The 69,765-nt window shown below is 50.4% G+C and overlaps 1 protein-coding gene and 2 long non-coding RNA genes across 3 annotated transcripts in view; 2 read left to right on the forward strand and 1 right to left on the reverse strand.

The window, feature by feature from the left end:
- Positions 1–3,733: 3,733 nt before the first annotated feature.
- LOC121104796 lies at positions 3,734–5,792 on the forward strand. The gene is made up of 3 exons (XR_005837164.1): positions 3,734–4,648; positions 5,112–5,257; positions 5,650–5,792. It is a non-coding gene; the product is annotated as an uncharacterized LOC121104796 (long non-coding RNA).
- Positions 5,718–14,180, reverse strand: LOC103679461. The gene is made up of 4 exons (XR_572950.2): positions 14,118–14,180; positions 12,668–12,826; positions 12,091–12,224; positions 5,718–5,925 (listed from the first exon to the last, which is right to left on the reverse strand). It is a non-coding gene; the product is annotated as an uncharacterized LOC103679461 (long non-coding RNA).
- Positions 14,181–61,197: 47,017 nt separating this feature from the next.
- Positions 61,198–69,765, forward strand: part of SCYL1 (SCY1 like pseudokinase 1) — an 11,756-nt gene continuing 3,188 nt past the window's right edge. Inside the window, exons 1-10 of the mRNA XM_040639403.1 lie at positions 61,198–61,374; positions 61,724–61,864; positions 62,056–62,178; positions 62,258–62,484; positions 62,896–62,986; positions 63,068–63,223; positions 65,556–65,714; positions 66,592–66,699; positions 67,451–67,564; positions 69,511–69,666. Coding sequence (XP_040495337.1) covers positions 61,264–61,374; positions 61,724–61,864; positions 62,056–62,178; positions 62,258–62,484; positions 62,896–62,986; positions 63,068–63,223; positions 65,556–65,714; positions 66,592–66,699; positions 67,451–67,564; positions 69,511–69,666 — 1,386 coding nt within the window. The 5' untranslated portion in view covers positions 61,198–61,263. The remainder of the gene's footprint in view (positions 61,375–61,723; positions 61,865–62,055; positions 62,179–62,257; positions 62,485–62,895; positions 62,987–63,067; positions 63,224–65,555; positions 65,715–66,591; positions 66,700–67,450; positions 67,565–69,510; positions 69,667–69,765) is intronic.

The following is a 69,765-nucleotide window of genomic DNA, read 5'->3' on the forward strand; positions in this document are numbered from 1 at the left end:
TGAGTTCCTCAGGACTCGTAGAGAGGGTCCTGTTCTCAGCCTGACCTGATAATGCACGTCTGTGACCCTGAACTGGTTTCAGTCCTCTCTCAGCCTCAGCTTCTCATCTGGACCCTGCTGGGAGGGGCCGCTGAGCTCTTCAGGGCTGACAGGAGGGGTCCGGGGGCCCTCCCCCAGTGACAGGCCAGGCCAGGACTCCTGGACGAGGACGGCAGAGCTTGTGGGGGTTCTTCCACCGGACCCGCCGTGGGCCCACGGGAGGCGGAGCCCGGCCTGGGAGCAGCAGGTGCTGTGGGCAGCCCACTGGGAGGGTGGCCCGGGCAGGTAAACTGGCCAGGGGTCCAGGGTGGGCTTCCTGTTCCTCCTGTCTCTCGGACCCGTCCTCTCGGGAACTCAGACCCCCGTGAGAGGCAGGTGGGGGCGCTGTGCTTCGGACTTCCTTTCGAGCAGTGGCAGTTCCCAGGAAGGACCGCGCAGTTGGCAGTGGTGGAGAGATCCAGGATGGAAGGCGAGACAGGTGGGCTGGTCTGTGTGGCCCCACACAGCAGGGCCACAGCATACTCGGAGGACCACTGGCATTTGAGCTGGGCCAGGGTGCTTGAAGTGTCCCCTAGTTCTTAGATTTCCTGTTCCGATGAAAAACTTGTATAAAAGGAATCTGCATAGAGTTAAAAATTCAAGCCATGGAAAATGTATAAAGTGAAAGTAAAATCCCTCTCCCCTCACCCATCTCAGCCCTGCTGCAGAGGTGGCCTCTCAAGTTTCTTAGGACCTTTCTGGAAATTTCCATGCCATACAAGGACTTGTCACTGCTGACACTGTCCTAGAGTAAGCAGGACCATAACTTGTGGTTCAGTTTTCCCTCTGACTTCATGAGCTCCTGCAGTTGGGATATGCATCCAGTGCCACAGGAAACCGTGGCCACGGAGCCCGGGGACGCTCGTCCCCTTGGCTGCACCTTTGAAAGGCCTCTATCAGGAGGGAGGGAGGCGCGGAGCCGCCGCAGGTGTTTCTTTTACTGGATGCGGCTCATGGCCGCATTCAGGTTTTGCTTTTCACCTTTGAGTCTGTGAGAAAACAAGGAGGAAAAAGCAAAAGGCGCTGGTGGTGGCACGCCTAGCACTGCTGGGCCAGGGTTCAAGTCCCTGTGGCGTCCCTGCTTCCTTCCGGCTCTCGGCTCCAGGCCCTTCCTCCCCCTCCAAGGTCCCGAGAGAGACGAGAGAGACGCATTTGGCTGGGGCACCGGCCTCGCTCCCAAGAGCACTCCCCTCCACTGTCTTCCTCCCTCACCCCTTTGGAGGACCTGAGGCTGGGCGTTCAAGGGCTCTGGCAGCTGCAGCCCCTCCCCCTGCCCCGAGCCACTTGCACAAGATGAATCAGTCCCTTTGAGAAGAAGAGAGCTTGGGGGCTCTGAACCCCAAGACTGAGGGGCCCACTTGGAGTGACCGCATTCCTCCGGGTGTGCGCCCCACCTGGCCTCTTCCATCTGAGGCTCCCAGGACCAGCTCCCCACTGCCCTCCACCTCCAAGGACCAAAATGGCTCTTCCAGGAGGGCTGAGTGGATGAAGTCAGAAAGGCAGAGCTCTGGGCTGGCAGGTGGGGGTGTGGAGTGGCCCTGGGGGAACAGAAGGGAGGGGCCCACAAACTGACCCCAGGGCAGGAAATGGGGCAGGAGGGGCCAGAGTGGACACTGAGGGGTCTGAGACCGCACTCTCCAGGCGCCTGGGACCTGGAGGATGGATCCCAGGAGACTCCCCAGGTCAGGACCCAGCCAGGACAGTGTGCCATGATCCTAAGCGAGTTCCATGCGATCCCATAGCAGCTGCCACCTCTGTCTCTGGGATTGTTTTGGCCAGCCTCCCCTGTCCCTCCCCTATATCCCCAGAAAGAGGTCAGAGGATCACAATCCATTTCACTGGCTACGCCTTGAAACAGGGCTGCCTTGGCTCTGGCCTAAGCCCATGGTTCCAAGGGAACGCCTGCCCATCACTACAATAGTCTCTTCCTTCAACAACCCCGGTCTCATCAGGAACACTGGAAGCAGAAGGGGAGGTGGGCAAAGTTGGTCTGGCAGGCAGGACCTTCTCCTATCCAGGCCGGGGACTCCCCTACCTCTCAGAGGTCAGTTAGAGTCTCAGGGCCTGGTCTCAGCCCAAACTCAGGTCACACGACAGAATGAGTCTTAAGAGAGCTGGGCTCCTATGGGCTGGAGGGGACACCAAACCTGGACAAGCCTGAGGGAAATGCAGAGTGCAGGGCAGAGGGAGGGGAATCAGGACACACAGAAGGGCAGAAAGCTGGTCAGGTTTGGTGGTTGTGGTTAGAGCACGAGCAGCAGGGAGAGGGAGAGGGAGAAGCAGGCTCCCCGCTGAGCAAAGAGCCCCCCCTTCCCATGTGGGAGTCGATCCCAGGACCCTGGGATCACGATCTGAGCCGAAAGCAGACACTTAACCAACTGAGCCACCCAGACAGAACATCTTAATAAGAGACCTTGAGGGGCACATGGTGGCTCAGTTGGTAGAGCATGCAACTCTTGACTTCAGGGGTATGAGTTTGAGCCTTACAGTGAGTGTAGAATTTATTTAAAAAAATTTTTTTTTAAGATTTTATTTTTAAGTAATCTCTACACCCAATGTGGGGCTCAAAATCACAACCCCAAGATCAAGAGTCGCACTGAGAAAGGGACAGGCGGGGCTACGTAGGGAGAGATAAATAGGGGGCTCCATGATCAGGCTCACAGAAATCCCCAAAATGCGGAGGTGTAGGGAAACCAGGGATAANNGAATACTCCAGACCCCCCTGCCATAGGTGTCCGAGGGAGTCTTATTTATGACAGTCTCCTGTGGTCAACAGAAAATAAACAGACCCTAAAAAGAAAGAAGCAAGCCATTAAAGATATTATCAGTAGTCCTCCTTACACAAAGGTGCTGTCTGTAGAGAAGTCAAAAAGATTGAAGTTCCCTGGTTAACTTTCTATAAAGACCAACCCTAACCACCCTCAGTGGCAACCCTGTTGGGACCCCTCTCACTTCTGAGAGCTTTTTTTGTATCCTTGCCTAATAAATCTGTTGCTTTGCTCACTCTCCTTTGTTGGAGAGATTCATTCTTCGCCTCCGTGAGACAAGAACCTAGCTCTCCTGCATCAGCACCCTCCACCAACTGAGATAGGCAGATGCCCCCCCAAAAATTTTTCTTAAAAAAATAAGGGACCTTGGCTTGGGCCCTCCTAAAGGAGAGTGATGGCCGGTTTGCCATCATCTGCAGTCCCTCAGCCCTTGGCAAGTTTGGTGACAGAAAATTGCCCTCTGGATCTGATGTTTCTGGCAGATGTCTCTGAGAGGAGGCAGCAGGAGGCCGTGGTCTTTGCGGGTGGCCCATGTGTGTCCTGCGCAGCCAGGCCTCGGCACTAAGGTCACGGTGTTCACCAAGGTGACTGTCTATCTGAAGTGTAGCAGCCATGTGAACCAGAAGAATCTTCCAGACCTGTTGTCATTGGACATGATCAACCCACTGCTAGGGACTGACTGTAAACCGTGGAGCTGGGATCTGAATTCAGTCTGGTTCCAAAGTCTGTACCATTATACCAGGCCAAGATCAGAAGTTTCCAATATTTAAAAGTCTCTTTCTCATACAGGCTTTTCTGGTTTTGGCTCTTTGCAGACACACCCAACACCATGCTAAGTGAGATTCCTACATATTTCCTGCAATCCTGCAAGACAGTAATAATAATTACTTATTATTATCCAGCTTCACAGAAGAGTCAAGCCCTAAGGGTAAATTCTGAGTTGGGATTCAGACCTAGATTTTTTCCCTGGGATCTAGGACAGAATTATTCTGCCTTAAGGATTCTCTTTATTTCCAACGGAACATCCCAGTGCTGGATGAGGCCGGAGGGTTACAACCGAAGAGGGGCTGCAGGTCTGAGTCTCTGGGACCCACAGTTCCTGTGCAGTCCCATTCAGTCTCCCCCTTGCCCCCAGTCTAACTGAAAAGAGGGAGCCCAACTGAACACGCAGCTCCTTATACTTGAGGCCGCTTGGGACCTCCCAGCCTCCTCCTCCCTGTTTGGGACCTCTACATCCTGGCCACACCTGAAGTCCCACGGTCCTACGGTCCCTCTCCCACACTTTTTTTTTTTTTTTTTTAGATTTTAGAGTCGCAGGCTCCTCTGAGCCAGCCAGGGGACCCTGCCTTGCGCACTCTTTACCACCTCCTCTGCACCCTAATCCTGTCTGTGCTTAAACAGATGTCCACCTCGAATGAGAAAACCGGAGTTCTAGCGGGGGCCTCGTTGTTCCGAGTCCCAACAAATAGCTCGGTTTCCGTCTGAGTGTCAGGCTAAGCGGCTCCCATCACCTGCCGCATCTCGCAGGGCGCAGGGAACCCACTTTCCAACACCACGAAAGGGGTCTCAGCACGGACGCCGCCATCTTGACTGCCGCCTCCCAGAGCCTGGGCTCACCCGGGAGGGTGCTCGCGCCTGCGCGGACCGCGGAGGGGCGTGGCGAAGAGCGCGGGGGCGAGGCCTCGGCGGAAGGCGCGGGGGAGGGACGCAATGTGCCCCTAGTGGCGGGTGTGTTCGCGCCTCAGCTCTGTAGCGTCTGGATTCCGTTTCCACGGTTACGGCGGCGCGAAGCTGTGTCCCAGGTAAGATCTGGGTAGAGCGGAAACACGATACCTGAGGGACGGAAGGCAGCTGGGCTCAGGGGAACGGGGAAGCAGGGCCTGGACCCGGGCTCGTGGAAGGTCTAACCCTTCCTCCCCGTGCGTGTCCCCACTGTGGGCTCTGGTTAGCGCTGCCCCACCATTCCCGTAGCATGCTGTCCCGCCCGCAAGTGTTCTCTGGCCCCACGAACTGTCCTGGACCCCCCACACCTCTCCCTGCAGCCCGCAGCTGCTGACTTCACTCTCCTCTGCCTTCAAGGCACTGACGTGCAGCTATTTGTGCGTGCCCGGGTGCTGCACAGTCCTGAAGTGACCGGCCTGGAGACAGCTGCTCAGATCAAGGGAAAGGTCGTAGTGTATCCCTGAGCTTCCCCAACTCTTGTGTCCTTTGTCTGGCTTTCTGTGACTTCCCCAGAGAACACTTGGCTCTCCATTTCTTCTGTAGGCCCATGTCGCCTCCCTGGAGGGCCACACCACCAAAGATAAAGCCGTGCTTCTGGCAGGTTCTCCCCTGCAGGATGAAACCACCCTGGGTCAGTTTGGAGTAGAAGCCCTGGCGACCCTGGAAGTGGTTGGCCGCATGGCTAGGAGGTGAGTGGGCCTACAGAGGCCAAACTGGTGCCATCGGTCTGTTTACGATCCTTAGCCTTACTTTGCCTTTCACAGTGTCTAACGTTTTTTGCTTTAATTTACAATATCTAAAGTTGGCTGATTTTGTGTGGAAATACAATATCTGGCTTTGTTTCAAAAATTGGGAAGATCTGGTGACAGTGGGCCCGTGTTCCCACATACCAACAGTCTGCCCCAGCTGAGTAGTGGCTGCTCCCTTTGGAAGGCATTACAGTCCCTACAGTTTCCAGCCCTCCCTCCTCCACTCCTCAAAAACCAATGTCAGTTACCATTTATCATCAGGCTTATGCTGTTGTTTCTCTTATAGTAAAGAAAAGTGAACTCTCTTTTTATACCTATGTCTCTATCAAAAGTGGGAAAACGAAAGATGGATCGAGAGCGTCGCATGTTTCAAGAAAAACGAAACGAGCATATTTCTTTGTGGAAATTAAGAATAGCGCTATGTGTTTAATATGTAACCAGACTTTTGGGGCGCCTGGGTGGCGCAGTCATTGAGCGTCTGCCTTCGGCTCAGGGCGTGATCCCGGCGTTATGGGATCGAGCCCCACATCGGGCTCCTCCGCTGGGAGCCTGCTTCTTCCTCTCCCACTCTCCCTGCTTGTGTTCCCTCTCTCGCTGGCTGTCTCTCTCTGTCAAATAAATAAATAAAATCTTTTAAAAAAAAATACGTAACCAGACTTTGTATCAAAAGAATACAACCTAAGACGCCATTATGAAACTAACCATAGTAAGGATTTTGACTGGTATACAGAAATATGTGTGATGGAAAACTTAACAAACTAAAAAAAGGACCAAACTTTCTTCCACATTTATCATCAAACGCAAATAAAATAAGTGATGTGCTGTGAAATCGCTTATGTCGTAAGTGAAAAAATTGCCCGGGCATCAAAACCTTTCACAGATGGTGAGTTTATAAAAGACTGTCTGTTGAGTGCAGGAGAAATCATGTGTCCAGAGCAGAAACAAGCATTTGCAAACGGAAACCTAACTGGAAACACTGTTGCTCAGCAAGTCAAAGATACGGCTGAGAACCTACAGGACGAGTTGTGAAAAAAAGTGAAATAATTTGTGACATGTTCTATTGCAGTGGATGAGAGCACAGACATGAATAATACAAGCCAGTTAGTTATATTTATCTGGGGTGTTGAGGAGAATTTTGACATCTCTGAAGAACTTTTGGACATGGTGCCCATGACAGACCCAACATCTGAAATGACTTAATGAGGTGTGTTGAGAAAAGTCTTGAAAAAGTTAATGTTGACTGGTCCAAACTAGTAAGCGTGACCACAGATGGTGCTCCTGCCATGGTCTGTGATAACACTGGACTTGTTGCAAAACTTAGATCCAAGGTCAAAATGCTTTTCAAGGATGCAGAACTTAAAGCTATTCACTGCATTATTCACCAGGAATTGTTTTGTACTAAAAAGTTAAAATGAGAACATGTCATGGATGTAGTGATTAACACAGTGAACTGAACACGCACCCGTGGCTCCAGCCACAGGCAGTTCAGGGCTTTGCTGGAGGAACTGGATGCACAGTGTGGTTATCTCCTTTACTATACAATGGTAAGGTGGCTTAGTCGTGGCATGGTACTGAAGAGATTTTTTTTTTTTAAGATTTTATTTATTTATTTGACAGAGAGAGACAGCCAGCAAGAGAGGGAACACAAGCAGGGGGAGTGGGAGAGGAAGAAGCAGGCTCCCAGCGGAGGAGCCTGATGTGGGGCTCGATCCCAGGACTCCGGGATCACGCCCTGAGCCAAAGGCAGATGCTTAACGACTGTGCCACCCAGGCGCCCCTGAAGAGATTTTTTGAATTAATAAACGAGATAGATTCGTTCATGTCTTCCAAGGACACACCCCTTCCCCAGCTCACCAGTGAAGATTGGATCAGAGACCTGGCCTTTTTGGTTTACATTACAAACCATCTAAAGACTTTGAATATTTCTCTGCAGAGACGTCCACAAGTGGTGACACAAATGTACGATTCTGTTTGCTCTTTCCTAGCAAAATTGAGTCTTTGGGAAACTCATTTGTCTGTGAATAATCTGGCTCACTTTCCTATACTGAAATCAGTGTCAAGAAATGAAAGTGATGGGGCGCCTGGGTGGCCCAGTCGTTGGGCGTCTGTCTTCAGCTCAGGGCGTGATCCCAGGGTCCTGGGATCAAGCCCCACATCGGGCTCCCTGCTCCGCTATGAGCCTGCTTCTTCCTCTCCCACTCCCGCTGCCTGTGTTCCCTGTCTTGCTGGCTGTGTCTCTGTCTGTCAAATAAATAAATAAAATCTTAAAAAAAAAAAAAAGAAATGAAAGCGATGGCTTAATCTACGCCCACAAAATTGTGGAGCTGAAGATTGAATTCCAGAAAAGGGTCTTTGAATTCAAACACCGTGAAAACGAGCTCGTCTTGTTTAGCTCACCTTTCTCAGTTAACACTGACAGCGTTAATGAAGAATTACCCGTGGGAGTCATTGAGCTGCTGTGTGATATGGTATTTAAACCAAACACGATGACCGTGAGATACCAGAATTCTACAAAGACCGCAGCAGGAGTTACCCGGATACAGAAACCACTGCGCAAAGGTTCTGTCCATGTTTGGAAGCACCTGTGTCTGTGAACAGCTCTTTTCTGTTATAAAATTGAGTAAAACTAAATTTCACTCCCCATTAAAGGAGACAAGATCACATTCAGTTCTGCACATTGCAGCTCGAAATATGAGACCAGACATTGACATCTTGGTGCAGAAAAAAAGGTGTCAGGTTTCAGATTCCAAGTCAAAGGAATAACAGATTATGAACAAAAAATTTAATAGTTAAAGATTTCAATTTTTCGATGTGTATTTTTAAATTTTATTTTTCAAATATCCAGTGTCATAAATTTTATATGTTACATGCTTGCACTGTGGTTCAATTAAAACAAAAAAAAAAAGTTTCGTGGTTTTTTTTTTTTCCCCTGGGCATTTGATTTTTCATATACCTAGCCTGTTGTACTTATTTTTGTAACTTACCTTGGCTACCCAACTTTAGTTTGAGACTTCTGCCTAATGGAGCTAGTTCCCATAATTAGATTTGTTTTCCTATGTGCTTCAAGCCAGGAAAAAACTGTCATTTGCTGCCTCGAGCAAAATGCCTGAGCTGTAGAATTTCTGTGGATAATATTTGAGCCAGTTTGTGCTAGTTGTCTCAGCTCCAAATTCATTCTTCGTTGTCTGCTCTCTAAAAATGGATCTGGGCCCTTTAACCATCTTGCCTTTGACAGCAGGCATGTTGCGAAGCTTTGTCAGTGGAGGGCACTGGAGACACGTTGCAGCAGGAGTTTTCCTTCCTGGTTTGCTCACTTGTCCGACTCCTGCAGTGCCCGGCAGTCAGCAGCACCCGGAGCCAGCATCTCTCCCTTTCTTACCTCTACAGGCAGTTTTATCATGAAATCTTTCTGCCGAGACACTTCTCCATGAACAGCTTTCCCCAGTACCCTAAAAGGGAGATTTCCAGCAAATTCCACCAGTGTGGCACTGCGACAATTTCTCTGTATTTTCTCTGTATCTCTTCCGTGAATCTGAACCATGCCTCACCCAGCGTGGTCTGGATTGCAGCCCTTCTGTTGGGAGCCTCTTCCTTGGGCATCTGTCTACCTCAGCTCCTGAGCTAGTGGCTGCTCCGTATACCTGGTATTTCTTTGGAATTCTTACTAGACCGTTCATAATCTTTATATTAAGTCACTGTTTAAATTCTTGTGTTATTTCTTCTGATTGGACCCTGACAGATATAGGCGCTCTTCCTATTTTGGGTTTCCCCCAAATAAGCATATTTGGATTCTGGGCAACAAAGAGGACAGATGGGCAGATACACAGGCCTTTGCCGTTCCCTGGGTCAGCAAGTCACTTAATGGAAAGGAGAGGGGTCCAGGAGCCATAGCCCTCAATTAGTCTTATATTATGTGTATAATAATGGGTTGTAACTCATCACTGTTGTACTTCAACCATAACCTAACTTGATAACAGAAAAAAATGATCGGACCAATTCAACAAATATTTGTCAACAACATGTCAGGTCCAAGATCCTGCAGGCCAGTTCTGTCATTTGTTCATTCCATGACCTCGAGCTGGTCACCTTGTCCCCCTGAGCTTCACCTTCTCCACCCATGAAATGAGGCTATTACCACATCTAGCAGTTATCTGTTATTGCTTTAAAGTCACCTCAAAGTCTAGTGGCTTAAAATAACAAATATTTATTATCTCACTGGTTTCTGTAGGTCAGGAATCTGGGAGGGGCTTACTGGGTGGTTTCAGCTCAGTGTCTCTCAAGAAGTTGCAGTCAGATTGTCAGGTGTACCTGTGGTCATCTGAAGGCTTCTGTGGGGCTAGCGGATGCCCATCTCTCATGGCTTCTCCAGGAAGGTCAGCTCCCGTGTTGTGAGAAGGCCCATGGAAAGGCCCGTGGGGTTGCAGTCACATGTCGGGTGAGGCTAAAGTCAACCTCAAGGCTCGCCTGGGCTCCACGTTCATGATGGCCCATTCACAGGCCAGCCAGGGGCCCCGGTTTAAGCTGGGGGCCCCGGGGGCTATTGATGACCCCTCCAGCACAGCAGTCTCAAAGTGGTTAATAACAGAATCTAACACAGTCCATGTCTCCCTCCCCTGACATTTCCTTTGCTTTCCTCTCAGCACACTGGCAACTCTCTTAGCCTCCTTTATGGTTCTTGTTCACCTCCCAAATTCTGAACGTTGAAGCTCCTCGGTTCTGCACTTCTCCATTTATATTTCTTCAGCTGGCGCACATTCCCTAGTCTCCTGGCTTTAAATTAGTATTACTATGCTGCTAACTCCCAACTCTTTACCTCTAGCCAGACCCCTCTTTCCTAACTCCAGAATGGAGCTGCTGGTCTTTCCTCAAAATCTCTTCCTACTGCAGTTGGTGGCATGTCTGTCATTCTGCTGCTCAGGCTGGAAACCTTGGAGCTTTCCGTGGATTTTTCTTCCCCGTAGCCAATAGCCATTAAAAATTGCCCACTGGCTGGGGCGCCTGGGTGGCACAGCAGTTAAGCGTCTGCCTTCGGCTCAGGGCGTGATCCCGGCGTTATGGGATCCAGCCCCACATCAGGCTCTTCCGCTATGAGCCTGCTTCTTCCTCTCCCACTCCCCCTGCTTGTGTTCCCTCTCTCGCTGGCTGTCTCTATCTCTGTCAAATAAATAAATAAAATCTTTAAAAAAAAAAATTGCCCACTGGGTTTAGAGACTGGAATCCCTGGTGACCTTGGGGAGAGCCCTTTGATGACATGATTGGGGGCACACCAAATGTGACGCTACCTAAAACCGTTAGACCATCTATCCAGTAGGCACTGAGGGTGCCACAGCTGTTGGTGAGGTTGTGTTGCTGGGATTGGGCAGGTGGGCAGGGTCCTGCCTCACCAGCAGCCAGCCTCCCACACCCCACAAGGGAGCCCTGGAGGCCTCTGAGCAGTTAAAATCAATAGCAGAAGACGGAAGAACGTAGCTCCAGGACTCCCCACCTCAGAGCTTACTGATTTCTGTTTTATATACATTGGTATAAGTGGAGGCTGGTTTCTAGGATCAAAGCCTCTAAAACAAGAAATTACCATGGCGTGGCGGGACTCCTGCCGGTGGGCAGGTGGCTGCCTGACCCAGTAGAGGGAAACAGGAAAATTATTTAAAAACAGATCGGGGGGGGGGGGGGCGCCTGGGTGGCTCAGTCGATTAAGTGTCCAGCTCTTGATTCCGGCTCAGGTCATGAGACCAAGCCCCGTGTCAGGCTCCGCGCTGGGAATGGAGCCTGCTTAAGATTCTCTCCCCTTCCCTCTGCCACCCACCCCTGCTCACATGCATGCACACTCACTCTCTCTCTCGAAACAAAAACAAAACCAGAGTTCAAAGGGTTCTGCAGAGTACAGTGACATTTAGTGTAGGACGGGCAACCTGGTACATTGCACCAGTTGGTAATGAGGTCAAATGCAGAGAAGCCACAAACACCTAGGGAAGATCTGGCCAGTCTCCTGACTTTGTCACAGCCTCACTGTGTGACCTCCAGCAACTCACTGGACTTGTCCTCAGTCTTTTAGTGTGCAAATTGGAAATACTAACCTCTGCCCTGCCTTTTAATTAGAAAGAAATGTGAAAAAAATAGATTGTATAAATACAGTTAAAATGCAGCATAAATACAGAGGTTATTATAAGATACTGGACAAAATATAGTCTGGGAAAATGGAAATAGCCTAATGTTTACTGATCCCTTTTTTAAGATTTATTTATTTTAGAGAGAGAGACAGAGAGAGAGCACACAAGCAGAGAGAGGGACAGAGGGAGAGGGAGAGAGAGAAAAATCTCAAGCAGACTCCCCAGTGAGCGGGGAACTGGATGTGGGGCCCAATCCTAGGACCCTGAGGTCATGACCAGAGCTGAAACCAAGAGTCCACTGCTTAACCGACTGAGCCACCCAGGCACCCCTGCTTATCACCTCTGTGTGCCAGGTGCTGGGTGTACTTATGTGCTTTCATCCCCCCCTGAAAAAAACCCTTAGTGTGGTTATTATTGGGTGCAGTGCAGTTTTAGTGATGATGAAACACGAAATACAGAGAAATTAAGTAGCATTCCACTGTTAGGAAATGGCAACACTAGGTCTTCTCAAAAGACCCAAGGTAGCCTCCATCTTCAGGCCCAGCTGGATCCAGCAACAAATGATAAAATTAATAGAACTTTATATTCTTAATATTAGTTTGCTAGTGCTGTCTAACAAAACACCAGAGAGTCAGTGACTTAAATGACAGAAATTTATTTTCTCACCGTTCTAGAGGCTGGAAGTCCAAGATCAAGGTGTTGACTGGTATATACTCATCTGAGGCCTCTCTCCTTGACCTGCAGGCGGCTGCCCTCTGGCTGCCTCTATACATGACCATTCCTGGCATCTCTTCCTCTTCCTGTAAAGACACTACTCATGTTAGATGAGGGCCTCATCCTAGTGGCTTCATTTTAACTTAATCACCTCTTTAAAGACTTCATCTATAAGTCAAGCAGAGAAAGACAACTATCATATGATTTCTCTCATCTATGGAACATAAGAACTAGGAAGATCGGTAGGGGAAGAAAGGGATAAAGAAAGGGGGGTAATCAGAAGGGGGAATGAAACATGAGAGACTGTGGACTCTGAGAAACAAACTGAGGGCTTCAGAGGGGAGGGGGGTGGGGGAATGGGATAGACCGGTGATGGGTAGTAAGGAGGGCACGTATTGCATGGTGCACTGGGTGTTATACGCAACTAATGAATCATCGAGCCTTACATCGGAAACCGGGGATGTACTGTATGGTGACTAACATAATATAATAAAAAATGATTAAAAAAAAAAAAAGAAAACTCACTTACTTATAATTCCACAGCTGTGTAGGGACAGCTAGGGCTAGAGTGCAGATCTCTTGATAATGCAGTTTGCTGTCTGGGAACACCACAGATGAGATATCCTGAAAACCTCTCCCCTTCCATATGATTGTCCACTCAGGAAACTCAAGAGTATCTTTAAAGTTGCTGGAATAAAATAAGAAAATCGTTTGCATAACTGTAAACCAACAATGTGCAGTTATAAAACACTTACTGTATGGTGACTAACATAATATAATAAAAAAACATTAAAAAAAAAAAAGACTTCATCTCCAAATACAGTGACATTCTCAGGTACTGAGGATTGAGACTTCAACATATTAAAGGTGTGGGGGGGGGCAATTCAGCCCGTAAACAGTGCCCAACCAACAGAAAGGATTCTAGATATTTTATTCCCTTAAACCATGAATTCTTTCTTTTTTTTTTTAAGATTTTATTTATTTATTTGACAGAGAGAGAGACAGCACAAGCAGGGGGAGTAGAAGAGGGAGAGGGCAAGAGAGAGGGGGAAGCAGGGAGCCTGATGTGGGGCTTCATCCTAGGACCCTGGGGTCATGACCTGAGCCGAAGGCAGACGCTTAACCGACTAAGCCACCCAGGCGCCCCTTAAACCATGAATTCTTTACAGATTTATGTCATAGTTCTTCTTGTTCTTTTGAACAATACAGTAACTTCCTTTTCAAATGTATATCTAGTTCTCTCTTCAATTTCATTTTACCTTCTTTATTCTGATTCTTTGTTTTCAAAACATGCTTTAGAATTACCTTTCTAATTGTGTATTATCAGCCTTTTCAAGATTTATAGTTTTGAAACCAAAAGAGTTTTGAAACTCTCCCCTGTGGATGCCCAAGTGATTTCTGGAATGGTGGGGAGGGATTTTGAGGGCACCCATTTAGAATAAAACCTGTACAGGGGCGCCTGGCTGCCTCAGTGAGGAGCATGTGACTCTTGATCTCGAGGTTGTGCGTTTGAGCCCCACATTGGGGCTTAAAAATAAAATCTTAAAAGATAATAGTAATAATTAAAAAATAAAACCTGTACAGCTGGGGTGCTCTGCTGGCTCAGTCAGTAGAGCATGCAGCTCCTGACCTCAGAGTCGTAACTTTGAGCCTCACACGTGGCACGGAGTTTATTTAAAAAATAAAAAAATTGGGGCGCCTGGGTGGCGCAGTCGTTAAGCGTCTGCCTTCAGCTCAGGGCGTGATCCCGGCGTTACGGGATCGAGCCCCACATCAGGCTCCTCCGCTAGGAGCCTGCTTCTTCCTCTCCCACTCCCCCTGCTTGTGTTCCCTCTCTCGCTGGCTATCTCTATCTCTGTCGAATAAATAAATAAAATCTTAAAAAAATAATATTAAAATTAAATTAAAATTAAAAAATTAGAAATTTAAACAAAAAACCTGTACAGTTGATGTGTTAAGTTAAAAAGTCTGAACAATACCGGGGTGCCTGGCTGGCTCAGTCCGTACAGCGTGGGACTCTTGATCTTGGTCGTGAGTTCAAGTCCCCACATCGGGCGTAGAGTTTACTTAAAAAAAAAAAAAAGTCTGACCGATTCCAAGTAGAGGCAAGGATGTGGAGCAACAGGAACTGTCACGCACTGCTGGTGGGACTGTGAAATGATGCAACGGAGAACAAGTTTGCAGTTTCTTATAAACATTTACTCACCACATGACTTAGCAGTTGTACTTCTAGGTATTCACGCAAGAGAATGAAAACATATCCATACAAAGACTTGTAGAAGAATGATCAGAGCAGTTTTATTTAGAATAGCCCCAAACTGGAAACACCCTAAATCTCCATCACAGAGGAATGGATAAACAGATTGTTGTATGGGGAGCCTCGGTGGCTCAGTCCATTAAGTGTCTGCCTTCAGCTCGGGTCATGATCCCAGGGTCCTGGGATCAAGCCCCCATTGGGCTCCCTGCTTGCCGGGAGCCTGCTTCTCCCTCTCCTCCCTGCTCATGCTCTCTCTCACTCTCTCTCTCTCTCTCTCTCTCTCTCGCTCTCAAATAAATAAAATCTTAAAAAACAAACAAAAAACCCCACCAATTGTTGTGTATCCCTGCAATGGAATATTACTCAGCAACAAAATGGAAAGAAATACTGACACACTTAATGACATGGATAAATCTCAAAAATACCTTGAGAGGGGCGCCTGGGTGGCACAGTCGTTAAGCGTCTGCCTTCAGCTCAGGGCGTGATCCCGGAGTTCTGGGATCGAGCCCCACATCAGGCTCCTCCGCTATGAGCCTGCTTCTTCCTCTCCCACTCCCCCTGCTGTGTTCCCTCTCTCGCTGGCTGTCTCTGTCTGTCAAATAAATACATAAAATCTTAAAAAAGAAAATACCGTGAGAAAAAGAAGGCAGTTCCAAAAGACGTGCATAGGTTTGTATGACCCATTTAAATGATATTCTAGAAAGCCACAACTAATCTAAAGTAACAAAAGGCAGATCTAAGGTTCTCTGACTGGGTGATAGTGGATGGACTGACTGCAAAGGGACACAGAAAAACTTGTGGGGCAATAGAAATGTTCTCCATCTTCATGATGGTTATGGTTGTGTTTGTCAAAACTCCTCGAACCATACCTTTAGAGTGGGTCCGTTTTAGAGTACGTAAATTATATCTCAGTAAAGTCGTTTTTTAAAAAGTGGGATGGGAAATTCTCCAGCTGCTGTTAGTCGTTCCCCTTCATGTAAATCCCTGCATACAGATCTTAAGAAAAAATTTTAAAGCCACGTTTCAAAGTTTTCAAGTCCATGGCCTCACCACAACAATTTAACATAGACTCTGAGAACAAGGGGAGCCTGGAAAATCCATGCCAGTAAGGAAGGCAATTTTGAAAAACAAAAAGTCAAGTTGAAATAACAGGCCACACTAAGAGGGGCTCCCATTGCTCAAAGTGAGACTGTCTGAACAACAAAAGGAGACTATTGGCCAAGATCAACTGACATATAATATGAAAAGTTATGACTCCATCTTGATATACAAAAAGGGAAAAAGTTAACATATTCCGAAAGAAGGTGATTAGAGTGGAATATATTCTTCTTGAATCCTTTTTTTTTTTTCCTTGAGAGAGAGAGAGAAAGCATGAGCACGGGGAGGGGCAGAGGGAGAGGGAGAAGCAGACTCCCCACTAAGCAAGGAGCCTGACAGGCTCCATCCCAGGACCCCGGGATCACGACCTGAGCTGAAGGCAGACACCTAACCGACTGAGCCACCCAGGTGCCCTCAAATAAATAAATAAAATCTTAAAAAAAAAAAAAAAAAAGAAAAAGAAATAGCTAGAGACTAAGTATGTAATGCTTAGATAACAGATACTTTATGGATTATGGATTAAGTGAAATAATTATAAGTCAAAAGGATATCTTTTTCATAGGTTTGTAGATATCTATTACTAAAAAACAAAATGCTTAATTCTGTTATGTCACCCTCTTTTTACCACATACCTTTTAAAATTATTTTATTATACATCCAAATTGAGTTATTTTAATTTTTATCTCAAGCCTTCTTTTAATTCATGTATATATTCTTCCGATACTACTTGTTCCATCTGCTAGTAAATGATAAAGGTATTCATTTATGTTACATGGGAACATTTTCCCAGTGTGTTTGGTAGCAGGTGGGCAGTATCTGGGGGGGGTCCTATAACCCAGGTGCACGGTGCCTATTCTCACATACCCCCAAGGCCAGATGGCCACTTCTCCATAGAGGCTTTAGAGTGATGAGTGACTAAAGTGACCTTTACTTACAAATTTGAACAGACAAAAGAACTGTTTAAGAAAAAAATGGGGGCTCCTGGATGGCTCAGATGGTTAAGTGTCTGCCTTTAGCTCAGGTCATGATCCCAGGGGCCTGGGATGGAGCCCCGCCTTGGGCTTCCCGCTCAGCGAGGAGCCTGCTTCTTCCTCTGCCTGCCGCTCCCCTGCTTGTGCACTCTCTCTCTGTCAAAGAAATAAACAAAATCTTAAGAAAAAAAAAAGAAAGAAAAAATGTATCTTGGAAAATAGAGGAATAAGGAATAAATGCTATTACTTCACCTTGAAACCAACTTAACAAACTTCAGAAAGTGAAAAAAAAAAAAAAAGAATGTGACTACAACGAAGCAGGAAAGTAGGACCCATGACAAAGAGAAAAACCAATCAGAAGTGACCCAGACATGATAACAGATGGCAGAATTAGTAGACAAGGGCATTCAGCAGTTATCGTCGCTGTGTTCCATATGCTTACAAGTCACAGCAACGATTGAACATGTTAACTAGAGACATGTGAGGAAAAATAAGACCCAAACCAAACTTCGAGAGTTGAAAACTTCCATGCCCGAAATGAAACCTATATTAGATTAAATGCATATGAGGCCTTGCAAAAGAAAGATTCATATACTTGAAGGCATAGCTATAAAAACTATTCTGAATAAAACTTAAGAAACAAAAAGATAGAAAAAACCCATGAGCAGACCATCAGTGAGCTGTAAGCTGTGGGACAACTTCAAGCAGCCAAATATACAACCTAAAAGGGGGAGGAGACGGAAAAATGTTTGAAGAAATAGTGGCCAAATTTTTCCAAATGTGACGAAAACCATAAATCCTCAGATCAAAGCAGCTCAGTGAACTCTAAGCACAAGAAACATTAAGAAAGGGGACATAAATCGACAAGCTTAAAAGTGGTGATGACGAGAAAATCTTAGCAGCCAAAGAAAAAAGACATATTTCATAAGAAGGAATAAAGGTCAGGATGACAGCAGATTTCTCAATGAAGCAATCCAAGACAAAAGACAATGACGAGGGGCGCCTGGGTGGCTCAGTCAGTTAAGCATCTGCCTTCAGTTCAGGTCATGATCCTGGAGTCCCAGGATCCAGCCCCACATTGGGCTCCCTGCTCAGCGGGGAGTCTGCTTCTCCCTCTGCTCCTCACCCCACTCTCATCCCCTCTCTCTCTCAAAGAAATAAATAAATAAAATCTAAAAAAAAAAAAAAGACAACGAAGAAACATCCGTACAGTACTGGTAGAAAAAAAAGTCACCCTAGAATTTTACGTACAGCAAAAATATATTTCAAAAACAAAGGCAGAATACCTTTTCAGACAAATACTGAATGAATTTGTCACCAGCAGACCTCCACTACACTAAATGTGAAAGGAAGTCCTTCAGGTAGAAAGGGAATGACACAAATTGGAAATGTGGATAGACAACGAGGAATAAAGAACACCAGAAATACAACCGCATGGATACATACAAAAGGCTTTTAAAAAATTATTATTTAAATCTCTTTACAGGGGCGCCTGAGCGGCTCAGTCGTTGGGCGTCTGCCTTCGGCTCAGGGCGTGATCCCGGCGCTCTGGGATCGAGCCCCATGTCGGGCTCCTCCGCTAGGAGCCTGCTTCTTCCTCTCCCACTCCCCCTGCTTGTGTTCCCTCTCTCGCTGGCTATCTCTATGTCTGTCGAATAAATAAATAAAATCTTTTAAAAAAAAAGATTATTGCCAGGGATAAAGGGGGTCATTCATAATGAGAAAGGGGTCAATACAGGGGCGCCTGGGTGGCTCAGTCAGTTAAGCATCTGCCTTTGGCTCAGGTCATGATCCCAGCGTTCTGGGATCGAGCCCCGTGTCGGGCTCCCTGCTCAGCGGGAAGCCTGCTTCTGCTTCTTCCTCTCCCACTCCCCCTGGTTGTGTTGCCTCTCTCTCTCTCTCTCTCTGTCAAATAAATAAATAAATGATTAAAAATCGTAATAAATAAATAAAATCTTTTTTTTTTTTTTTTAATGAGGCAAATAGAACAGAGCAAGCCGTGGAAAAGGCCCCCGTTAGCCACACACTGGGTCTGTTCACCGCAAGCCCTCCAGTGACACAGCATGGGAAATGAGTCAGCCATACTGTCCTCATCTCGCCCTTCCCTTACCCTTCAGCCCCTGCTCATCACCTGTTTCCTGAACTCACACTGAACTTCAGCATGCAGACTTCCGGACACCTGTCTCTCTCCCTGTTTTGTAATCCCTTGACTGTCACATCCCCCTTTGCATTTCTTTTGGCCAGATCTGTCTTGCTTTGACCTTGACACTGCCCTTTCCCTTCCGGTTTCATGGTGGTCCCATGAATTGAGTATTTGGAAACAACTTGGAAATAGCTTCTTGGAACCTCTTGTGAAACCCTGTGGTCCCTAGCCGCTCTGGCGTTCCCACAGCATGAGTACAGTCGCAGTGAGCTGTCAATTTTTTTAAAATAAGATTTTAGGGGTGCCTGGGTGGTTCAGTCGGTTGAGTGCCTTCAGTTCAGGTCATGATCCCAGGGTCCTGGGGTCCTGGGATCGAGCCCCGCATTGGATTCCCTGCTCAGCGGGGAGCCTGCTTCTCCCTCTGCCTGCTCTCTCTCTGATAAATAAATAAAATCTTAAAAAATAAAAAAGTAAATTAACAATAAAATCTTAAAAAATAAAAAAGTAAATAAGATTTTATTTATTCGCACGAGAGAGCACCAGTGGGGGTGGGGGTGTGTGTGGAGAGGCAGAGGGAGAAGGAGAAGCAGACTCCCCCCTGAGCAAGGAGCCCTAAACTGGGCCCGATCCCAGCTGGGATCATGACTTGAGCCGAAGGCAGCCGCTTAACCAACTGAGCCACCCAGGCACCCCTGAACTGTCAATTTTTAAACACTTGTTAAACCAGTTTAACAAGCATTTCCTGTTTCTTCTGTACAGTATAAACCACTTTATCTAAGTGGTGTGAGAAGGCCTGTCTGGGAAGGAAGGCATGCGGGGGCAGCAGAGCCTCAAGGCAGAGAGCCGTGCAGAACACCGGGTCGGGCTGTGCCGGAGCAGAGACCGCCTCTGGGTTCTTTACGGACCTGATACAGGAAAGACCTATTTTTACTCAGGTTCTTTTGAGGTGGGGCGGGAGTTGCAGGTGAAACTGAAGGAGGTCGGCGAGCCCGACACATTGGCCTAGCGCACCAAGGCTGACATACCTTAGCTGGGCGACTTTGGGCAAGTAACAAAGGGCTCTGGGTAAGATTCTTGAGGGGGAATAAAAGACCAGCCATAGACCCGACCTGACTGAGGGGCAGGAAATCTGGATTCTAGACCTGCTGCTTTTACTTTCTCTGAGGGGTCGGAGCCAGGCCCTGCTCTCTCGGTTCCCCCTGCCAAGCACTCTGCTGCCAGCCTGGCTGGGGAGAGGCTGAGGGGGTGAAGGTCCTGCCTCACCCCGGGGAGCAGGTGTCATCCTCCCCTCACTGCGTGCCTGCACCAGAGCCAGCAGCTCCCTAGGCAGTGTGTGCTCCTCAGAGGGCCCCCCGGGGACTCCCAGATCCGGGACTCATGACGCTGGATGAACACATCCGTTCGCCAGCTGATGAGATGAGACAGACCGAGGGCACAGGGCTTCCCCTGAGTTCTAGCGGCTGCCTGCAGGGTTCCGGGGCACCATCTCTGGGCAGTCCCCGGTGTGGTCGGGGTTTGTGGCACGAGTACTTCCCATTCCTGCACCAAGCACATTCTCAGCACCAGCATTCTGGAAAGGCCCTTTCTGGGTACAGACTTCCCCTCTTTGCAACGAAGAGATGCTCTTCCACAGCCCCCCCTCTGCGGGGAACAGAAGGTTCGGAGTTCACGGTCCTGTTTGTTGGGGCTGGAACTTGAGCCACAGGTCTGGCTGTGTCCCCCCCCACCCCCCAGCTGGCTCGCCACAGGCTCAAGCCAGGACACCGGCCTTGAGGCCCGGCCTGGCTCAGCCCCACACTCCCCTCCTCGGGCCTTCAGTCTCACGCTGGTCAGGGCTCTGCGCGCAGAAACGGCAACCCACCTCCGGACCAGTCCTCTGCCCCGCACGCCCTGCCCAACTCATCCGCCACCTCCTCCTTCCGGGCCGAATTAAAGCCCCACCGGGGGGCTCGGGACCGTGTCCCTGACGCAAGCTCCCCCAGCGCCGGCGGCTCTGCATCTCGCACGGCCCATGGCCCACGCTGGGGCTATTTGTGGATGTGTTCGACTCCCCCGAGGGAGGCGTCTTAGCCCAAACCCCAAAAGCAAGTTACAGAAATATGCTTAGAAAGGTAGAGAAGCCGCCTGGAAAAACACACTGCTGCTGTCCTGGAGGTGTGCGCGCGCGTGTGTTGGCCCTTTTTGCTCTACGGATTTCATTGTTTATAGAATGTATAAAATATTACAGGGCTCTAAATATTACCACCTTCCGTTTTAATTGTTTATAACGAAATCTGTGATAACTTTCTACGTCAAGTCTCACACGTTTCTGAAATTTATTCCTGGGTATTTTACAGTTTGTGTTGCCACGTGAGCAATTAGAGTAAGGTAGGTCTCGTACCAAAATAGATCTCCAGTCCTATCTTTGAATGAGAAAAAAGCAAGCTGCAAAACAACAGCTTCAGTATAATACCTTTTATGGAAGAAAAAATCCCCAAACTACTAAAATGATAATACATCTCTATATGTGTATATACTACATATACACGTGTATTAAATATGTGCATATATACACGTATATTAAGTCTACATATGTGTGTGGTATGTGTACACACATGCACATTATTTAACATATGTATGTGTGTATATATATAGACATATATAAATTAGAGTATATTCTGCACACTGATCTATACACATATACGGCAGGATAACAGTAGTCAGCTAACTTTCGGTCAGGCCTAGGACGGGAGATGATGGTCCAAAGGACTTTAACAGTACTGTTTAAATTTTACAAGAAAGTATCCCTATACTTAATACTTCTAAATAGGTAACAACAACAATAAATCACAGGGGGGAGCCAGGAAGCCTGAGGTAGGAAAGGCGGTGTTTCAGGTGACACATTTTCCCTGCAACAAAGTTAAATTGGCTCTGACCGCTGAGTCCCACTGGACATCTTCATGGGACAGTCTCCAAAAGCGTCACAGTATATAATTCCCAAAGCTAAAGGCATGACCCTTCTTAATATAGAGTGTGTGTCATAGATTACTTAATGCCTTAAGGAGGGTAGCAGTAAGGAGGAAAAGCGAGTTCAAAGAGAACTGGAGAGACGTAAGTATTTAGAGGCATTAAAAAAAAGGGTCGCAGTGGGGCTGCTAAGCTACATAGCCAACCGGTCAATGACCTGCAGGGTCATAAAACCACTACCTTCAGAGCCAGCTCGTCTACCTGACAGAAATTATTTATATCTTATCAATCTACTCGTCATCGAATTGGGACTGGCAGTCATCCTTTTACCCTATTTCCAATTTTTGAATAATGATCTCTTCACAGAGAAGTGTGTTACGTAACCCCTTCTCTGCATTTTCTCTGCTGATCCCAACCTTTCCCAGTTCCCAGTCTGAGCTGGGTGGAAAATGGACTGACCATACTTGGTGGCAGCCCTCTGAGCTCTGAGGACACAATGCTGGGGCCTGGTGCCAGCAGCGCCCTTGTCTTGAGGCCTGAGCTGGGCCGCAGGAAGCAGGAACGAGTGGGCTCTCTTCCTCAGGTCAGGGAGCCCTGGGGCAGGACCCTGACACCCGTAACTTCGTGTCTGCGGGGAGGGTGCAGGGCTGAACTGAGATCTAGGGACAAAGGAGTTCACCACAATGCGGGAGGGGGGTGACTGAGGTGAGCCGGGAGCACCGGGAGGAGCTGGACCAGGGGAGAGGCAGCCAAGTCCTGAAGGGCCTGATATAACCACAGAGAAGCCTGAGTTTGTTCAGGAAGGCCAAGGATGGGACAAGACCAAAGACTGGTTTTCAAGACTTCCTAAAGGCAGATGATGTGGGGCTCCGGGGAGGAGGTAGGGGATACCCCAAAGAAAGAACCAGGATTGTCCCAGTCCCGGGGAGGCGGCCTTGTGGGTGCTGCGGGTGAGCAGAAGGGGAAGCGGAGAAGACAGCCTCAGCAGGAGTGAGGCCCTTGAGAGGGAAGAGAGGAGGAAGCAGGGACAGAGGCACTGCCTCAGCAGGAGTGAGGCCCTTGTGAGGGAGGAGGGGAGGAAGCAGGGACATAGGCAATGCCTCACTGTCTTCTTCCCGGGGACCCTGGAATGAGACCTGACCACAAGGTCTTTTCCAGCACCCTTGCAGCCCTGCACCCCTGCCCAGATCCTGCTTCTAAGCCCTTTTTGGATCTGGGGCCACAATAGCAGCCCAGGCGCTACTCAAGGACCAAGCTGAGCCGAATCAGCCGGAAAAGCTGTTCTCCAAGGCAGAGGCCCACAGAGCCTGCGTTCCCTCCCATGGGGCTCCTCTCTCCCAGCCCTCCCAAAGCCACCGGGGCCTCCGGACCACCCATCCCAGGTGACACACGTGGATGAGGGGCCCTCACTGCTGAGACAGCCCCCCCCCCCAACCTCAGCCTGTCCCGGCCCAGTCCAGGGGCTCCCGGAAGCCCCAGCGTTTGTTTACTAGGACAGTCAGGTGAGGCGCCGCGTGACTCCCGAAGACTGAGTCACACCGACTGAGTCACACCGGAAGAAGATCTGGTGGGGCGTCGGGGCGGGGTCAACCTGTGGACAGTCTCTCTGGGCCCAGCGGCCCCAGGTGGGGGGGTGGTGGTGAAGGGGGGGTGAAAGGGAGGGCTCCCAGGCCGGCTTCTCCCCTTCCCAGGGTCTCTGCCCCGGCCTCACAGACTGGGACACACAGGGAGTTCCAGGAAGGGAAGGGGAGTCTAGGGCAGAAAGCGGGTCTAGAAGGAGCAACCTGGGGTCATCAGACCGCGCCTCTCAGCTAGGCTTCTGGACAGACGGGGGCTGGGTCGTCAGGAGTGACAGGGGGAGAAGCGTGTCGCAGGTTTGGAGGATGGGGCAGCATCCTGGGAGGAGCACTGGAGGAAAGACCCAAGATTCTGTGCCTAAGAGGTGGAGCCAGGGGAACGTGGGCTTTCGGAAAAGTGCTCCGGACTTTCTGTCCTCCCACCCACTGCAAAACAGCCTTCAGGCCCCTGCTGTGCCTCAGGTGGGGCTGGCGTCTCCCACATGGTCCCGCGCCCCACTCTGCCCCCTTCCCATACTCGCGCCGGGCCAGCGGCCTTCCCTGCACCCAACTCCGTACCGCCTACCATCAAGCCCTTTCTCATCCCAGCCAGTGCCCTCTCCGGCCCCCTTCTCATTTCCGCTCCGCGCACATTCCCCGCCAGTTCGACCGCGCTCTCACTCCTGCGTGCCTTTGCACCTGCTGTTCCCCGCCCCCAGACTCTGACTTCCGGAGCCCCCCAACCCGTACCCAGCCCCAGAGCAGCCCCTTTGGGAAAGTTTTGTCTGGGACCGTCTACCAGCTCCACTCTCGGCCCCACTTCCTTTCCGGCCTCCCCAAGACCCGGAACCAAAGCGCGTGCGAACACCCCTGGCACAGGGCCTGGCACTGGCGTCTTGAAAGGGCTTTAGGGCTGGGAACCGCAGGAGGCTGGGAGCTGAGCGGGGCACCTCACTCGGCCACTGTGGGAATCGGGTGTCAAGGGACGCACGGGGTGGGGTGGGGTGGGGGGAGGCATGGGAGGCAAGGAGGGGTGTGGTGCGCTAGGGCTCCGCTCCGCCCCACCCTGGGGCTGGGGTGGGGTCCGGAACTGCGAACGAGCTCCGGTTCTCCCCACTCCGTCCCCCCCCACCCGCCTCCTTCCTCCCCTCCCCCCCCTCCCCCAGCCGCAGGGCCGCGGGGGCCGCGGGCTGAGCTCACTGGGCGGTGACGCGCGAGCTCCAATTACGGGCACCGCGTCGCCTGCCAGGGACGCTCGCAGCTGCGTCAGCTCCGGCCGCCCTCGCTACGCCGCCCCCGAGCCCGAGCGGCCTTGCGGGTGCGGGGGCCACGCAGCCCCGAGTGCGGGAGTGCGTAGACCAAGCCGGCGCGGAGCGGCCCAGGTTTCCAAGCGGTTAAGAAGGCGGTCTGTCGCCCGCGCCAGGTCTTTCGGACTTAGCCTCACACCGCCCTGCGATGGAAGGCTCTCCTGGGCCCTCAGCACTCTCTACGAGGGGACGCCGTGCCAGTGGCCATCCAGCAGCTCCTTGGTTCTGCCCACTAATGAGGAGCTCACTACCCATTATTACCATGAAAGTTCTTAAGTTAACACTCCCTTATTCATTCACTAAACGAATGTTTGCCGAGCACCTACTATGTAACAGAGACTGAGCCCTGCTTTAGATAATGACGGTTTTGCCATGACGAAACCACGTCCCAAGCCTCTTGGTTGATGCTCTAGAATTGTTTTTCCTTTCTTTCTTTCTTTTTCTTTCTTTCTTTCTTTCTTTCTTTTTTTTTTCTTTTTCTTTTTGAGCGTATGGATCCCTTTTCTATGGAAGCCTTCGCACCTCTGACTGCAGAGTTAGGCCCTAAATCGGAAAGGGTGGAGCCTCTTTCGGTTTGAACTTGACCAAAGTATTTAGAGGTGACTAATACACCAACGCCTAGTGAAAGCTGACTTCTGGGCTTTGAAAACCTCCCCAGCTACCAGCTCTCTTCTCTGCAGGCAGGTGGAGGGGGGGGAAGCTGGCTCCCCCAAGGCCGGGTTGGTCCAGGTGAAATCTGGCTCCTGCCCAGTGGTGCAGTCCCTGCATCAGGGACAGAGCACGTGTGGTACAAGAAACCAGGGCTTCAGAAGCTGCCTGTCCCTAAGATTAAGCCCAGGGGTCAAAAGGCTGGCGTCCCCACCCACAAAGGACGTGGGCATATGTTTCAACACAGGAGGTGGTTGGAGTCTGTGGGGAGGAACAGCTGCACGTTTCAGTCTTAAGCCAGGGCAGGTGGCCTGTTACTGGGAGACTTCCTGCGGGGGTTGGGGAAGGAACCTCCCTCTCCTCGCCTTGGGAGCAGCCCACCCCCCAGAGGGAAATATCTGTGGCCCTAACCTCCTGTGTCCACCCTTGTCCTTCCTTCTGTCTACAATTCCCCCCTCTCTTCTCAAAGCTGGTTCATTCTCATCCTCCACATCTTTGCTCAGATGTCACCTTCCTTGTCCACCCTGTCTAAAGTTGGTCCCCTCCTCCGGTTCCCTTACCCCTCCCCCTTATCTCTTCGGAACACTTAACACTTTGGCTGTTCACTGGGGTCATCGCCTGACTCCCCCACTAGAAGGAACGTAAACTCCAAGGAAGTTCGGCCTGGCCTTTCTCTTGCCTTATTTTCACCAGCTGTGACTTGCATGGAACGGAGGGCTTTTGTTCAATGAATGAAGTTCTCTCCCAGGATTAAAGAATTGAAAGCTAGAAGTCAGGACAACTAGGTCCAGCTCCGCTACTATATATATATATATTTTTAATCTCTTGGGGTGCCTTGGGGGGCTCAGTTGGTTAAGCGCCTGCCTTTGGTTCAGGTCATGATCCCAGGGTTGGTCGTGAGATTGAACGAGCTAGCTAGCTAGTTCAAAGCTCGAGCAGGCTTATAAGCCTGGGGAAAGGCATCAAGTCCTGAATCACCACCAAAGTTGTCCCTCAGTTGTGGCTTTGAGCTCCTGGGAGCCTTACCAAAAAAGGGAACAGAATCTGTTACATGATTTGTCTTGTCCGTAGGGGAAAAGTGTCCCAATTCCTCAGGGAAAGTAAACTTTTTGCTGGCACTGAATATATATATATAAGAACTTTCTCACACAGGCCTTCGTATAGGGATGTGGTAGTTGTACATAGCGCTTTCCCAACCGAAGGCCTTGTTCACAGAGCCTTGCCCCGTCCACAGGGAGCAGGGTACCAGGAGCTCCGCCAGGCTGCTCTGCAGGGCCCAGGAAGGCGTTCGGGGCTCTGACTAGACCCAGGGCTGTGGCTTGGAAGTAAAGACTTCCCTTCAGAGCAGTGTGGTTTCCAGCCTTTTGTTTACATGACTCGCAATTTTATTTTATTATTTACTTATTTCATTTTTTTACTAACAATTTTATTTTTAATTGGATATTTTCAATATCATCTATAAAATAGTCTTGTGAAAGAAAGAAGAAAGAGAAAGAAAGAAAGAAAGAAAGAAAGAAAGAAAGAAAGAGAAAGAAAGAAAAGAAAAAGAGAGAGGAAGGAAGGAACCCAAATTGGATTCCAGCCTTTAGATCTAATCACCTGTTTACAAGAAACGCAGAGGGAACCGAAGAATATGTTATACCACAGGGATGTGATCAGCAAAATCTACAGTGTGGAAAATTCCAAGGGCAAACCCAGATTCAGCAAATAACTTACAGGGAAAAAAAGGTGGGAGTGAAACCTACAGAGTTCAAGAGAGTCTTAAAAGACATATAATCAAAGCATGTGTGGACTCATTGTATAAATCTTGACTAAACAACTGCAAAAAATTCGAAACTGTATATTTGAAGATTAAAGAAGTATTGTTAACTTTTTTAGTGTGAAAATGCTAATGTGATTATGTTTAACAAATTTTTACAGATGGAGTTATAGGAGGTCTGTGATTTGCTTTAGAATAACTCAGGACATGGAGGTTTTGGGGGTTGGGGAACAAAAGTGGTCAGGGGTTAGTAATTGTTGAAGGGTAATGTGGGGACTCATTATTCTTATTACTTTTTTATATGCTTGAAATTTTCCATAACTGGGGCGCCTGGCTAACTCGGTAGAGCATGCGACTCTTAATCCAGGGGTCATAAATTTAAGCCACATGTTGGGCATAGAGTTTACTTTAAAAATAAAGAAATAAAATAATATTCTTGAAATTTTCCGTAATATATTGACATAAGATTAGTCAACTTTCCCCAATTAGCCAACATTTCCCAAGTGAGAACGTTGCAATAAAATAGCTACCATCCACTATCACCATCATTTCATTAGAAAAAGGATTTTATAACACCGAAAATACGGGGAGGGCTTAACCTCTGAAAAAAGGCCAGTCTTAAAACAGATTGGATTTTACTTTCTGGAAAAATCATAGCAGACACTACCATGGACTGGTACTGGTCTGTGGGCCCCAGCTTCAAACAGTCCTTACCAAACCTCATGTTTTTCGAAGGTTGGGATCAAAGCTAGTGGACAGGCCATTTGAGGCTGTAGCTACTTGCTCTGTGACTCAGGAAGGCTGTCACTTTGTCTCTTCTAGGCCAATTTTTCTCTTAAAGATTCAGTGTTTAACCTAGAAAGGCCCTCAAAGATCTGGTGTAAACTCTTATTTTATAGATGAGAAAACTAAGGCCAGGAGAGGAAAAGTGACTTTCTGGAGATAACACAGTGGGACTCAATGGCAGGACCTAGAGTAGAACCCAGGCTTGTGACTCCTAGTCCAGGGTTTGCTCACTCCACCCAATATTCTACCTACTCTGAATCGGCCTGTGTTTTATCTTTGTTTCAATTGGTACCTGGAAAGATAGCTGCCCGGACTTGCTGCCAGACCACCAGGCTTTAAATCTCGACCTCGCCACTTGCTGGCTGTGTGACCTTGGGGGCCTCAGTTTCCTTATCTGTAAAATGGGTGGGTGCTATAATAATGATATTCACCTTCTAAGGTCGTTGTGAAGATTGAGCTAATGCATGTGCGGTCCCTGCCACATAGAAAGTGCTGGGTGTGGGGCAGTTGCCTGTGTTTTTACCTCCTACAAGGATCATGAGTTCCACAGATTTTATGTGGAAAGCGGGCAGGCCTTTCACTTAGGATCATGGAATGTCAGAGCTAGAAAGGGCCTCTCGAGATCCTCTACAGCAGAAACCTTTTACAGAAAGAGAAAATGAGTCCCTGGGGTCTGTGCAAACTGCTGATGGTTCCAGAAGGCGCTTGGTGACAGAAGAAATAGGTTCCTGAGCAGCCCCTGGGTCCTGAGGTTCTGGGCTCTGCTAAACAAGACTGTGGGGCCCCCAGCTCTACCTCAGAGGGTCATTCCACACTAAGCTGATGTCAATGCTGGTCAATTAAAGACACAAGGGGAAAAAAAGACACAAGGTGAAGGTCCCGAGCTTTAGTTTACAATGAGCGTTTGCAAACTTGGTCCAGTGGGAGCTTCACTCCAGCTCTAGAAGTAGTGAGTCCTGGAACGAATACCCCATTTCAGGAAGAGAAACCAAGGCCCCCAGGGGTGGATTAGTAAGCAAGGCCACAGGTAGAGGTTCAAAAATTCCCTGACTACTCTGGAAGATGGGGGAGTTCCTGTTCAAAAGAAGGTTAAGTCAGTATAAAATGGCTGACAGCCCCTCCGCCTTTCGAAAAGTACTTCAGCTACAAAGTCAACTAACTCCAAGGAGGCCAGAAAGGAAATGGTTGCTATGGCAACATCGTTGGCGGCCTATTTTCCTCTTTCTCTGGTTCAAAATAACAGCTTCCAGCAGGTTCCGGGTCGGGGGCGGAGGGAATCTAACTCCAGCCCAGCAACTGCACTTGGCCAATCTCCTGCCAGATTCGGTGGCAAGAGGAAGGTAGCAGCCAATGAAGAGGCCTGGAGCTTGCGTCATCGTCCTGGAGCCAGGTTGGAATAACCAGAAGCGGGAGCACTGGACCGTTTCCATGGTGACCTCCCTTAGCAACCTGACTGGGCCTATTTATGAGCGCTGGAAAATTCCATCGGGCTGAGGCCTGATTTTGTTACCTTCTCTGCCTCCTTCCTGTTCCAAGGCAGGAATGAAGTCACTGCGGATGTTTAACCCTTTCCCGAGATGAGCCCCGTGCCAGTCCGACCTGAGGGCCTGGGAGGGGGACGGCGTGCCAGGCACTGTGCTTAGTGCTGCAGGGGAGGGAAGTTGCTGGTCAGCAGTGACAGCCACCATTTATAGGGCGCATCATTTGGGCCAGGCACTGTACTAAGCTGCTGACAACCTCACAACCGTGACAACGGGGAGCTACACAGACGGTTCCTAGTTCACAGAGGAAAAAACATGATTCAGAGAGGTTAAGTAACTTGGCAGTGTCACAGAGCGCAGGCAGCGCGTGGAGGAACAAGGCTCCGACCAAGTGTGTGGGACTCTTAGGGCCACTCTCTTCATGACTCCTCTGTATAATGCTTGCGGCGGGGCAGGCAGGACCCGACGGGGTGGAGGACGGGAGGGAGATAGCCATGGTCTTCAGGGGAGCTGCCCAAGGAGGGCGACATTTAGGTTGCGTGGAAGAACAGGGAGGAATACCTGCTGGTTCTAGGACACTCCAGTTGCCAGGTTGGAGTTGAGGGACTGGTGGGTGAGACCAGACAGGCCCCAGGGAAGGCTTTGGCCAGGGCTCAAGGCCCAGGCCTCTCGGCCTCTAGAACGGGGTCATGCTGGCATCCTGGCTGGGGGCAGAGAAGGAGTCCAGCCTACACACATTCCTGCCTGACTCCTGCTGGGGCAGTGCTGCTTTGGGCCGCCTGGACCAACCCAAGCCAGAGGCCACACAGGACCAGCTGCGTGGATGGCGCATAAGCCGCGCACAGAGCTGCTCTTGGCTGAGACATGGCTCTAGGCAGACTGGGACTCTGCGATGATAAACGATAAACACGCCATAGCTTAAGGGAACAACAGATGTGTCACTGGGGGAAGGGTGTGATCGCAGGAGTGCTGCTGAGGTCACTGGACCACAAGGGCGACAGGACAGACTGACCATTCAGCAGGGAAGGCCTCCTGCAGGAGGAAAGGGGCCTGCCTAGCTCCTGAAGTTGTGGGGGGGGGGGGCTCTGACTGGCAGGGAGAACGGGCATGTCCTTGGGGGAGAGGTGGCAGATGTCCATGAACTAGGGGAGATGGCAGTAAATAGGGCTGGAAGTGGGGACACAAAAAGGACACGACTGATTGAGCGTTATGGCCCAGGTTCAGGGTGGGGCAGTAGGTGATAAAAATCTGGTAGAATGAGGAAGGGTGACCCTTTGTAACCTCTCTACAGCCTCTGTCTACCCCTTGGACCTCAGCTGGTCTTTGCCTAAGCGGAACAGTCATGGAAATTTCCACCTAGGTCCTTTTCTCAAAGCTGTTCTCAGCTCCACCTTCTCCCCAGGCCCTGCTGTGTCCACAGTTCTCTTGCTCCTGTAGGCTGTGGCTGAGGGGCCTGGGGCAGCCCGAGAGATTTGGTGACAGCCAAAGAAGATTCATGTGGCGTGAACTTGTGCGAACGCCAGGCACAGGGCATCACGCTGCTACGGAACACCAGGCTGTCCCCACACTGATGGGCCTGGAGTGTTCTTGAGCCGGGGCAGCTCCACGTGGGTGTCTGCCCCCACAGTATAGGGTAGCAGGGCTGAAACAGGCCCTGAGTATTGGGGGTACCCCACTTCTGCTCCCAAGGAATTATCTGGATGCTCTATTTTCTTTGGAGGGGTCGCATTTTGTATATTTCTAGAAGCTCCGAAGTGGAAGAGTGACTTCTGTGGACAGGGTGGGGCTGGGAAGACACTGGAAGTTCATTCTTCCCTCCCCCCAGCTTCCCCACACTGGGCTCCCAGCTCCACCCCAGCGGGGAATGCAGGGACCAGACAGAATGGAGCCACCTTCGTCTGCAGCTGGGGAGGGACTCTCCCTCAAGGAGGCTGGCGCAGACCTGTCTCTCCCCTGTCTGTACGTGAGGGAGCCTGAGACTCCTTGGGCCCCACTTTCAGGCTCTAGAAGTGGCACCTCACCCTCCCTGGCAGCCCGGCTGTCAACCCTGGAGTACCCTGACCTTCAGAGGAGCAAGGGGAACATAACACCCATCAGTATCCAGGAAAATATAGGCTGTGTTGTGGCAGAGTCACTATGGGGTGGCGACATGAGATGACCGGGATATGCTGGTCAGAGAGGCCCTTCCCGAGGAGTGACGTCTAGGCAGGGTGATGAGAATGAGTGTCCTCTGAAGAGTTGGGGAGGTACCTTCCAAACAGATGTATCATCAACAGGAAAGAACATGAGTCTGGAAAGGGCCAGAGGAGCTGAGGAGACAGAGAGGAGGATACCAGAGTGGGGAGCCCAGAGAGCCTGAGGCCGACTCCTCTGTCTTCTTTGTCTTGTCCCGTGGCCACCACCCACCCCCATCCAGGCCTCCATGACCTCTGACTTGGGCTCTGACAATGGACTCCACGGCCCTCCCATCTTCCATCTCTCCCAGCTCAGCCACCTTGTAAACAGCAGCCCCACACTACTTGCCACGCCAGGGCCTCTCCCAGTTCAGAGAGGCCCAAAGAGCAGAGTCCGAACCTCTCCTCCAGGTAATTGAAGCCATGCCAGCCCTTACTCCAGTCTCCCCTTCATGCCTCTCCTGCTTTCTAGTGAGTTCCCATCACCTAATGAGCTTTAAGGTCTATTCCACCTCGATCACGGGATGGCTCTCCTGCCACATTAGCCCTGGAGAAGGACCCGTAATGCCACAGGCTTCTGTGTCACTTGGCCTGTGTTGAAATATACACCTTGGGAGAAGTTTCTGGAACTGGGTGACCTGGGTGACCTCTGTCTCCTGGTTCCACAAAACTTGTCTGCATGGGGGGTGGGCCACAGCTGTGTGGAGGGTGGCTGGCGCACCCAGCGTGCGCGGGTGTGGGCAGAAGGTATGAAATGTTTAATAAGCATCACGCTGGGTATGCGGTGCTAACGCAAGCATCCGCCAGGGTCCTCGAGCGGGTGACTGAACAGATCAGGGATCCAAGAGCGTGGACAGACTCATGGTTCCTTCAGGCCGTTTCTGAAGGTCCCTGGAGGCTGAGTAAGCAGGGCCCCCCCGCACAGGGGAGGCCTGACTGACGATGAGGCCCGAGCCTTCAGCCGCTGCTCCCCTCGCCCTGGGGGCTGAGTGTTCAGCTGGAGAGACGGTAGGCGGCCTTCGAGGTTCTCCATGGGTCAGTCTGTCTGGAAGTTCTCCGGAGAGGCAAGTGGGTCCCGGTGTCTTACTGCTGCCCACAGTTGCCCTGCACCCCGATGGGCAGTCTTGTCTCTGTCAACTCCAGACGCCTTCTGTCCCTCTCCCAGCACGTCACGTTGTGTCTAATCACCGCCTGCTTCCTTCCTAGCACCCTTCCCTTCAGGACTCAAGCAGCGCAGCCAACGACTGAAAACCTCACAGGATGCCTGAGCGGCTTTTTCACAAGTGACTCTGGCCAGGAGGACATTCCAGGTCGGGGACCCCTTTGTCCTTCAAGCCCCTCCAGTGCTCAGTGGTCAGTCAGTCAGTCACACTGCCCTTGCTGAGCCTGGGCCACACATGCCCCTTGCCTATTCTGCGTGGGGTCTTAACTCCGGAAGAGATGCTTTTCCAACGTAATCACTTAGTTGTTACTCGATAGACACACGCAGATCTTCTGTCGTGCGCCAGGCACTAGCGCTGGCGAGAGAGACATCCTCGGCCTCAGTTTGCTCATCAGTCTCAGGGAGAGCAGCTGCACCTGCCTCACAGGGAACGGGGCTGAGGACTGAAAGGAGATTATGCACGGAAAGTCCATCTCAAGAAAAGTCACAGGAGCCAAAGCCGTGTGCTGTAGTTACTGTCCTGCGGACACATCGGGGACCACGGAGGGGCCAAGGGAAGCGCAGCAGACTGTTCTCTGCTGGGGAGAGGAGGCCTGTAGAAAGTCTCCACTGAAGACTAATTGGGACAAGAGGAGTGGCCAGAGGGAGGAGGACAGCATGGGGAAAGAAGGTCTAGAAAGGCTGGGGTGAAGCCTGTGAGGGGCCTTGCAGAGCTCTGAAGTTGGGGAGATGAAGCAGAAGCGGCTCCCCTAGAGAGCCATGTTCTGTCCTTTGTTGTCACTCTGTCCTCTAACAGCCCGTGGTGCTACAGCTGGGCTGCCATTGCCACCCTTCCAGAAAGATCCGCAAACAGGCAGCAGGGCCCAGCGCCAAGGACATTATGTGGTGAATAGACTAAAGAAGGAACTAGCAGCAGGGAGCTCATGGGCTGGGGGTGGGGGAACCGTTCTTCCAAGATACCTTCTCCTTTGTTACCCCCAGAAAGAGGATTCTGTCTCACACGGAAGGGAAGCCTCTACATCTTAGAGGAACGTACAGTGAGAAAATGGATGCTTCTCTCAGGAAGACAACAGGAGAATGTTTCTCTTACTCTTCTGCCTAGTGAAGTTCAGTGCCTGAGAGGGAGAAGCCCCGGGCTGCCTCTTCTGACAGCATTCTGGGGAAGGCCAATGACACGGCGGCCTGTAGTCTTGCTAACTTGTTTTTGCTGGAATTGCCCTCAGCTCTGGTGGGTGTCAGGGGTTGTTTTCAGACCTCCACCGTACGTTTTTAGCTGTTCAAAATCCCCTAGAAAAGAATGATCTCTCTTCCCTATGATGGAACCCTGAGCTGCTGTGTCACCTTTGTGGGATTTTCCTGCTGCTGCAGCTGGCCACTGTGCAAAGACAGGGAGCCAAGTGTTTGCACCATTATTGTTCCAGAGATCAGCTCTGGGAAGGTCGGGGGTGAGGGGGCAGCAGGAGGGGGCTGGGAACTGCAAATTCCTAGAGTCTTTAGAAAACAAAAAAGTTGTTTTTTGGGGACTCCCCTTGCCTTTTCTTTTTGATCTGCCTTTCCAGAACAGTCTTGGGTAATCCAGCATTAGATAAAAATCATAGGATTAGATAAAATCAAACGAAAGAGGTGTAGCCGGAGACCCACCCAGACTGAACTCAGACCCAGACCCAGAAATGAAGGCCATCCATAGCTTCTCTCTTGAGTAAGCCTGACTGGCCTTGCTTAAAAGGGGGTGAGATGGAGTGCATTCTGGCATTCTCTGGAGGTTTCTGGCCTGACGTGAGTCTTGAGCAATATAGGTCGGGCCTTGCTGACAAAAGGCCTGGAGGCATAACCTTAAATTTTTGCTCCTTTCGTCCTTTTCATTGCCCCACCTCCTTGAAGCCACAGCCAGGAGGCCTCAAATCTTTCCTGCACCCTTCCCATCTTTGTTTACTGCGTTTAACAGAACTACTGTAGTCAATCCTTTCATCTAATCTCCTCATTTTACACAGAAGGAAACTGCCAATGAGAAGTTATTTGGGTTAGTGCCCAAGGTCACATGGGTGTTTGTCAGTGGAGTGACTGCCACAAACAGACCAAGGGCCACCTATTTTTAGCCAAGGCTTTTTTGATGGGGGGGGGGGGGGAATGAAACCACTGGCTAAAATGGCTAAAACTCCTTATATTTGAGTTTTTAGGCGCAGATGAAGGCTAGGTTTCAGATGGAGGTGATGCAGGATATGGAAGCATCAGTGGAGAGGGCAGCTGCCCTGTCAGACATTCTGGTTAAAAGGAACAGGAATACAGGCCAGAGAAGAGGTGCCTTGAAAAAATGCAATTTTATGTTTAAAGCGATCCTCAAAGAGTTGAGAAAAGGGCACATAATCAAATGTATTATTAACATCCTCACCAAGGAACATGGTGATTTGGGGCCAACTTGTTTAAGTAAACGTTCCAGAAAAGAAGGGACTCACTATATAAAGAGGAGAAAGGAATGAGAATATTTTTGGAGACAGCAAAGCTCTCTTTGTCAAACAAAAGCTAGGAGATGAAGTCAGTAAATATTTGGGCCTACACAGTAAAAACAGGGGTTAGCATCCATAATCTCCTCCGAAATATCATTTGCTTACTAACTGGTAAAAGAAAATTTCTCTCTGGCCTCGCTTGGCAAGTCCTCTCTTTCCGCACAACAGATTCCTGAGTCCTGACCTTCATTCAAATCTCTGTGTTTTCCCCAAAACCAGGGAGAACTAACCAAATAACACACAGCCATTTTAACAGTATAAGGAAAAGGCTAGAATGTGTAAAGAGAATGGAAATGACTAGGTTTGCAACACTGACAGTTATTTAAAGCACTTTCAAGCCCTGCCTCTCCAGAGCTCTAGAGTGGGAGAGAGGGCATGGGCCGCAGAGGAGGTCCTGGGTACCCCCCCCCCCCCCAGAAAACTGCAGCAGAGGCTCACAGACACCCGGGAGAGGGCACAGCAGGGAGGGGCGGAGGGGAGGAGGTGGGGAGGGGGAAGGGAAGGAGCTCGAGGTCAACTTCTGGCATTCAAGAATAGATTCTGCTATTAATTAGCTGTGTTTGATTTTAGGCAGATCACAAACTCCCCAGGCTCCCAGCTCCCCGTTTGTAAAATGAGGTGACCCAACCCAGTTGTCCTCCTTCCAGCGCTAAAATCCCACTAAAATTTTCCAATCCAGAGCAAACATGAAGCCTGTGTCTGAAGGGAGTCAATCTGCATCTCAGGAATATTCCGCCCTTAAAGGGAAAGCGGGGAAGAAGGATTAAACTCGAACAGCTTTGCCAGGGTCATGGGGGCGGGCGAAGTTGGTTGGGGGGGGGGGTCAGTACCTGCTCCCCGATGCCTTCACAACCACGGTCATTTACAGGAGACAACGGGGTTTTGAAAACAGAGTTATCAAGTCTCTACAATTCCCAAGTCACTATTTAGATGCCACCCTATCTTGTCATTAAACTTCGTCCTACCTTCTTCGAATTCACTGCCTAGCGACCTGCCATTTTGTAGGTTCCATAATAAAGCCCCAGAAGGTGAGAGAGGACGGCTGTCATCACCCGGTCGTAGGTTCCAGGCTTTAAACCATGGTGTCCCGCAGCTCCTCACTGTCTCTGCTTGTTTCTTTTCCAAAAAGTGAGGCAGCTGCTAGGTCCGTCCCGGAGACCCTCTTCCACCTCGCGTATTCTGGACTAATAAGCCCTGGTGGCATGCAAACACCCCAAGTGTGTTACAGTAAAAAAAATAGCATTTGAGAACTACAAGGGGATCCAGTGCGAATTTTCAATTAATGGATGACTTTGATAGAATATGGGGCAATGACAAAGCACAGAAAAGGGGAAAGAAAAGCAGACCTGGGCTGCAAACGGGATGGAGGGAAGGAAGGAGGGAGTGAGGGCAGCAGCCCCAGGAAGGGAAGAACAGTCCGAGGGTGGTGAAAGGGAGGAGGGGGGGCCGCGAAGCCTTCCCCCCCGCCCCAACCCCAGCCGTCCCCTGCCCCCGCAACATTCTCTGGCACAGGCACAGGGTCTGGGGGCGGGGCGCGCGTGCGCACTAGCGCGCTGCGCCAACCGCCAGCGCTCCTGGAGGCGGCCAGGACCGGCCGGATCCGGTTAGAGCCAGCCGTGCCCGCCCGCGAGCCGGCGCCTCACAAAGGGAGGTGGCGGCTCACGGCCCGCGTATCCCTACGCCGGGCGGGTGCGGGGTCCGTGCTTGCGCTGCAGCCGCGCCCTTCCCCCAGCTTTTGTCCCCGTCCTGCCTCTGCGGGCCGTTGGGGCCTCCAGGCAAGCCGCTCCCCGCAGTCCTTCCCGCGGCCCTGGCAGCCCGAGGGTTTTGGATGCGGAGCGGAGCTTGACCGGGTGGAACCGGAGTGGACTCGCCCCCCTCCCCTCCGCATCCCACCTCGCCCGGTTCTCCGTGCAGCCGTTTGAGCCGCGTGGAAACCCGTGTTCGGGAAACCCCCGGCGCCATTGTTTCGGTCTTCTCTCGCTTCGCCCGCCCGGGAGTCAGAGTTCTCCTTTGCCACCCCGGGAACCGAGATTTTTCTCAGAATCCTTGTCACGCAGTGCTTAGTCAGTTTTCCCTTTAGTTAGGAAACTCCAGAGGGTGCTTTGGAAGCAAAACTAATCAAACTACAGGAAAATCTTCGGTTGGGAGAAGAGTTTTGTTTCCCTTGCAACTCCGGTTTAAAAAACCTTGGGAGTGGAGCCAAGCCAGAGATCATACAAACTCTAAAAACACAAACTTAGAAAACCAAACTCATAAGCAGAGTTTCATGGGTATTTGCGAAAACGTTCTCAGACTGGCTGTCCAAGGTCGTTGTGTCTTCGGAGGCAAAACCTTTGGCGTTTGGGAAGCAAAGAGGACACTTTAAACTTGGTTTTGACAGATTAGGATTTTGAGAAGTTTAATGAGAAACCTGGAAGCTTAGAAACGGTTCACGTTTGGGCAGAATAAGACATATAAAAAGGCAACCAAATATGTGGGGTTCTAGCTAGTATTTATTTAACTGCAAAGACGGGAACGTGAAGCATGTAAATAACACAAGTCCCCCCCCCCCCCCCCCCCCCCCCGCGTCCTCGGATCTTCGCAAGCCCCCGAGTTGGCTCGCCAGCTCTGATTCAAGAGACAGCCGTACATGGTGGCTAACTTGAGACAGTTTCTAGAAGTGGATTTCCACATTTAGTAGAATTTTTAAGCAGATAACCCGGAGCGTTCGGGCTTCTCCAATAACACAACCAGAACATGTCCAGTATAGCCAGCGCAGGACCTGAGGGGGTTTTGGGGGACAAACGGACACTTTGTCGCTGCTAAGATGGCTGCGGTCTATTTACCAGGCTGATGCTCAGTTATATAATGGAAATGAAGGCCGTGAGCAAACCCATTTTAACTTCCTTCGAAAAGCACTAAGGAGTACCTACTGTATCCCCCCCAAATCATGAAAGGTATTTAAAAAGTTACAAAAAAAATTCCAAAGTAATGGCTCTGAGTTCAGGGGCGCTGGTCTACTTAAATGTGATTTTGTTTTTGCCTAAATGTTCTCAAATCTACTTGCTAGTAAGTTTTGAATATTTCTGGGGACACAGTCGATAATCAAGTTGCCTGAACTGTCACGAAAAATCTAGAAAGTCTTGTAAAGCTAGGGTCTATTTTTAACCCGTCCGAGGAACTATTTTTGCTTCCCTCACAAAGGCGGCGGAGGGTTATTCAGATCGCGTTGTGAGGTGGCTTTGGGCTATAAATACGCCTCTCCCGGGCTGTGCGGCAGGCTTTCAGGCAGCGAGCGCAGAGGCAGCTGGGGAGGCAGGAGGCGCTGCTTGAGGAGACTGCAGATAAGTTTCTCGCTTGAGAACTAGGAACGAATATAGTTCTTCAGGAAGTGTAAATAGCGATAATACTTACTGAGCTGTTGCTTAGCATTAAATTCTTAAAAAGGGCTTAAAGGGAAAATATGAAGACCTTAAAGAGTAGCTTAAGAAAGAAAAAGCTGTTTCTAGAACCAGACGGAGGTTAGGAGGTGAAGCTAATGAGTGGAGTGGAGAATACCTAATTCTTAAAAAAAAAAATTGCGAAAAGGACGGCAGAGTCCGGGATTCAAAAAATCCTTAAATCGAAGGGCAGCCTTTTAGGTTGCCATTAAAACGTAAATGACCTAAATAGAGCCTAAATGTTTTAAAAAGACAAGTTGTAGATGCTTAAAATTAAGGTTCGTCTTTTAAAAAGATGAACCTGAAGGGGATTAAGAGCCCTTCAAATTCGTGGCGCAGTGAGGGTTGCGGCATTTGAAACCTAGGTCTTAAGGGATGACTTGCTGAAAACCAGCACTAATTAGGGAGGGGTAGGATAAACGTTTGGAGAGGTTAGAAAACTGGAGAACTCAGAAGACAGAAGTACAGGAAGGTGAAGACTTAAAGACAAGTACAGAGAGGTGAAGACAAGATGTAGAGAAGATAGGAAAATTGGGAGAAAGATGACACGCCTTAGAAGACAGAAACTAAAGCCTGAAGGCAGGAAGCAGAAGAAAAAGTATTTAGAGAAACTAGAAAAACAAGGCAACCAAGGTCTCAGATGCAAATTGAGGAGAAAGCCAGGAGTTGGAAATGAGGTGGGAAACACGGTCGGGGAAGGTACTTGAGGCAGAAAATGGAAGACCAGCTAGGACAAGTATTGAATACAAGCACGCAAGATAGACAAGGTAGAGGAGGTTAGGCCAAAAAACCGGATTAAATTCAAGAACAGGAAAACTAAGGAAGTGAATTGTTAAAATTCTTAATGGAATTTCTCCTAAAAGCCCGTAAATTTAATTGCTGGTGGTGCAGAAGCTAGATTTGAGAAGATGAGGGCGTTAACACTCCTGTAGCCCGGGAGCAACTTAGAAGAATTATCCCGAAGCCGGAAGGGAAAGTTAAAAACCGCAGTTTAACAGCTTTTGCTACTAAAAGGACCGAAGGTACTTAAGAACTCAGGTAGAATATCTTTGGAGAGCTAAAAATGAGTTTAAACACAGTAGCTTTTAGTGTCTTGGAGAATTTAAAGAACTCCCCTACCCGAAGTAGTTCAAGATCAAGAATAACTACCAACTTAACCCTTGGGCGTTGGACTTGGAGCTAAGATTTTCCGACTCCTGAGGACTAGCGCTGGTTGGCAGCTGACGCAGGTACTACGCAGACGTGGATTCAGTGAACCTAGGAAGACAGGACCGCAGGAGCCAGTGGCGGTGAAGCTAGGCCTGAGGAGCGAGCTGCAGTTGGCGGTGAAGCTAGGAAGGGAAGCGCAGTCCGGGAGCCAGCGCGGTTTGGTGAAGGAAGGAAGCTAGGAAGAAAGAAGGAGCCCCACCGATGTGGAGGTGAAGCTAGGAGAGGACCCCGGGCAGGAGCAGCCAGTGCGCTGTGGCGATGAAGCTAGCGAGCGGCCTGGCCGGGCGACCACGCGGAGGCGGCGAGCAGGCGGTGTGGAGGCTAGGTAGAGGCTCCTAGAGCGGGGGGAGCCAGTGGTGTGGGAAAAGTCCGAGAGGTCGGCGGCCGAGCTTTTTGTGACGAGTATGGTAACCTTTTCTCTGTTTTCCCAGTGGTAACGGGGGAGTTGCGTGCCTAAGCGCTAAGGGATTCGTGGGGTGTAGGCCGATTCCGGGTGTTGTAGGTTTCTCTTTTTCAGGCTTGTTTTCTCATCTTGTCTGAAGCTTTTGAGGGCAGACTTCCAAGGCCCGGAGGAATGGTAGATGGCAAGTTTTTTTTTGTTTTTAACCGATTTGAGGGAAACCAAATGAATTTGATAGAACAACCTTGAGACAAGTTTTATAAGTTTTTATGTTTAGCTTGGGGTAATGAAGCCTTTCAGTTTTATGAATAGATGACCTGTTTTTTCTTCCCTTACCCTGTATTAGAGTTTACTAAATGTGGAGTTTGGGTGTGTAACGATGGGGGGAAAGTTTTTTGTGTGGGGGGGCAAAATGTGTTTTGAGTTCTTTTCCCCTTAGGTCTGTCTAGAGTCCCAAAGGCAAATGAATCAAGGTAACAGGAAAAAAGAAAATCCAGTATCAGGATAATCAGAACACCACAGGTTTACAGTTTCTAGAAACTAGAGCACGAGCAGCTCTCAATTTTGAGTTCTGTGGCGGAGCTGTCCATTGGAGAAATGGCTGGTAGTTACTCTTTTTTTTCCCCACCCTTTCATCAGATTTTTAATACATAACCCTTTAAATTCGTTGTATTTACTTATTTTGGGGTGGCCTTACCAGGGAAGAGGGTGGGGGAGAAAATTTTCTTTCTAAGATTCTCCACAGATGCTATAGTACTATTGACAAACTGGGTTAGAGAAGGATTGTACTGCTATGCTGTTGGCACGAACACCTTCAGGGATTGGAGCTGCTTTTTTCCTTGGAAGAGTATTCCCAGTTGAAGCTGAAATGGTACAGCACAGTGCAGCTTTGGTTCATATTCAGTCCTCTCAGGAGCACTTCAGAAGAGCTTGACTAGGCCAAATGTTGAAGTTAAGTTTTCAAGTAATGTGACCTTTAAACTAACCTTTATTAAAGGGGAGGGGCAAATTTTGGCAGTTGGCAGTAGCCTGTTAATGGTTGGGATTTGGGAGGGTTGGGGTTAGGTAATTGTTTAGTTTATGATTTCAGATAACTCATGCCAGAGAACTTAAATACTTAGGATGGAAAAAGTAAAGAAATCTCACCTTCCAAGTTGGCAAGTAACTCCCAATCCTCTAGTTTTTGTTTTCCCCCAGTTTGAATTGGGCAGCTGGGGAAATTCATGAAGGTCCACTGGATTCAGAGTGTAGGTCTGGGGAAGGAAAGTACAGGACTGGGGGGTTGGTCTTAGCCCACTGGCTGACTTAGATGATAATATCTTGGGAATTTTAAAAAAATGGCTAAAGTTTTTTGGATATGGTAGTGTGTGGTTCTCTTTTGGAATTTTTTTCAGGTGATTTAATGTAACTTAATACTACTGTAGGAGCTTCAGAGCAAAGGAAGTGGCTTAAGTGATCCTGAAGGGATTTCTTCTGATGGTAGCTTTTATATTATCAAGTAAGATTCTATTTTCAGTTGTGTATAAGCAAGTGTTTTTTTTAGTGTAGGAAAAGTACTTTTCCTTTGTATGACTGCAAACAAGATGTTAAGGTATGCTTCAGTATTACTGTAAATTGTGTATTTTAATCATTTCTGATAAAGAGGGTGGGGTTTTGTGGATGAGGGAGGGGAAACCTTTTTTTTTTCTGTAGACTTTTTTCAGATAACTTCTTCTGAGTCATAAGCAGCCTGGCAATATGATGGCCTAGATGGAGAGGGAACAGCTCCTTGGTGAATGATAAGTAAAGACAGAAAAGATAATATTTCATACCTCCATGGGGGAAAAAGCATAACCCTGAGATCCTTACTACTGATGAACGCATTGTCTGCATATGCAAAAAAAATTAAGCAAATGAAACTACCAATTTAAAGTTAATGGAAAAAAAAAAAGAAAAAATAAAGTTAATGGAATCTACCATTTTAAAAGTTATGGCCTATCAAGCTATACCCACAAAAAAAGAATTGATGAGAAATAATACAATGAATTGATGAGAGATACAACGAAGATCAAATGTCCACCTCAAAATACTGCTTTTACAAAAGCAGAATAAAATGAAATGAAATGAAAATGATAATACCAACATTAATCCTGGAATAAAAGAAGCTGAAATAATTCAGAGTGGGATCAAGTGGATTGAGAGGAGGCTGTGCTGTTTGCCAATCTTTCGTTTGCCTCAGACAGGTTTCTCTTCATTATCAGAAGAGTTGCTTCATTTCATCTGGGAGCAGAAAACAGCAGGCAGCTGTTAACAGATAAGTTTAACTTGAATATGCAGTATTGCATGTTAGGGATAAGTGCTTATTTTTAATAAGAGCTGTGGAGGTCTTAAGTATTGAACATCGCTGTTTTTCCTGATCCCTTTCCTAAGGGATTCCAGGATTGTGAGGGATTTTCCCATCTAGCCTTCGTAAATATCACACAGGACTTGTACCTGTGGTTTCCAGGATGGGATAGCAGACCTCACTCAGGCAAGTAATCCTTAAAAGCCTTGAAAAGTAGTGCCTTAATAATCATAAGATGATGTTTATTAAACTAAGAATTTGTTGAGCATTGAATCTCTTAAATCCTACAAAAGGATAGCATATTGTGCTGGTAACAAGAATCCGATGTTAAGCTTGCTAAAATTTAAATGTTGTGTTGTGATGTACATTGTGCAGAAAACATTAAATCATGCAAAATAAAACATTTTAATATAGAGAATGTAAGCTTTTAGAAAGCGGTCTCATTTAAATAAAGTATTGTTTGTTTGTAGTTAGTGTTGGGCAATCTTGGGGGGATTCTTCTCTAATCTTTCAGAAACTTTGCGAACACTCTTTAATGGACAAGATCAGGAATTGAGCGGAAGAACCTTAACTTTAAGGCAGGAAAAAATCATTTTATCCTTCGTAAAGTGATGAGCATTTAATAACCCAGGCCCATGGCAATAGAGGCCCTCTAAATAAGGAATAAATACCTCTTAGACAGGTGGGAGATTATGATCAGAATAACAGGTAACTACACTACTACACTCTTTCCAGAAAGTTAGGGGTCTATAAATTGACAGTGGTAGAGTAATAAAATACTGTTCACATTTCCAGAGTTGCATGTTAACTTTAAATGCTAATAATCATCTCATCTGGTGTTAGCCAATGTTTACACAACTGGCCTTTCATATAGGTACTTGGGGGGGGGCATGTGGGTTTTCAAAGACTTTTCCTTTGCAGAGGCTTCATTTCATCCTTCGTGAAGCTGTTCAGGATTTTGACTTGCATATAAGCGCTTGGCTCTGCCTTCTGTTCTAGTGAGTGTATGAGACCTTGCAGTATATCAGCAGAATACTCAAGTAAACTTTTTCCCCTGATTTTGGAGGGAAGGGAGGAGGGGGTGGGGCTTACTTGTTTTAGCTTTTTTTTTTACAGACCACACAGAGAATGCAGTTGTCTTGACCTCAGGTCTGTCTGTTCTGTTGGCAAGTAATGCAGTACTGTTCTGATCTGCTGCTATTAGAATGCGTTGTGAAACGACTGGAGTTTGATTAAAAGTTGTGTTCCCCCAATGCTTGGAGTAGTGATTGTTGGAGGAAAATCCAGCTGAGTGATAAAGGCTGAGTGTTGAGGAAATTTCTGCAGCTTTAAGCATTCGTGTTTGTGATTGAAGCCAAGTACCTTTTGCTGTGCTTCTTTAGGTAAAATGCTTTTTGTTCACTTCTGGTAGGGGGGGTGGGGAGGGCACTGAAGCCTTTAGTCTTTTCCAGATGCAACCTTAAAATCAGTGACAAGAAATAAATTCCAAACAAGCAACAGTCTTCAAGAACTGTACCTGGCAAGTGGAAATGTTTATCAGTTCAGTGGTCTTAGTGCATTGTCTTTGTGTGGGTTTCTCTCTCCCCTCCCTTGGTCTTAATTCTTATACGCAGGAACATTCTCAAAACAGCAGACGTATGCGAAGGGCCAGAGAAGCCAGACCAGTAAGGAAAAAAATAGCTTATTTACTTTAAATAAACATTCCATTTTAAATGTGGGGATTGGGAACCACTAGTTCTTTCAGATGGTATTCTTCAGACTATAGAAGGAGCTTCCAGTTGAATTCACCAGTGGACAAAATGAGGACAACAGGTGAACAAGCTTTTTTCTATATTTACATATCAAGTCAGATCCATTATGAATGAATAAATTAGTGTAAAATAGACTTTCAGCTTTATGCTGGAATAAATAGCATGTGAGCAAGCTGTTCGTTGGCCTGGGGGTGGAGGGGTGAGGTGGGCGCTAAGCCTTTTTTTAAGATTTTTCAGGTACCCCTCCCTAAAGGCACCGAAGGCTTAAAGTAGGACAACCATGGAGCCTTCCTGTGGCAAGAGAGACAACAAAGCGCAATTATACTAAGGTCAATACGAATGGTGTCGGCCTCATAACCCCATCTTCTGTTAGACATGAGGACTTGCCTCAACACCAACACCCTTGGCAGACGCGCACTGAGGCTCTCTTCGGGAAATGGAGCATCTGAAGGAATGTTTTGAGTACTTTACTTAACCCTGGGCTCGTCCTGCCCTGACATTTAATAATGCTGCTTTCACAGCAGCTCTTGAAAAAGCGCACACCTCAAGTGATGGTCGAAGGGGAGGGAAACGGGGAAAGCGGGCAACCACTTTTCCCTAGCTTTTCCAGAAGCCTGTTAAAAAGCAAGGTCTCCCCCCAAGTGACTTCTCTGCCACATCGCCACTCCCTGCCTTTGGCCTAGCGCAGACCCTTCACCCCTCACCTCGATGCTGCCAGTAGCTTGGATCCTTGAGGGCATGATCCGTAATCGGTTTCAAGGTAACAGTGGTGCTGAGGTCTTCTGGTGGGTTGCACTACTAGAAAAGGCCATTAATTTGCCTGCATATGGTTAATATTATTAAAACCACAACTAAAAAGCTCTACGATGTTCGTAATACCATTAGCCCGTGATTAAAACACTTCAGCCAGTGAATGGAGAAATAACGTTTGAGACTGTAATGTTGGGTGGGGAAATACATCATAAACTGAAGAAGATGGCATTTTAGTTTTGAGGACTGTTGGGGTGGGATTGCAAAAATTCTCTGCTAAGACTTTTTCAGGTGAACATAGCAGACTTGGCCAAGCTAGCCTCTTAGCTGAAGCAGACCCGTCAGTGTTCTTCAGTAGGGTCGTTAAAGGTTTTTCTTTTCCTGAGAAAACAAAAGTTTTGTTTTCTCAGGTTTTGCTTTTTGGCCTTTTCCTAGCTTAAAAAAAAAAAAGCAAAAGATGCTGGTGGTTGGCACTCCTGATTCCAGGACAGGGTTCAAATCCCTGCGGCGTCTTTGCTTGACTGACCTGTCTTCAGGCCTCTTTCATTTTCCTCTTCGGGTGCTAGGCTTTGGGGGAGGTGGAAAAGAACTTCGTTGAATTTGTTGGAAATCTAAATCCGTTTGTGTTTATGTGGGAACCTAATGATAACTGCCGTGTCTCTGATTTTCAGGTAGTCCCCAATACATCTAGTGTTTGGCGAAGGCTTACTATTAAAAACTTAAAATTTCATATTAATAAAAATAAAATTGAAAAGCTCTTCATTGGTGTGAATTCATGATTCTTTTGTGTATAAACCGAACTTCGGTCCATGAGTAGCTGAGGGAAGATGGGGTGTTTTTTTGTGGGGGGTTCTCTACCTTGTTGCTGGTTACCGTAACAGCAAGATCTCAGGGGGACGCACTCGGGAAGTGCTATGGGGTCAGCAACCTAAAGGCCCCAGTAACTTGCCCCGCAGAAAAAGCAGCTCGCTCTGTACTGCTGAGCAGTGGCTGAGCTGCCCGGGGTATGAGCAGCTGGGGGACAGGAAGAGGTTCCCATTGCTTCTATGAAGAAGCCCTTGCAGGCCTAGGGGCACTTCCGTGCTGGTAAAAACAAGCTGTATGTGGCTTCTTGCTGAAGTCTTGGGTTACTCCTGATCACATCCTTAGTCCGTTCACAGTTCCCAAAGCAAGCTGGTCCTGTCGTCCCCGTTCTGGGGAATGGCCTGGATACCATGTGATCTTCCCTCAGTTGCAACTAAAATGTTGAAATCCACATTTGCATGCGTGCGGCACACACACTCCCCTGGCCTTACCTGGCTGCTAAGTCCCTGGGGTGTCCCCGCTTCTACTCCCAACTGACCCTATTGCTTCATGGGGTGGGAGAGTCTCTTGTTCCACCCAGCCAGCCCTAGGAGAGTGGGGGACCCAAGGTCTAAAGATCTATTCCCAGCAGAGGCCTCCCATCCTGGGTCACCTGATGGCCACACAGCCCAGGGGAGGGGCCTCAGTGAAAGAACTCTCTCCTACACGACTGTACTCCCAACTCAGGCCGGTGTTAATGGAGAAGCAGGCTTTGGGTCAGTTTGCCAAGGCAGTGGCCTGGGATTTGATCCCTGGTCAGTCTCCCAACACTTCAGCTCTGTTGCTGTGTCTTCTGCGCATGAACACCTGACATGAAACTGCAGTCCAGATAGGTCAGCAGCAGCCAGCCTCCAACCTACCCAGCCTGTGCGGGCAGAGGGACTTTTTCTTCCCATGAAGTGACTAATAGAGGCAGGGGATAGGGAGAAGCTGAATCATGGTCCCCTGAGCCTGACTAAATGCCTATTCTGAGTTGCTGTCTTAATGCCTTTTGGAGAAAGGTCTTCAATGTTTTTTCCAGAGCTGAAAGGCTCTCTGGAAGCCCAAGGCTTCACTGGAGAGCAAAGTAGTAAAGGAAGACCTTGCATGTATTTGCCAGGGGCTGCATGGTTCCTGGGGCTGATCAGGGTTTAAACTGGCCAGGGTGGGAAATGAAGACCAGAGAGTTAGCGACAGGTAGGCAGAAAGAAAAGCAGACCGGAAGCCACTTCTAACCCTCTGAGCATGAAAAGGGAAAGCAGAGGAGGCCAACGTGAAGTTCCCCCAAAGATTATGTCCAAGTGACAGGGCTGGGTCATGATAACAGACAAACCACAGGCATATATATAAACCACCAGCTGTACGAAAGGCTCTCATTCTGGTGGTTTTGAATTTCGTCACACTGATAATCCTAGTAGGGGCTAAAACACACCTGAATTCAAGTGGTAGCTCCACATTTCTCAGCATCACAAGCTTCCCCTCAGGCCTCCCAGGCCCAGCACTAGTTGGTAGGACCCAGGCAGCAGATTTCTGACTTCAGCATAGGGATGACAGGAGAGTGAGAGCACTTGGGGGGAGGTAGGCTGGGGGAGGGGGCAGGGTGTGCTGACCAAGGTGTAGGAGTGTCTCTCTCGTTGTCGAGTCAGAAGCCCAGGAAGTCCAGAAGGTGTGGGTCAAATCCTGGCTCCTAGCTCTGGCAGGTTGGTAAATTGGGCTGTCACCTGTCCTCCCCAGACCTTTGTTTTCCCACCAGTTAAATGGGGTTAATGCCATCTGCCTGCTTGCTGTGGGAAGGCAGACACAGCAGTGGAGCTGGAAATGAGTGGGCTTTTGCTGCCATCTAGTGAACGAATGCAGCATTGCAGGCACTGTCCTTGGACTATTTCGTAAACACACTTGAATGAACACACTTGTTCAAGGAACATTTTTATTGCTGAGTAGTATTCCATCGTATGGATATTTGAGTTATTACCACATTTGTGAAACTAGGAATAAAGCTTCTATAAACATTTGTGTACAAGTCTGTGTGGACATATGCTTTCTTTTTTCTTGGTATGTTCTATGATAGGTGTATGCACAGTTTGTTTTTTTTTAAGATTTTATTCACTTATTTGAGAGAGAGAGAGAAGGCTTAGGAGTGGGGGGAGGGACAGAGGGAGAGGAAGAAGCAGACTCCCTGCTCAGCAGGGAGCCCGGCACGGGCTCAATCCCAGAATTCTGAGATCATGACCCGAGCCGAAGGCAGACGCTTAACCAACTGAGCCACCCAGGCACCCCTCAATTGTACTTTTAAATTGCATTTTTCTATGCGGTGCCTGGGTGGTGCAGTCGGTTAGGTGACCGGCTTGCTTTCAGCTCAGCTCATGATCTCAGGGTTGTGCGATGGAGCCCCAGGTTGGGCTCTGCACTGGGTGTGGAGCCTGCTTAAGATTCTCTCTCTCCCTCTCCGTCTGCCCGTCCCCCTGCCTTGTGCTCACGTGCACTAGCTCTCTCTGTGTCTAAATTGCATTAAAAAACATTTTATTTATTTATTTGTCAGAGAGAGCGAGAGCACAAGCAGGGGGAGCAGCAGGCAGAGCAGGCAGAGCAGGGGGCAGCAGCCAGGGGGAAAAGCAGGCTCCCCGATGAGTAAGGAGCCTGACGCGGGCTCAGTCCCAGGACCCTGGGATCGTGACATAAGCCGAAGGCAGACGCTCCATCACTGAGCTACCCAGGCGCCCCCTAAATTGCACTTTTCTAATGACTAATGATGTTGAGCATCTTTTTATGTGCTTACTTGCCATTTATACATCTTTTTTGATTAAATGTTTATTCAGTTTTTTTGCCCATGTAGTTATTGGGATGTTGATCTTTTTATTGTTGAGTTGTAAGAGCTTTTACATATACTAGATATGAGTCCTTTGTCCATGTATGTTTTGAATATATTTCTCCCACTACGTGGTTGGCCTTTTCATTTTTTCTGTCTTCAAAGAGGAGAAGTCTTAAATTTTACGTGAGCCATTTAGACACACAATACCATGCAGGAATTTCAAAATAACTCTGTTGAGAGAGAAAAGCCAGTTTTAAAAAAGTACATACAGTCTGGGGACGCCTGGGTGGCTCCGTTGGTTGGGTGTCCGACTCTTGATCTTGGCTCGGGTCTTGAGGTCGTGGGGTCGAGCCCTGCGTCGGGGTCTGCCCACTCAGGTTGGGGTCGGCTAGGGATTCTCTCCCTCTCTCTCTCTGCTCCTCCCCACACTTGTGCTTTCTTTCTTTCTTTTTTAAAGATTTTATTTATTTGACAGAGAGAGAGAGACAGCCAGTGAGAGAGGGAACACAAGCAGGGGGAGTGGGAGAGGAAGAAGCAGGCTCCCAGCGGAGGAGCCTGATGCGGGGCTCGATCCCAGCAATCCAGGATCACGCCCTGAGTCGAAAGCAGACACTTAATGACTGAGCCACCCAGGCGCCCCCACTTGTGCTTTCCAAATAAATAAATAAATAAATAAATAAATAAATATAAATAAATAAATAAATACAATCTTAAAAAACAGTAGAAAGTACATGGAGTCTAGCTCCATTTATTTAAAATTCTCAGAAAATGAAAACTAACCTGAAAGAACAGCAGGTTACCGTCGCCGAGGGGCGCAAGGACGGCTTGTGGGTGATGAACGAGTTCGTTGCCTGGATTGTGGTGTTGGTTTCATCGATGTGCCCTGATGTCAAAACTCATCGAATTATATGCTTTGGAGACTGTCGCACACCAGTAAAGCTGGAAGAGAAAGGATGTGCACATACAAGGAAAAGCAACTTTTGATCACTTTGCAGTGTGCCAAACCCTGACAAGATGCTGAGGACACACGGGAAAATAACGGACTCTCTTCGGCAGCTCCCAGTCTCGAAGCGGAGCGATTTAGAGACACGATGAGCGGGCGCCTCCAGACAGGAATGTGAAAGTCCAGCTCGTCCTGATTCCTGCGCCCGTTGGCCATGTGCACGGGGGGAGTTACTCACCCGCTTTATGCCTTGTTTCATTCTCCTGTCAAATGGCCGTAATAATATCTCACGCGGGATGCTGTCCCAAGACCAGGCTAGGTATATGGCCCGCCGGAGGCGGTGCTCTCGTCCCGAAGAATTCAGGGAGGGCCAGAGAGAGTAAGGGGCTTGTGGGCGGAGCCTCAGAGAATGAACAGGACTTTGTCGGAAGGACAAGAGAAGAGTGACCTTCATCTGGAGAGAAGAGCGTGGGCAGCTCGAAGGTAGGAACATGCAGGGCCCTGGCACCCCAGCGTGGCTCGGGGGGAGGCTGGAAGTGGGGAGAGGGAGCAGCTGGAGTGGCTGGTGGAAAGCTGGTGGTTAAGGCCCTGGTACCCCAGAGAAGTTAGGGCTTTGCCCTGGGGAGCAGGTGATGGAGAATGATCTGGCCCCGATGTCGGTGAGGGAAGACTGGACGTCTGGGGACCAGCGCGTTGAGAGAGTGAGACACTGAGCCTGAGACTGAGGGAGACAGTGGCTTTGAGGAAGGCTCCTGGTTTCTGGCTTCAGGGGTGTGGGGGACAGAGGGGCAGGAAGGAGCAGTGGGGGGGTTCCGGGGCAGGTGAAGACAACGAGGCGAGTGTTGCTGGACGGTTTCATCTGAGGGAACCAGGGGACGTCCGGGTGGACGTTCTGGAGCTCAGAACAGGCCTCGGCGGGATGGGCCAGCTACCAGGGGCCGCCCCGACGGTGACATCAGAGTGGGTTGGACACTTGAGGACCACGTCCCGGAGGCCCAGGCAGACCTTTTGGCTTCTCTGTGCGGTTCAGTCAGCTTCGGGCTCTGCGTCCTCTTCCTCCTGCCTCTCGAATGCAGTTTTGTGCATTTATTGATTCATTCCCTCCTTCAGCCAATGCTGCCTGAGTGCGAGCGAGGCGCCGTCACAGGAGATACTGAGATGGACCAGCCCTCGTGGAGCCAGCACCCTGAGGGACAACCAGATGACAGACCGTTCCATGGTCACGGACCCCAGAAGGAAAGGAAGCAGGGCTCGGGGTGGAGCCCTGGGAGGTGGGCAGAGGCAGGACCCCACCTTCTCTCCCTCCGCCGGAAGCTTTGACATGTGATGTGCCCCCCTGGGAGAGTCTCAAACCCGCATGTCAGCTCCGGGCTGGACGTCTCCACGTGGGTGCTTCCTGCCTGCTGCATTTCTCCCCTTTGGCATCTCATCACAGGCCCCTCCCGCCTCCTCCCTCCCCCTCGCCTTCCCCGTAGGTCTCTTGCCCCGCTCACTGTGGGCGCGGGCACCAGGCTGCCCTCCCTGTCATCTTCCCTAGGCTCTGGCTGCTAGGGTGTCTTCCAGACGCCCGGCCTACCGAGACCCTCCTCGGCTCCCTGCTCGACCACTGTCGCGGACACTGATAGGGCTCCCATCCAGATTCCCTCTGTGCCCTCGTCACCTGCCTCCTCCCAACCTGACACCCACATCCCTGCTTGACCCGCAGCCCCTGCCTTCCCCCTAAAAGAGCCACCTTCTCCCCACACGCAGCCCCTCACTCTCCCATCTCTGGCCTTCCCTCATGCCTTTCCCTGTTTCTGGAATATTCTCTGCCCTGCTCATCTCCGCGTGTAAATCCCACTCCTCCTTCCAGGTCCAGCTCAGAGGGTCCCTCAGTGATGAAGCCTTCCCTGACTGCCCTCTGCCCTCGCTAAAGCTGCCCTCGTCTCTCCCGTCCTCCTGCGTGTTCCCCGAGCCTCCCAGAGGCCTGTGTTCTGGTTTCCCATCCAAGCCCTGCCGTAGCACTGGGTCGCCCCACCAGATGGTCACATCCTGCACTAGCCTGCTCCTTCCCTCATCACAGTAACACGCGGATTACCTGTAGTCAGTAGCTGAGACCCAGAGCCAGGCCCCCCGCACACACCCGCACGCTCCCTCTGCACACATCCGCCAGCCAGCTGGGGCCCAGGCCTGGGGCCAGAGCTGACAAGGCCCATGCCGTCGGCCCTGACTTGCTCTTAGGAATGCTGGGTGCCCAGGAGTCAGGCCAAGAGCCTCGTGGGCTGGAAGGAGGGTAGGCTTCCTGAAGGAGAAAGCATCTGAGTTAGGCCTTAGTGAAACGTTGGGGCTCACGCATGTGGGGACAGATCACCCCAAGGAAGGGCCACAGCATGAGCCCGGGAGGCTATCCGCCTGTGGGGTCACACCCTCAACTCCAGATGGGCCTCTGTCCCGAGCTGCTCCAGGCCCCCACTGAGCAGTAGATCCCTCCAGCCCCCCACCCTGCCTCCTTTCCCCAGCCTCCCCTCCCTTCACCTTCTCTTGATTCCTTTGTCTCTCTTTCTACTGCTTTGAAACGCTCGCCCTGTTTCTAATCCTCTGATATCCCTTTGCATTTGGAAGCAGGGCACTGAAAAACACAGCTCCCTGCGGGCTCTGTAGCCTCGGCCCCAGTCCAAGAACCTCAGCGCCCCCCTGCCGGCTACTGCTGAGGGCACCGCGCCACCGTGTTTTCCCACGTCCCACATGCGTGCTCACCATTTCCTTTCTGCTGGGCCCACTCTGCTCCCTTTCTCTGCTCACCGGGGCTTTCGTGACTCCCGTTGCTTCCTTCTGGGCTCAAGGCCCTTCCTCGGAAGGCCCATCTTCTGAAAATTCTTTCGGCAAGGGTCTCTGAGGGGTCAATACTCGGAGCCTATGTGAGAAACATCGATTTTGCCCTCTGTTTTCATTCCCGACTCTCCACGCCCTCCTCCCACAGCTTCTGCACTGCCCCCCGCCTCCGCCCAGGCCCAGCCACAGCTCCCCTCACTGGACCTCCGCTACCCCTCCTGACTGCGCTCTAGAAGATTCTTTGATTCCTTCTAGTCTTTTCTTTGGCTGCGGCCTGATGGACATGCTCTCTGTGCCCCTGCCTCAATGGCCCCTGTCTTCTTCCAGATTGTCAACAGCCATAATCTGACCAAGGGGCCTCGCCTCTCTGCCCACCTCCTGCCTCCATCTTCCCCACCTCAAACCAAGGGCACCTTCCACGTCTCCCCACAGGAGCCACTGGTTGGGAATGAACGTTACCTACAAAGAAGCGTCATCAGATAAGCCAAAAGCAGAGGTTGGCACGTTGTCATACACCACTTTCTGCGGCGGGTAAGTGTGCGCGTCCCCTGGGCTTCGTGAAACGCCACACAGTGAGTACTTCGTCAAGAGTCCGTTGTATTTTGGCTTTACTCTCTTGAGTCAGGAGGCGTGTTCTTTTAAAAAATCTCTATTGAGGTGTAGTGTACATACAACAGAATTCATAGCTTTTAAGTGTACAGATGGATGCGTTCTGCCAAATGTACGTACCCATGTAATTACTACCACGGTCAAGATATTAAGAACTCTTTTTTTTTTTTTAAGATTTTATTTATTTATTCGACAGAGATAGAGACAGCCAGCGAGAGAGGGAACACAAGCAGGGGGAGTGGGAGAGGAAGAAGCAGGCTCATAGTGGAGGAGCCTGATGTGGGGCTCGATCCCATAACGCCGGGATCACGCCCTGAGCCGAAGGCAGATGCTTAACCGCTGTGCCACCCAGGCGCCCCTAAGAACTCTTTTTTTTTTGTAATGCCCCAAAGGACATTTCTTTTTTCTTTTCTTTTCTTTTTTTCTTTTCTTTTCTTTCTTTCTCTTTCTCTTTTTTTTTTTTAAAGATTCTATTTATTTATTTGAGAGAGAGAGAAAGCACGAGTGGGAGAGGGGGAAGCAGACTCCCCACCGAGCAGGGAGCCCAACGTGGGACTTGACCCCAGGACCCAGAGATCATGACCAGAGCCAAAGGCAGATGTTCAATCAGCTGAGCCACCCAGGCGCCCCAAGATATTAAGTGTGATAATAGCTGTGGCTTTTTCATAGACGCCCTCATCAGGATAAGGAAGTTGTATTCTATTCCTGTGTGTCGAGAGTTTTTATTATAAAAGCGTGTTGGATTTTGTCAAATGCTTTTTCTGCATTTATTGAGATAATCATGTGTTTGTTTTTTATTCTATTAATATGATGTATTACATTAATGCAATGTATTAATATTATATATCACATTAATTAGATGTTAAACCAACTTTGCATTCTTAGGATAAATCCTACTTGGTTATGGCATGTAATTCTTTTTATATGTTGCTAGATTTGGCTTGCTGATTTGGGGATTTTTGCATCCATATTCATAAGAGGTTTTACTTTCTGGTTTTCTTGTGAAAATCTATAGCTTTGTCTGATTTTGGTATACAGTAATTTTGGCCTGATATAATAGGTTGGGAAGCGTTCCCTCCTCTTCTATTTTTTGGAAGTATTTGTGAAGAACTGCTATTAATTCTTCTTTAAATGTTTGGTGGCAGTCACCATTGAAGTCATCTGGCCCAGGACTTTGTGTCTAGTTTTTTTGGTTACTAATTCAATCTCTTTCTGGGTTAAAGATGTATCCAGATGGTCTATTTCTTCTTGGGTCAGTTTTGGTAGTTTGTGTCTTTCTAGGAAGGTGTCCATTTTATCTAAGTTACCTAGTTTATTGGTATACAACTATTTCTGGTATCTCCTTATAATCCTTTTTATTTCTGTAAGGTCATTAATAATGTCCCTCTTTCACCCCTGATTCTAGTAGTGTGTCTTCTCTCTCTCTCTTTTTAGAGACAGCGTGAGCTTTCGGTTTCATGGATTTTTGTCTTTTGCTTTCCTAGTCTCTATTTCATTCATTTCTTTTTTTTAAAAGATTTTATTTATTTATTTGACAGAGATAGAGACAGCCAGCGAGAGAGGGAACACAAGCAGGGGGAGTGGGAGAGGAAGAAGCAGGCTCATAGCGGAGGAGCCTGATATGGGGCTCGATCCCATAACACCGGGATCACGCCCTGAGCCGAAGGCAGACGCTTAACCGCTGTGCCACCCAGGCGCCCCTATTTCATTCACTTCTACTCACATCTTCATCATTTCCTTCCTTCTACATGCTTTTGCTTTAAGTTTAGTTTTCTCTTCTTCTTTCCAGTGTTTTAAGGCAAAAGTTTAGGTTATTGATTTGAGCTCTTTCTTCTTTTTATATAGGCATTTACAGCAATAAATTTCCCTCTAAGCACTGCTTTGGCTGCATCCCAGAAGTGTGGTATGCTGTGTCTTCATTTTCATTCATCTCAAAATATTTTCTGATTTCCTTTTTTATTTTTTTCCTTGACTTTGAAATATGTGTTGTTTCGTGTGTTGTTTTTAATTTCCACAAATTTGTTTCCCAAATGTCTTGCTATAATTGATTTCTAATGTCATTCAACTGTGTTCAGAGAATGCACTTTGTATTATTTCTACATTTTTTGAATTTACTGAGGCTTATTTTTTGGCTCGGCATGTGGTTTATCCTGCACACCATTCCACGTGCATCTGAGAAGAATGTATATTCTTCTGTGTTGGGTTTCTTTCACTTTCAAGGACTCTGTAATTACACTGGGCCCACCTGGATAATTTAGGATAATCTCTCTTAATCTCAGCTGATTAGTAAATTTAATTCTATCTGCAACTTAAGTTCCCCCTTTTTCATGTAATATTCGCAGGTTTCGTGGATCAGGATATGGACATTTGGGGGTGGGGTGGGGTCATTATTCTGCTTACCACAACGGGCAAGAACCATGAGAGGCTTCTTTTTTGAGTATCATGTTTGCCAAAACAAAAACAACCTCCCCCCACATAACTACTTGGGGGGAAGGCTGTAGTATGGAGGCAAAGTAACTTTTGCCTTAAAGTTATTCTCATGTTTTTTGCAGACATTGAAGTGTCTTCTTTAATTCTCAATATTTGAATTTATTTTTATTTTTATTTTTATTTATTTTTTTTAAGATTTTATTTATTTATTTGACAGAGATAGAGACAGCCAGTGAGAGAGGGAACACAAGCAGGGGGAGTGGGAGAGGAAGAAGCAGGCTCATAGCGGAGGAGCCTGATGTGGGGCTGGATCCCATAACGCCGGGATCACGCCCTGAGCCGAAGGCAGACGCTTAACCGCTGTGCCACCCAGGCGCCCCTGAATTTTTTTTTAATTTTAGATTTTATTTATTTATTTGACAGAAAGAGAGAATGAGCACAAGTGGGGGAGTGGCAGACAGAGAGGGAGAAGCAGACTCACTGCTGAGCAGGGAGCCCGATGCAGGGCTTGATCCCAGGATCCCGGAATCATGACCTGAGCCAAAGGAAGGTGCTTAACCGACTGAGCCACCCAGGTGACCCAATTTAAAATATTTTAGACTTAGGGGCGCCTGGGTGGCACAGCGGTTAGGCGTCTGCCTTTGGCTCAGGGCGTGATCCCGGCGTTGTGGGATCGAGCCCCACATCAGGCTCCTCTGCTGTGAGCCTGCTTCTTCCTCTCCCACTCCCCCTGCTTGTGTTCCCTCTCTTGCTGCCTGTCTCTATCTCTGTCAAATAAATAAATAAAATCTTTAAAAAAATATTTTAGACTTAGGACAAAGCACAATTCAAATATTTTCTAAAATGAAATGCAGTTAACTGTCACATAAGACCCATCATTGTTTAACAGCAGCTTTTCTGTTTCATGACTTAAATATCATAAAATAAGTAGAAAGGACACAAATGACAGGTTCTCCACATGGCAAGCTGTCAAAAAATAAAGCATGGGGGGCGCCTGGGTGGCTCAGTCGGTTGAACGTCTGACTCTCGGTCTCAGCTCAGGTCTTGATCTCAGGGTTGTGAGTTTGAACCCTGAGTTGGGCTCCATGCTAGGCATGGGACCTACAAAAAAAAAAAAAAAAGGAAAGAAAGAAAGAAAGAAAGAAAGAAAGAAAGAAAGAAAGAAAGCTAGCTTAGACCATTAACAGGTAACTCTTGAAACTTCCCGGTGGGTGGAACAACATATATTTTCCCCTAAAGTCTTTGGGTTCCTGGTAGCCAAGCTTAAAGTTTCTATTTCATTGAAGGGAAAGATACCACTGCAGGCAAAAGACAGGGGAAGGACTTTCCAAAGCACATACAGAATTCATATGTTTATTATGTGTATGTGTGTGTCTAAGTATATGTGTGTGCATGTGGGTATATATACAATTTTCTGTTTATAAAAGTAATTCACACTCATAAAAATTTCAAACATTACATCACAGAACTACTATGTTGAGGGGCACCTGGGTGGCTCGGTCAGTTAAGCATCTGCCTTTTGGCTCGGGTCATGATCTCAGGGTCCTGGGATCGAGCCCCGCCTCAGGCTCTCTGCTCAGCAGGGAGCCTGCTTCTCCCTCTCCCTCTGCCCACCGCTCCCCCTGCTTGTGCTCTCTCTCTCTCTGTCAAATGAATAAATAAAAATCTTTTAAAAATACTATGTTGAGTTGTATGCAGTTTCCAATATTTCACTATTTTTTGACCTACAAACACAGCGATTTCATACTGCTCAACCTAATAATAGAGCAAGGAGAATTCCCTCTAGTCTGCATGCCCTGGAGGAGCCACTGGCGTGTGGTGTGCGTTTCTCCAGGCTGGAGAGTACACTGCTTGTTCATGGTCCCTGGAGGTATTACCACAATGATGCAGCCTGGATGTTGCAACCCGCTTTCTAAACACTTTGTAGAGCAAAGCAAATCCTCGGACTGCTTGTGCCGCTTCCCCTCTCTGGGGCCTCCATTTCCTTATCTATGAACATGGAACTAATGGTTCTGTGCCAGTTATGTATTGCCTCTCAGCTCCAAATTCATTCTGTTTGTTGGCTCCCTGAAAAATGGATCTGGGCCCTTTAAATCTGTTCCTTTGCCGGGTGGCACAATGCTCGACTTTGCCGGGAGAGGGCGCTGACGGCCATTTATTGAGGCGGAGGCTTCGCTTCCCGGTTGTGATGCGCTTCTCTGATCTGGCTTTTGCAGCAGCCCCAGCTTCTCCAGCTCAGCTCCCGCCACGGGTACAGGCTCCTTCGGCGCAGGTAGCCAGCAGCACCCACCATCAGCTGCTTCCCCGTAGCACCCCACGCCCACCCTGGGAGCAGTGGAGCGCCTCTTCCCCAGCCCCCTAAAGCATGGCTTTCCAGCAAGTTCCATGGGGCCTGTGCCGGACTTCATCAACTTCTCTACTATCCAATGAGCCACAGCCGTTCTCTCTCCAACCAGGTCTGGAGCTGGGGCTGGATGAGGGCCCTCCTGGCTGGGGGAGAAAGTGATCTCTCCAGGCCCTGGGGAGGAAGGCTGCTCCTTATGTCTGCTATTCCGAAATTCTTCAGAGTCCTCTTTACTTCTTACTGGCCAATCCCTTGTTACTCCAGCCCCCGGTTACAGTTAATAATTCTTTCTGTTAGAGTTTTCCCGTTCAAATTACTCTGTGCTTTCTCTCAGACGGAAACAGATCCCACATATCGTTATGAGGATCGGGAGGAGGGAGAGCGCTTAGCTCAGTGCCTGACCGGCAGGGAGGACTCAGAAAACAGCAGTGACATCATCGTCATCATCCCTGTCCTCGCCACCATCCTGTCTCCGCATCAGTATCTCTAGAACAGCCTCTTCCTTATTAGCCGTTGCTGTGGTTTCATAGTATGCATGGAGTTTGGAATCCCTCCACTCCTGCTGGACATGTGGACTGCTCCACATTTCCATGAGTACAAGCAGCCCTCTGACCCCCCTCTCCTAAGCACCAGCCATACGCTGAAGCACTAACCTACAGTAACTCACGAATCTTCACACCGTGCCTGTTGTATTAGTTTCCACAAATTTAGTGGCTTAACACTAATTTATTATCTTACACTTCCGGATGCCAGAAATCTAAAGTGAAGGTGTTGGCTGGGCTGTGTCTCTTCTGAGGAGGGCAGGGGAGAGCCTGACTTTTCCAGCTTCTAGAAGGCTGCCTGCGTTCCTTGGCTCCTGACCCCTCCCTCACATTGCTCCGCCCTCTTGCTCCCACTGGCGTCTACTACTATGATCCGCCCGTAGCATCAGGCCCACGAGGATATTCCAGGATAACCTCCCCATCTCAAGATCCTTGTCTTGACCACAACGGTGGAATCCCCTTTACCGTGTAGGGTAACTAGTCACAGGGTCCCGGGATTAAGAGGTGGACATATGTGAGCAGACTTTATTCACCCTACCTCACCTGCGGGATAAATACTATCATTCTACCCGTTTTACAGATGAAAAAACTGAGGTACGAGGAGAGTAAGTAACTTGGTCACGGTCACACAATTCGTAAGGAGCAGAGCTGGGATACCAGCAGCCTGGCTCCAAGATCCACATTCTCTCAACACACAACTTTGTATAAATCTTTGCATACTAGAGTGAGGATTTGTGTAGCCTACATTTCTAGAAGCAGAACTACTGGGGCGAACTTTAACAGGGGTTGCCAAGTTGTCCTTCCCTACAGCTCTGTCAGCTCCCACCAGCAGCACCTAAAATCCAGAAGTTCTCTTCACCCCAACTCCAGATGCCTTGAGGGCAGAATATTAATTGAATACACAAAACCAAAGGAGTTTTACGACTCCTTATCAACTTGGTAACTGAGAAATATTTCTCTTTCATGAAAGGAGAGGAACAATACCCTCCCATTCATAAAAAAAAAATTACAGTGGGAATAAAGAACCCTCAGTTTCCTGGGAAAAAATGAAAATATTTAGTTACCTTAATGTATTGCAGGACTGAAAATCCTATCCTCACCTTGACTGTGACCCCAGCTTTTTCTCCTTCTGCTCCGCCTCGTCAGAGGCACCGAGTTTGAGGGTGGGTTTGAGCAACTGGTATTACCCCCATTTTGCAGCTGATGACATAGGGGCTCACAATGCAAGGGCAAGGTGGGCACAAGGAGATGACTAGGGAAAGGGACGCTGTCCCCTTCCTAAGACGGTAGCCTCTCTGGGCCGAGTTCCACATTAGAAGAGCGTGAGTTAACAGAATCCGTAGGCAAGCTCTCTTTCCTGGTTCTTCCTTTGTGACTCTGCCTTCTGGTGTGGCCTGCCCAGCCTGTGCTAGGCTTGGCCCCTACCTCCCTGCTGTCCCTCTGTGCACTGGGGACTCCCAGATCCCCCCTCCCCCCAGCCCAGTGGCCTTCCCTTTCTGCACCTGTTTCCTCTCCAGGTGAGGCCCCCGTGCACTGCGCAGACCACACATTTGGTAGGTGCTAGGAGAACGTGCCACTAACTAAATGCCACCACATGAGCCCTATGTTCGTACACCGTCCCCTTCCACCGTGACTCCAAAGTGTCATCGCCACCATTTCACACTCCCAAATACACAGCTCAGGCTCTGGCTTCCGTCTTTGGTACAATAAAATTCTAGACTCTCTATTCTGGCATTCAAGACCTCTACTTGCCCCCCCCCATGACCGTAAGCTCCCCACCCCGCAATATTGCAAATTCTGTATTCACAATGTTGTCACTGTCTTCCTATGGCAGCTACACAGGAAAATCTCCAGTGGTTATTTCTATCTTGCTCTGAGCAGCCAACACACTGTCCAACCCTCACTCTGTGTGACTGTCCCTCACAGGTACTTGGACAAGGAAAGGGAGACGATGAGTGCTGTGCTGAGTGGCTGTTCTCTGTCAGGTGAGGTGCCGGGTGCTGTTCATTCCAATGTACAGATGAGGGAACTAAGGCTTCCAGAGGATAAGGTGAGTTCCCACAGCCGGTGAGAGGGCCTGAGCAGGAAGTTGAACCCAGCTCTGCTGACATCGGTGTCCTTGCTCTTGAATCTGCTCCCAACTAACGTTTCATAATCAGTTCTAGGATCTCACCCACACTCCATAGGGTGTGGCTGCAGGACTGTCCCCAACGCTGGGTTCCCTGAGACCCTACCTGAAGGGGGGGTCATTGCCTGCCTAGTCTCTCCTGGACACTGGGCTCTGTCCAGCTAAGGGGCTGGGTGCCCACTAGTGTGACTGGCATTTGAGCTGCTGCCACCACTTTGCCACAGAAAACCCTCCTGCACAGGCAATGGAGGGTTGGAAAAGATGCTGGCCTTGTAGACCAGACAGCCAGGTCTGCTGGGCCCAGGAGAGCAGGGGCCCCTCCTGGCCCTCTGGCCTCTTCTGTACTTTCTGGGCTGTTCCTCCTCCACTCTTCTCTTGTTGCTGCTTCTTCCCTCCCTGCCACAGGATTCCTGGACCTCCCCTGGACCTTTGCTTCATTCTCTGCCCCCGCCCCCCTCCTTGCTTCTCAGGGCCTCTGTCTCCTTGAGCTTCTTTCCTGGTCACTCAGTCATTCCACCAACACTGATGCGTCATTGGATCCTGGAGCTGCCCACTGGCTGGTGGGAGAGAACATCTGGCTCGGGGACAATTGTCCTCCCTAGGCTTCCATCTACCCCACTTCTCCTTCACCCCTTCACGTCTGTCTATGACTTCCTCTTCCGTCTCCCTATCTCTCCTCCTCCATGCCTCGGTTTCTCCATCCCCGGTCCCTTCTCAAGTTCTCATTCCCATAATAACGCAGGGAGGTGGACTCTGCTACCACCCACATTTTAGATATAAGGACACAGAGGCGCAGAGAGTTTGGGTGACCTGCCAGGGCCACACACCTGGTAACTGGTGGCGCCTGGCCAGCAAGTGCTTGGCTCCCGCTGCGTAGAGTTGGTCCCTTGCCCGCGGCCCCGCCCACCGACCCCGCCCACACCCCGCCCCTCGTCTGCTCCGCCCACCGACTCAGGCCCCGCCCCCGCCCCGCCCCGCCCGGCTCGGCGGCCAGAGGACCCGGAGCAGAGGCGCTCCAGCCTGCGGCGGCCGCGGCGGCGACGATGTGGTTCTTTGCCCGGGACCCTGTCCGGGACTTCCCGTTCGAGCTCAGCCCGGACACCCCCGAGGGCGGCCCGCCCGGGCCCTGGGTCCTGCACCGCGGCCGCAAGAAGGTGAGCGCGGCCCCGCTCCGCAGGCCGCGGCCGACCTCGGCCTCGCCTAGTCAGCGCCGCCGGCCCCGCCGCGTCGCGCCCCGCCTGACGTGGCTGCGGAGCCTCCGGGGCAACGGGCTGGGGGAGGGGGCCGGGCAGTGCAGACGTGGCGGGCGGAAGGACCGAGGGACGACAGGCGGACGGAACCGGGGTCACGTGGGCCCGGCTCAGTGTCCGAGGGCTGACCTGGGGAGAGACCGGAGGTAGCCCTCTCCTCCCCGCACTTGTCAGCTCTGGGGACCATCTCGGAGCTGGAGTGGTCGCCTGCGGCCCAGCCCACATCCCTCAGGGCCCTCTGCCCTCCCCCCAGGCCACAGGCAGTCCGGTGTCCATCTTCGTGTATGATGTGAAGCCCGGTGCCGACGAACAGACCCAAGTGGCCAAAGCTGCCTTCAAGCGCCTCAAAACTCTCCGGCACCCCAACATTCTGGCCTACATCGATGGGCTGGAGGTACCTGCTGCCCAGGCTGCCCCATCTCTGCCCCTCGATTTCTCCCAGTCTCCCAGTGAGGTCTTCTGGCTTCCTGGCCCTAAGCTTCCACCCCTTCTGCCTCAGCACCCCCAGATTTGATTCCCCCTTCTCCACCTGTCTCCCTGCGCCTCTCATCTACCCTTCCTCTCCCGCCATGTCCCCTTCTTCAGACAGACAAATGCCTCCATGTAGTGACAGAGGCAGTGACCCCACTGAAAATGTATCTCAAGGAGCGAGCCGAGGCCGGTGGCCTGAAGGAGCTGGAGCTGTCCTGGGGGCTGCACCAGATTGTGGTGAGGTGGGGGGCAGTGGTGACGAGAGCAGGGTGGGGGACTTCAGTTGCTGGAGTGTGATGGCTCCTTCCGCCCCCAGAAAGCCCTCAGCTTCCTGGTCAATGACTGCAGCCTCATCCACAACAACGTCTGCATGGCCGCTGTGTTCGTGGACCGCGCTGGCGAGTGGAAGCTGGGGGGCCTGGACTACATGTATTCGTCCCAGGGCAATGGCGGGGGACCCCCCCGGAAGGGGGTCCCCGAACTTGAGCAGTATGACCCCCCGGAGTTGGCTGATGGCAGTGGCAGAGCAGCCAGAGAGAAATGGTGGGTGACTGGGGGCGGCATGCCCCAGCCTGCCCTATTCTGGAAGCTCCTGCAGCCTCGGGACCCCGCAGCTAGCTGGCAGTCCCCCTGTCCCCTGCTGCCCAGCTGGGGAGGGAACCGGAGTCCTCCGGGAGGTGGGGCAGAATAAACACGGGCTTTGCGTGTGTTTTGGTGGTTCTGAGTTTGAAAGATGTGTGACCTGGGTGGACGTTGTTGCTTCTCTGAGCCTTACTTTCTTTATCTGTTCAATGGGACTAATGAACCCTCCTTCTCAGGGCTGATGGCAGAATCAGCTGAGGGACATAGCTCAGGGTCTGCCATGTAGTGAGGTTCTGGTGCCCAAGGCAGGTTGGAGGCCTGTGCTAGCAGGTGGCAGGACCTCGAACAGCTCTGGTCACTACCCTGCCTCAGGTCAGCTGACATGTGGCGCCTGGGCTGCCTCATCTGGGAAGTCTTCAATGGACCCCTACCTCGGGCGGCTGCCCTGCGCAACCCGGGGAAGGTGAGTGTCTGCCCCAATCCCAGCTCCTCTCTGCCAGCCAGCCAGCCCTGCCCTGCCCTGACACTGAGCCTTCTCCCACAGATCCCCAAATCGCTGGTGCCCCATTACTGCGAGCTAGTTGGCGCCAACCCCAAGGTGCGTCCCAATCCCGCCCGCTTCCTGCAGAACTGCCGGGCACCCGGTGGCTTCATGAACAACCGCTTTGTGGAGACCAACCTCTTTTTGGAAGAGATTCAGGTGAGCCCCCCAGCCCACCCCGGCCTTTGGTCCTGTGTTCTTCACCCTGGCCCGCCCTCCCCACTTTGTGGGCTCCCTCATAATTAGACCCTGGGAGACAAGCATGGACTATGGAGCCAGACTCTCCGGGCCTGAACCCTGGCTCCAGCTCTTACTGTGTGACCTGTCTGACACTTGTTACTAATAAGAGTACCTCCTTCAGAGGAGCTCGGTGAGGAGTCAGTGAGTTCGAAGTGCACAGTAGAGTGTCCGGCGCACAGTAGGTTCTCAGTGACTGCTCCTGGCACCCCACTGACTCCACCGTACATACTGGCCCTGACCCTGATGTGTGCCATGCCCAGTGTCTCTATGTGTGGTGGGCAGCAGGGTGGGAGGGAGAGTCAGACTCAGATCCCTGCCCTTAAGGATCGAGTAGGGAGTAAATGGACCAGGTACCCTCCCACGGGGACTCTCACAAGCAGAGAGGGACGGAAGATACATAAAAGGAAATCTGAACTCCCCGGGACAGGGATAAGTACCAGGAAGGAAAAGAGTGGGTCAGGGTGCTCAGGGAAAGGCTCTCTCAGGGCTGACATTTGAGCGGAAGAGTGGGAAGGTGGGAGCCATGGGGATGGTACTTGGGGAAGAATGTTCCAGGCCGGGGGAGCAGCCAATGGAAAGATGTGAGGAAGGGATCCTTGGCTTAATCTCCTTGAACTTCAGTTTCCATATCTGTATGATGGGGATAATAATAGTCTCTGCTGGCCCATAGGTTGTTGTAGGGAATGAAGGAGGAAGGCTCAGCCCCGGATACCTGCTCTGACCCGGCCGTGTGTGGGGCACACAGAAAGGTGACTGAGAATCTGGAGTTGGGGAGGAGGGACAGACACTTGCACAGACCTTGATGGAACAGGGCCCATGGACTCTTCAGAGCACAGGGGACCTGAGCTGCGTCTTGAGGCAGAAGCGCTGGAAACGCTGAGCCCCGTGCCTCCCGGGCAGCATGGGGGCCGCAGGAACGTTGTTACGTGGAGTTCTCCTCACATGGCTGACTCTGCGAGGCTGCCCTGCTTAAGATGTGCTCCCTAGGAGATGGGTTGTTTCTGGCCAGTCTCAAGGAGAATGTGGAGGGCAGCGCCTAGGGGCCCCTCTTCCCGTCATGGGGCAGACCAGTGGAGAGAGCCCAGCTAGGCAGCCTGGAGTGTGGTTGGGCCTTTCTCTGGGCCTCGGCGTCCCACGAGCCCTGCCCTCAGAGCACAAAGCGTGCCTCCCACCCGACTGAGCTGCTTGGGTGCCAGGCAGGTGCTCGTCCCCAGCCAGAGGTCAGCTTTTCTGGGCCAGGCAGCAGCTTGGGGAATGAGGGTACAGTAGTGAGCACAGGAACTTCGGAAGCATACAGCACTGGGTCACAAGCCCTGCGCAGTCACTCCTGGCTGGTGACCTTGAGCCTCAGCCTCCTTGCGTGTACACGAGGGGATGGGCACCTCTTCACGGGGTGCAGCACAGTGGAGCTGCCAGACCACTGAGGCACACTTTTCCCTGACTGCTTTCTAGCTGTGTGACTGTGGGCCGATTCCTTGCCCTCTCTGTGCCTCAGCTTCCTTGGTGGATTAAATGTGGATTATGTTGGCACCTGTCTCATAAAGTTGTGCGGGGATTACTTAACCCGCATAAAGGTTTTAGTATATTACTCTGGCTGGCCTGTAGGCTGGCCTCAGGAAATGGGAGTTGTGGGGATGACAGCCTCAGGGAGGTTGGGGGGATCATTGAGTTGACAGCCTGGCCTGTCTGGATTCAGTGGGAGGACCTGGTCTGGGGGTCAGCTGCGCGTCATCCCTGCCTTCCCCAAAGCTTGCCACAAACGCCAACCCAGCCAGGGCCAGGGGGATGGACTGAGCCCCCGTCCCCTCTCTGAGCCTTAGTTTCCTCATCTGTGCCCTGGGGTTAATGGTACTCACACTTCGGGTTATCGTGAGGAGTAGAGGCAAGGCTGACAAAGGGCCTGATGCCCCAAGCGGCTGCTTTCCGGCAACAGGTCAGTGCGGTGGTGGGAGTGACGATCACCGACTGGCGAGGCCGCCGCCGCGTGAGGCGCTGGGCCGGCAGCTCTCCTGCACACAGCAGCTCTGTGAGGTGGTGTAGTTACTGTCCCGTTTCACAGATGGAGGACTTATCCCAGGTCACATGGCTACTGACAGGGGGAGTTGGGATTTGAACCCAGCCCTGTTGGGCTCCAGAGCCCATAAGCTTCGGTTCTCTTTCAGGTGACGGGGGACCCCCTGTCCTTGCCCATAGCTGAGGAGTGGCATGACTAGGCTGATCTCCTACCTGTGTCCTGTCCTTGCTCCCCCAGATCAAAGAGCCGGCGGAGAAGCAGAAGTTCTTCCAAGAGCTGAGCAAGAGCCTAGACTCTTTCCCTGAGGATTTCTGCCGGCACAAGGTGCTGCCCCAGCTGCTGACCGCCTTCGAGTTTGGCAACGCAGGAGCCGTCGTGCTCACACCCCTCTTCAAGGTGGGTGGGGGCTGTGGGACCCAGACTCTGGCTGGGTGGGTCCGAATGGCAAAAGAGAAGGCTCTGGGGGAGGGACAGCCTGGTGAGGGCAGACCCATCTCTCTCTCTCTCTCACACACACACACGTGCGCGTGTGCTGCTGACATCCCCTTGCTTCAGCGATCCAGGGCCACCCGATCAGCTGTCAGCGAGGCTGTGGGGACTTCTTGTCCTTGGGGAGAAGAAACCCTGTGCCTCTAAAATTCTTTTTCCGAAGCCCCCTTACTTCAGAGCCTATAGAACTTCTTGCCTTTCCCCCAGACAGCACCCTTGGTCTGACTTGTGCACCCTGGTTTCCGAGGCCCAGGAGATCACCTGCTCACCACCCCACTTTCCATCGTCCCTCCTGACCACTTGGCACTCTTCTTTTGACTTCTAGGGGCTGGATCCTCCCCGCCTTCCTCAGACCCCAGCCCACCCTTACCTGGGCACGTGCCATTCCCCACTCTGTCCACCCTGGGAGAACACTTTTCCCTGAAGGGGGAAGATAGCGAGCAAATCCTGTATGGCTGGGAAGCTCCAGAAATTTTAGAATTATGGCTAGAATTGTGTGTGCGTGTGTGTCCGTGTAGTGGATTGGTGCCTGATTACACGGAGGGGCACAGACCTTTCCTCAGCCCCCTGTGAGGCTGCCTTGACCCAGAAAGGTGAAGGGCAGGGCTGCCTGAGATGGAGTATGGGCGGAGGGGCTGCCGGACAAGTGCCTGACTCCCTCCACCCTCCTCCCCTCCCCACCCTGGGAAATGAGCAGGGAGCCCAAGGAAAGAAAAGGAGCCCATTAAAGTCACCCCACTTCTGGGGATGTAGCTGAGCCCCCTCCTCCTGCTCTTTCCTGAAGGTGGGCAAGTTTCTCAGCGCTGAGGAATATCAGCAGAAGATCATCCCGGTTGTGGTCAAGATGTTCTCATCCACCGACCGGGCCATGCGCATCCGCCTCCTGCAGCAGGTGGGGCTGTGGTTAGACCCTGCCCCCTCTACCCCGCCCGGACCCCACCTGGGCCGCTGGGGAGACCCCTGCCTCACCTCCAGCCCCAGGCAGGTGGCTGGAGCCCCTGCCCTGGCACCCTGGAACTTTCCCCCAAACACACACAGGCGAGGGACTGGTAAGGCCAGGCTCTTAGGAAATCGAGGCCATCACGGGGCTCATTGGCAGCTTTGGGAAGGCGCAGCCTACCCAGACTGTAGGCCTTCTCCCTGCAACCCAGTCTCTTGGCTTGGTCACTTGAGCCATTTAGAGTGGGGATAGTGTCTCTCCTGCCAACGCCAGGGCAGTTGGGAGCATCAGACATGATCTGTGGGATCGAGGGTGGGGCCCTCTTAGGAGCCAGGAATTCCTAGCGGCTCCAAGGTATCATTCCCTCCCCAACTGCCATTTTTGGTGGGTGGGGGATGGGAGGGAGGTCATAATCCCTTTTACAGAAGAGGCAGTGGAGGCTCTCAGAAGGCATGTGGTGCAGGACCAGAGGCCAGACCCTCCAGCTCCCAGTCCTTGGTTCTTCCCAGCACCCTCCTGGCCTCTCCTCCTCACTCCACATGGTCCTAAGACCAGAGAAAGGCCAGATGCGAGGTGGAGGGCTCAGGAGAACCACCTGGCTGGCCAGTGCCTGTGTAGGGGGTTAACCAAGCCACGAAATGGGCCGGTGGCCATGGTCAGGCAAGGAGGGGCCGACTGTGTTTTCACTCCGACCGGGCCGCAGATGGAGCAGTTTATCCAGTACCTGGACGAGCCGACGGTCAACACACAGATCTTCCCCCACGTGGTGCACGGCTTCCTGGACACCAACCCTGCCATCCGAGAGCAGACAGTCAAGGTAGGTGTGCCCGGGGTTTCCAAGGCCCGGAGGGGCTCACATGACAACTCAGAGACCTTGGTTTGGGCCTGTGCGTCTGAGCGGGTTAAGGGAGGGGCAGGCGCCGTCCTGCACGTAGGTCCAGACTCTGGGTGCAGCTCAGCAGCTGGTGGGGGAGCAGGATGGGCCTGGCCTGTGGTCCTCCGTGCAGCAGACCCTGGCTGGGGCGCTCTCTGTGCCCAGCCCTGTGGCCCATGCTGGGGTGCAGGGTGTCTCATGGAACTGCTTTTTGAGGTGATGGGGAGTGGGCTTGCCAGACAGTAAACACAATTAGAACAGATATGTTAGGGAGTGCCTGGGTGGCTCAGTAGCTTGACTGACTCCTGATTTCGGCTCAGGTCATGCATGATCTCAGAGTCCTGAGATCGAGCCCCGCATGGAGTGTGCTTCTCCCTCTCCCTCTGCTCCTCCCCCCTGCTCATGCGCACGCGCATCCGCTCTCTTTCTAAAATAAATAAAATCTTAAAAAAAAAAAAAAGTTATGTTAGAAAGTCACAGAGTGTGGGGGCGCCTGGGTGGCACAGCGGTTAAGCCTCTGCCTTCGGCTCAGGGCGTGATCCCGGCATTATGGGATCGAGCCCCACATCAGGCTCCTCCGCTGGGAGCCTGCTTCTTCCTCTCCCACTCCTCCTGCTTGTGTTCCCTCTCTCGCTGGCTGTCTCTCTCTCTGTCAAATAATTAAATAAAATCTTAAAAAAAAAAAAAGTCACAGAGTATGAAGAGAAGGGTTTGCAGTTTTAACAACAGCCGTCAGGGAAGACTTTGCTAAGGAGGTATCATTGAAGGAAAGGAGGCAAGGGATCGGGCTACGGGGAGATGGGATCGAGAAGAAATGTGTTCCCTGGAGAAGGAGTGTGTGCAGAGATCTTGATGCCAACATGTGCCTGGAGTGGAGAAGTAGCCACAGGAGGGTTAGCGTGGCCGAAGGGGCATGGGGGAGAGAGGTGGAGTCCGAGAGGTCGTGGTGGCTCCAATCTGAATGGTAGTAGCAGGTGGTCAGAAGGGGCCACGTTCCAAAGGTGGGGCAGACGGTATGTGCCGATGGGTGGCTGTGGAGCCAAGTATGGTTTCTGGCCTCCGGTGGCCTCTGGGCGACCGGAAGGTGAAGTTACCATTTACCAAGAAGCGTGGGAGCTGCAGGTTTGCGGGCAGAGGTCGGTCTGCTCTTGGCCATGTCTATCAGGCAGGTGCATGTGTCTGTTTGGCCACTGGTAATAATACGTGTGTGAAGTTTAAGGCAGAAGCCTGGGCCCGAGGTGCTCGGCATTGGCATTGTCCTAATAAGAGCAGTCAAAGCCACAAAGTGGGTGAGATCACTGGGGGTGAGGTGTACAAGAGAAGGGGCCTGGGGAGCAGCTCTGGGGGTCTGAACAGTAGGATCTCAGCCACAGGAGACTGAGAAGGAGCAGCCATCGAGGTCAGGGGAGAACCAGGAGAGGGCGGGCTCCTGGAGGACCAGAGATGGAAGTCTCAAGGAGGAAGGAGAACTTGGGGGTGTCACAGCTGCTGAGGGGTCAAATTTGGTTTGGATGGAGACTTGGCCACTGGATTTAGCAACACGGAGGTCCCTGGTGACCTCCTCTCGAGCCAGTTGGTAGAGTGTGGTGGGGGGTGTTTCTGTGGAAGTCTGAGTCAAGTGCACGCAAGAGAGAGCAGACGGAGAGACGGGAGACAGGAGTGTGAACAAACACGGAGGTTTTGCGGTGAAGGGGACAGAGAAGTGTCTCCTTCCTCAGCGTTCTGGGTAGGGGCCACGACCAGGTTGGGAGGTAGGTCTGGGGGGGCCTTGGCGGGTCCTGTCAGAGCCCAGGGTCACTGTTGGCCTCCACACCCTCCCAGGAGGCTGCTCCTACACGTGGCCCTTTGCTGGCTATGGCCCCCAATTTCCACACTCCCCCACCCTGCAGTCCATGCTGCTCCTGGCCCCGAAGCTGAACGAGGCCAACCTCAACGTGGAGCTGATGAAGCACTTCGCACGGCTGCAGGCCAAGGATGAACAGGGCCCCATTCGCTGCAACACTACCGTCTGCCTGGGCAAAATCGGCTCCTACCTCAGTGCCAGCGTGAGTGCCCTGCCCACAAACTGAGACTTCTGTCACTGCCTGAGGACCACAGCGGCCTCTAGGGCCAGGCCTCCTTGTGCAGCCCTAATGTCTGAGGGG

This window comes from Ursus maritimus, unplaced genomic scaffold, assembly GCF_017311325.1.
Source record: "Ursus maritimus isolate PB19 unplaced genomic scaffold, ASM1731132v1 scaffold_23, whole genome shotgun sequence".
In the NCBI taxonomy this organism is placed as follows: Eukaryota; Metazoa; Chordata; class Mammalia; order Carnivora; family Ursidae; genus Ursus; species Ursus maritimus.